Raw genomic sequence first — 71,549 nt, forward strand, 5'->3', positions numbered from 1 at the left:
CTCTATAGGGATGTCCTCCAACCAAATGGATGAGCAGAGCGTTTGTTGTCGTATCTGCTCTTCCTATCTAGAAACTGCAAAGCCCTCCTCAGCAGGACCTGCACTTTGTGAACTCAGACAGATTGTGTGATCTGGAGAGTGGCCAAACTGCAGCCCAGATCAAGCCCTTTCACAGAGTCACTAATGAACTGCTTTTTCAGACTGCGAGCATGCCAAGGGGTGACCGTTGTGCTGGTGTTTAGCCCTAAAAAGCCACTGCAGTTGGCTCAGGGGGTGCCAAGAACTTTTGAGCCAAATCAAACTTCTAAGCAGCGAACCACAAGCACCACTGGGAGCATCTCCTGGTGAGGGCGAGGCACCCGCAGGGCCGCCCCGCTGCCCTGGACGCGCTGCCCCGTGTGCGTGTGGCTGTGCAGCCCCTCGTCCCACCTGCCGCTGCTGTGCCTCCATCAGCACTGCGATGCGGCTCCGGCCGCTCGGTGGCACCTGGTGCCGCAGCACCGTGCGTCGCTGCACCGCGGCCCCGCGGCTCTCCAGACTGGCTGTGAAGGATGCTTACCCCATTAATGGGGGTATATTTATAACTGTTTATCTCTGTCAGTTGGGTGGAAAATTGCCAGATGTGTCATTTGCCTTCATTACACAGACATCTCTCTTGTTATCTGGATCAGTGCTTTTGAGCAGTGTGTCACCACCGGAGAAAAGCTCATTTCTTCTGCATGATGTTGATGTTTGCAGGATCTGCCTCAGAGCGGTGTGGAGAGCAACATCCACAGAGACAAGTCCCTGCACAGGACAAATCTCTGTCCCTGCCACTCCAGCTATTAATCTTGTGGAAGGAGAGAGACAAGGAGCAGAGTTGAGTGCTTCCTTCTCCTTAGCCCTACGCAGCAGCACAGTGCTCCTGTCCTGACTGCAGACACTCCTGCAGAGGCAGCAGAGCCCTGCAGACATCTCCTCTAAAGCAGAACTAAGGAGAAAGGTAAAGAATGGATTTAACAGAAAGAAATTGTCTCTGAGTATAATGTTTTTCCTTATTTCCAGTGAAACGGTGAGATTTCTTTACGGACAAATAGTCAGAACAGAGTCCATTACACTACATGGTTTTTGCCTTGAAATATAAATAGCTGCATGTCATATAAGTTTGTTATGAGGAAATGAGTATGCGAGAGAAAGTTAGACATTACGCCATTATTTCAAGCGGAAAGCTATTGCTAAAGGGAGAGGATTACTTACCATATTAATTTGTTTCTTCAACTTCCCATCCATCTCTGCACATAAAGACTTCAGCTGCAAAATGTGGTGTTGGGTGTCCCCAGTTCCATTTCATCTCCCTCCCAGGCCCAGTTTGGGGGCAGTGACTGTGGGACTCTGGGTCCCAGCAGGCAGCAGGGGCATCTCAGTTTTGCTATGGCTGTGCTGAGCTCCAATGTCCCAGTGCATTGCTGGGTTACAGCAGAATTCCTGTTAATCTATAGGGAAACCTTTCTGGGTAGAAGCCTTCTGATCCAGCAGCTCTATCCCTACCCTAAATGCACAAGAGAAGTGCTCAGATCTATGTGCCCATTAGTCCTCGTGTAGCACCTAAACCTTCCAAAATATCCCCGTTGTTGTTGGTACAGAGCTGCAGTGAAGTGATCATCAAAGAATTTCTTCTGAGTTCAAGTCTTCTACCTGAGGGTGGCAGAAAACACTGTGCCAAGCAGGGGAAGTGAGAGCATCGCTTTGCTTTGGTGAGCCAGCCTGGGAGACCAAGGGTTGCACCTTTAGGCACTGGGCACAGTGGTGGTGCTGTACCAGGTTGGGGGGGCAGGGACAGGGACTAGAAGGAGCAGTTCTGTTGTGCTGGCAGCTAGAGCAGGTCATCACGGATCTGCAACTTGGCCATCAAAATGATCCTTGTGTTGCTGTCTTCCTGGGCTTGGTGTTAGAGATCAGCTCTTTGTTCCAGCATGTGAAAGCTGAAGGCTGGAGCCCTTGCCCGATGCTCTGTTTTTCTCTGCTTGCTGATGTAGGTGCAGAAGCCTCAGCGCTGCACACAGGATAGAGGAAAGCAGTAACAGGGTCTTGTATCATCATCTTATATGCTACCTCATTCAAAGGGCTCTGTTTGAAACCTGGCACCAACATGTAGAGAACATGTTGCATTTTTGCCGGTACCTCTTCAATCTGGTTTGCGAGACGTCCTGGAGGAGGTGACCTTGGACGGCAGGCAGAGCAGCAGAGCTGCATAATAAGAGCATCTCTGCACCGGTGGCAGCCTGTTGGGTACAGGGCAGTTAATAAATAATGAGGATGTCAAAGAGAACAGCAGGGAATGGGAGCAGGTAGCAACTCTGCAGCCAGCTCTCTGACAGCCACCTGGCAACGTGCAATTACAGGGCACTGCGCTCAGCCTGGTTTGGGGCTCTGGGATCCTGCAGCGAGCAAGGCTTAGCAGAGCTGCACGGCACTTAGCAGAGCTGCACGGTGCTTAGCAGAGCTGCACGATGCTTAGCAGAGCTGCATAGGTTCACCCAGAGCCTCTCCCCATGGGAAGAGGAAGCTGCAGCTCTGAGACACGGCAGCGGTCACACAGAGGTTCTCCCAAGGATTGGACTGCGTGCACCCACAGCCCAGGTGTTGTGCATCTGAGCACCCCTCAGGTGTGATTGATTTTTTGATGACTCTTTAAACATCTGGTGAGATGGGACTGCTTTCCAAACAGCAAAATCTGCACCAAAATGGTCTTGATTTGAATAATAAGCATTCCGCTGTTGTTTGGTAAATACACCCAGTGTTAATGGTGCCTAATGGTGCCTGTAATTGGTGTCTAAAGTTATTTAAAAGTAAATTTACTAGAAAATAATTAGCAATTTTATAGTTCACTACTTCCTAATTTTGTTGATAAAAGTTTTCTAGCGGTTTTATCAGATGACACAAGAAGGCCGTGCTGCAAAATAGCTCCTTTTTTTTCAAGCGAGCAGGAAATTGTGCACACAAAATAGGATTGAAAAAAATTTCCCCCTAATTTCTTTGCCTGGCAGCCAGCCCTCTCCCTGCTTTCATTACAAACTGCTTTATCCTCCATCAGCAGCGAGGGAAACCACCCACGTGCAGCTGAGGGATCCGTGCCCCCATGACCTTGGCAATGCCTCCTGAGCAGGGAGAGCAGCGAGTGTGCAGGGGGGGCAGCCCCCAGTGCAGGGACATCCACAGGAACACCCCCTGCCCACAGGGACACCCCACTGCAGGGCTGCAGCTGGGGCTTTCTGCTGCCTGCTCAACACTGAGCGGTCTGCACCTGCAGGGGCCGTGCAGTCCTGGGGCCTGGCTTACTGGGGGGGGTTTCACAGCTGGGGTCTCCCCAGGCTCAGTGTGGGTCTGAGGAGGAAGAGAGCACAGAAATGCAGCTGCTACACCGTTTTATTGTTTAGTGCTGCGGGTTCCAGTGTGTGGTTGGAGATGTTCACACTGTGTAGTACAGAGGGACACGGACAGACAGAGACACGTTTGGGAGGTGGTGAGAGCACAGTGACTGGGGTTCAGAAAAGACCAACAACACTCCATTTTCAGTCTCTGCACCATGCAGCACCAGCCCTCCAGAACAATGAATCACCCGTCTGTGTATAAAATTAAATATAATTTATGCTTTGCTAATTGAAATCAAATACAAAATTCAATTTCCTGTGTATTGTAATGCTGACATTTGAATAGGTTTTTTAAAAAGGTATTATTAACCTGACTCTCTCTTTTGGCAGGCCGCTCTCTGGCCAAACAACTCCTCTGTCAAAGCTCCACGTTGGCGATGCAGACGCACGCGTTTGGGGCACAGAGCAGCCACGTCTCAGTCAGCAGAGCACAGCCCCACAGCCTGACCCCTCAGTGCCACGTGTGCTCCCAGCCTTGGGCTCGAGGTTGTGGCTGGTATAAAAAATAAAACTCTGCAAATATGGCAAAAAGTGTGGACCAGGAGGGTGGCAGGACGCGAGTGTGGGTCTCCTGGAGAGTCCAGGTGTTGTCACGGAGGAGATGTGTGATGCAGTGCCCCAGACCTTGTCCTCCTGCTGAGTGCTCACACTGTGTGGCACTGGGGCAGCCCACGCTCGGAAGAAGGTATGACATTTTAACAGCATGTGACACACCATGAGGTTATTCCTATTACATACTTCCAATTATCACACAATAATTTGGGGGTCTGAGGATCAGTAAAAAACTGTTATGCCAGGACAGGAGCTGCTTTGAAACCTAATCCAGAACGATGGAAGCTGATGTAACTTCAGCAGGGAGCTGCTCAGCACAGAGCTGTGCTGTACCCCTACACAGTGCAATTTTCAGAATGAATCCAGCTCTTTCTTCTCCCGGTCCAAGGCACCAGCACTGCCTTTAGTGTAATGACCCACATGACAGACCATGAAACCCAGAGCAGGTTCAGCTTTTTAGCTAATGAAACACTGTTTTCATTTGGTTAGTTGGATCAGTGGGGTTTTCTTCCCACCATAATCAGAACTGAGTCCTGGTCCTCCCAAAGCCACCTCACACTGCATCTCTGCTACTCCTGTGAGGCACTGGGAGCTGTGCAGCAGCCGCAGTACTACAGGAGGACAGGAGCAACACTTGTGCTAGAAATCACCCGTACAAGGGGAGCAATAGCTCTTCACTTTTCTTTTGCTCTCTCTCTTCCTGTTTTTCTCTCGATAATGGTCAGGAAAGCAGCAGCTGTTTCCAAGTGCTGCTGCCTTGCTCTCCGCCGGTCCCAGCACGCAGCTCTCAGCGCACTGCTGAGGATTCAGTTAAGATATGGGTTTGTTCCATAGCTTCTACCAGGATTTGCAAATTTGGCTGAGCGTATGACTCGGTCATTTCCACTAGAACACACACATATGTTTGTGGAGCAGTGCTCACCCTGGGAATTAATTGCTTTTTTGTAACGGATTTGAAGTGAAGACAAAGGCTGCTTTGGGACTTCGCACAGCCCGTTGGCAGCAGCCAGCAGCAGGAGCAGGTCCACGAGGTGCACATGAGCCACAATACCAGGGCCACGGTGGGAAAGCTGTCCCCATGGCCGGGATCCCATGGAGAGTGCCCGGCCCCCAGGCAGTGCCCAAGACCTGCAGTGAGGCCTTGGGATGTGGGGGGAAGGCCCCGATTCTGGTCTCACTGAGCAGCCCTATAAATTAGAAAGGTTCTCTCCCCATACATCAGAACGGTTCTCTTCCATCAGTGGAGCAACGGTCACCAGTGAGAGGAGAATCGCGCCCAGGATTTGTGGCACTTGGTAAATACGAGTTTTAGTGCAACAAGTAACTGGAACATCTGGTGCAAATTATGTTTCTGTACAGAGTTCCTTTGCAGCATAACTGGCTTTATTCCTTCCACATACAAATGCCAAGGTGCTTGTGAATGCACGGCCTGAATTCACCAGATCTCATGCTGCTGCGTGAGCAAAACTTTAAGCCAGGGCAGGGGAAATCAGACCTCTTGGTTTGTGGTGCTGCTGGGTTCTGCACACCTCCTGCTGCTGCCTGCGTGGCACAGGGACACGCCATCAGCAGAACGTGGACACGAAGCGCCCATCACCCACACCACACCTTCTCCTCCTGCCCATTCCCTGATCCCTCGGGAGGATAGAGCCCAGGCCAAACACCCTAGAGGTGACACATCACCAAGGTTTCAGAGCTGGCCATGCTGTTCACCTCCAGCTGCAGCCCCAACCACGCGAGTGTTGTGCTTACAAGCCCAAGCCTTCAGCCCTGCATGAGTTCCGGGTCTCTAAGGATGATTCACATCTCAAAAGGAAAGAGCTCTCTTCCCGATTTCTTGGTTCTACTTCTCACTTTCTTCGCGCTCCCACTCGAAATCCTGGCCTGTCATTTGGTAAAACATGACATTGAATGGTTTGTAAAACTTCCGCAGTCTGTGGATGACGTCAGGGTCTATTTTGGGGTGAGTCCGACCCTTGGACTTGCCCAAGCACCGGGGAGCACTGCTGTCCTCCGGCTTCTTTAGACAGGGGAACCCCTTGGTTTTATTAAAATAAAAATGTTTCTCTGTCACAATCCTCTTGAGGCCTAAGAAGTCCTGGACCTTGGCCATCTCCCCAGCTGGGTCTGTGATGAGCCTCTCACCACTGACAAAGAGGATCTGGGAGAGGGGGAAGTACTGCAGCCAGTTCTCCAGGTGCAGAGCGTAGATGCCGATGCGGATGGCGCTCCAGGAAGCGTCAATCAGCCCCAGGGTCCGGTTCTTGAAGGCCAACACCTCAAAGGTGGGGATCTCTGGCTTCTTGGAGAGCGTCTGCGTGTAGTCCGAGATGGCGCGGGTGACTGGGTTGCGAACTACCACGATCAGCTTGGTGTCCTTGGCCATGGAGTGGATGCGCCTGGGGGCCTCGTTGGTCACAAAGTAGCTGGGGGTTTTCTCCATGGTGATCTGGCCTTCCAATGTCTTGGGCATCACGTCCCTGAGCAGAAGCAGAGGGAGGGGGTTAGTAACTGAGGGCGGACACCGGCAGCTCCTCCTGCCCCATGCATGACAATGGGGACACCACTCAACTCATGAGCCTGGGGACCAAAGCGCTTCTGGTTTTGTCCTCCCTCGGACCCCAGATATGGTGGGCACCCGAAGTGTTAAATTAGCCTTGGTAACACATTATACAGTCAATTCGCCATAGGCATGTGTAGACAAAAGTTAATTGACAATAAACCTGTACAATACCTGTCTGTTCAACAAGCCATCTGCTTCCATTTGCTCAATTAAGTCTATTCACTTCAGAGCCTTGTACCAGAGTGGTGCAGTTAGGATTACACAAGACCTTTTTGTTATGATGACATGCTTTTAAATGTCTCAGCTAATAAAACTTAATACAGAGTAAGATCCCCTGCTTCTAGTACAATAATTAAATTTATTTACTATCTTGTGTGTGAGAAAGAATGACTTTTCTTTTATCTCTAATTCACATGCTCTGTCAATAATTAATTGCTGCTGGGTTTTGAGCTTCCTGTGCAAGCACTTTTATTAGCCAAAAGGAATTTGCCTACCGGATAAATTAGCATGTAGCAAGACTTTCCTGGATAGCATATTACCATACTGTAAAATGAAACTGCAACAAGATAGCAGTTATATCTAAGAAAACAAAGAGGTAAATACTTGTCCCAGCTGCCCCCATAGCAAGGCAGAAGACGTGAAGCGATGTCCCTGCTAGAGTGCTGCATCCCCTTCCCAGCCCTGGCAGCTGTCACAGTGTCACTGTGCGAGCATTCAGTACCACGGCGCGTATGCTTAAAGGTTTCACAAGCACAAGGACTGATTGTTTTTTAAGTGTGCTCCAACAATATTTTTTCTTAACCTTTTGAAATACTTGAGCATATGCACACCCACACCAAGTGCAGTTTGTTTAACGTGCTGTTTGCTAATTTGTCCCGAGCACCCTCTGCCTTATGGGGATGCTGGGCATGAGATGCAGTAGGGTGGGAGGATGCAGCAGGAGGGGGGGATAAAGCGGGGGGCGGGGGGGGAGGGAGGATGCAGTCTGGCTGTGTGACCCACTGGATCCTGCAGCACTGAGCAGGTGTGAGGCAGCAGCACAGAAGGAGGTGCTCAGGGTCTTGCAGGATAATCCCATTGCATTCTCACTATTTTTAGTTCAAACATATGCTGAGGAAACAATGTGAATGGCTGCGACTGGTTCAGTGAGAGCACCTTGGGCACCAGCGACCGCAGCGATGCTGACGTCAAGCAGCAGAGCACTCGGAAGCAGTCAGTTCATGGAATTACACAGCTGAGGGCTCCAAGCAGAGCTTTCTGCCAGACGAGGCCCAGACACATATTTCTGTCACTGTGCCTCATGACTGTACCTGCTGAATGCCAGCAGCTGCCCTGTGCCTCATCCCAGCCCACCCCGCCCCTGCAGTGGCATCAACCACAGCAGTGCAACGATGCATCACAAGATGTTTTCCTCTAAGAAAAGCCAGAAGGGATTAACATGAAGCCAGCAGCAGGAGACTGGAGATGCTGCAGAACCAGAGGGTGGCATTCCTAAAGGGATCCAGCACCCAGAGAAACATCCCTGCAGGAAAGGAGAATGGCTCTGGTGTGATGCTACTTCCAGTCTGCAGCCCTCAGGACGGCACCTGCCACTGGCAGCCATGTCAGCAGTACCTGGCAGCAGTTTGCAGCCCAGGGAGATAATAATATTGCTCTGAAAGACCAACGCACTCCCAGAAGAGCCCACACCTGCAGAAGGAGCAGCAGCCAAACGGCACAGGAGTGAATGACTGGGACTGAGCTGGGAGCTGGGAACAGCCTCAGGAACAGGGAGGGGAGCAAGGGGAAGAACTGGAACCAGGGAATAAAGACTCTTCCTGTGACTTTGTCCAGGGTGTTCCAACAACAGATTTCTATTGAACCATTAATTACCAAAATTGATGTGTTGCTATTCTGTTCCTTCCTCAACAAAATAGTTATTTTGTCATCATGTACAGCTAGCAATCTCTCTGTTTCCTCTTTAACTGATTCTATCACAAGTTAACCACAGCTCACTGCTTCTGGCTGTTCTGTATACAGTGCAAATTAACTACAGCTGATCTGGGGGCAACTGGGGTCCACCACCAGGCAGTTGCTGGGAGGTGTCCTTCCTGGGTCCCCTGGCTTGGCACTGGTCACTAATAGAAGTAGCAGTGTGCAGAAGTCCTTCTATGATGCAAATGGACTGCCAGACAGGTAGAGAACACCATTACCCCGTGGTGTTCCATTAACTCAAGACCCATGCACACTTGTTTATGCTTTCTCAGACAGGATAAGTGTTTTCCTATGCAATTGTCTGAGCATACGGAGGGGCCTGCACAGACAGACTTGGCTGCTGTAGGCTCCTCTGAGTCAGACACGCTGGCAGCAAGCAGCAGGCTGTCAAATGTCAAAATGTGGCAATTATGAGATGTTAAAAGCTCTGCTGGCCTGTAAGTGATGTACACTCAGACAATAGTGCTCGAGGGGCCCCCTGCCACCACCTGGTATGACCCTGGTGTGGCAGGGGCAGAGCCCTCCCTGCCACCCCAGTCTGCTCTGCAGCACGGAGCTGTGGGGCCCTGGGGAGCTCCCAGCACTGCTTCACATCGCTCACGGCCGCTTGGCATCTCCACTACAACACAAATCAGTCCGGCCACAACCACTAAATGATTGTTTCAGAGTAATACATCTTTGTATCTGGGCTCCTATCTGACAAGATGCTGTTCTGCAAATGTCTGTGGATGCTGGAACTGAAAGCTCTGAGAAGCAAGAATTGGCTGGGCTCTGCACCCTGCGCTGATGCTGTGCAGCTGGAAAGCAGGGGCTGCTGACAGCAGCTGCACTGCATTTGCTCCAACACCAGCAGCACTCTGCAGCTGCTGCCACATTTACCTGGGCAGCGGGGTCCAGCATGAGATTTGTTTGCTTCATATTACAGAATGCGACTGTTATTTGTGGGTTCTTAGATGACAGTGCTTTACAACAGATGAAAATTAATCTGAATTCAGAGGAAGCACTGCTGCTCTCCTGCACCCACGCTGTCATTCTGGAGCATCCGCTGCCTGTGGCGCTGGGTGCCAGCCAGCAGTAGAGCTCCCCCCCCCCCACCAATGCGACACTGTGGCAAAACCCCTTCATGGGCAGTTCTGTAAACAAGGATTTTGCTTCCCTCTGCTCTGGAGCCAGGAGGGAGCCTTAGTATTATACTTACTTCGCTCTTACTTTAAATTACAGTTTCAATAAACTGTTCCAACAACAACAACAACAAAAAGCCTCTCTGCAGCGAGGATGCTCCAGACAGTACACTGGCAGCAAGTTACAGGGCAAGCACCCCACAGCCCTATAAGGGACCTGCTGCTCTCACTCCTCCCAGAGATCCTCTGGCTGCTGTGTGGCGATGGGCACAAAGTGCATTTGCTGCCCCGTCCCTGATGGTTGGTGGCAAAGGGCAGCTGTAAGCTCTCCTTGCAAAAGGCTGCTGCAGTAATTGTTCTTAACTGCTGCCTTCAGAAAGCTCTTTATTTTCAAAGGATACATTTTATAAATTTGTGAATTTGCATGTTGCCAAAATCCCCTTGTGGTTTATTTAAATCCAGATTATCTTGTTTATTCCTTCAGTCACAGCTGTCATTTATCTCTGTGTAGGCAGCTTGCGCACGATGTTGCAGGTTTCCTGCAATCCCACTCAAAAGGAGTCTTTGTTAACGGTATTTTCATGTTCCCAACAAGAGAAAAAAAGCTCACGGCAGCTCCCAGGGCTCAGAGGACCACAGAGAAGGACATGGACCTGCATGATGCTCTCTGAAGCAGGCAATGGCCAGGGGCTGCCACGGAGCACCTGCACATGGAGCTCATCTCCGCAGCTCCTCTGCACGGAGCAAACATCTGCTTTTGTCTTTCAAAAGACAAACATGAAGTCATTTTCCATTTTATTATTAACACATTCTGGTATAATTGCTTGAGCTGTCAACTGTGACCTGCCAGTAATTCAGCAGGCGTGGGACTTTCAAGGGGAGAACGGCATTGCTACCGAGGGCTGCAGCGCGCATTAAAAGCAGAACCTATTTGCTGTAAGCCCCCAAGTCAAATCTCTTGTTGAATTCGTTCAAACATAAATTTACAGCTGAATTTACATAGGTTTAATGTTTTATAATCTTTTTGGTCTGTGAATCTATATTCAAGACTGAGTGCATTAGCTCAGAAATATTGTGCTTAACACTGAAAATAATTTTAATCTCTCCAAAGTCCAATCCTCTGCACATCACTAAACCTCAGAATCCAATCCCTTCTAATAAGAGACACAAAACTTGCATCTGTCGCTGCCTAATAGATTCATGCTGCTCTAATTCAAATGGCTTGCACATGTGTTTTAATAAAAAACATCCAATGAATTGCATGGCGCTTTCAGAAAAGCGAGTGCCAGCACAGAGGGAAGCAAAACATCCCTGAGAGATGCTCTGTGTCAGCTGCACGGCCTGGGAGCCATTGCAACCCCAATGTGGAAGAATGGGGAGACCTCAGCCCTGCACCAGTAGCTCTGCTCCTGCAGATGTAACACCCAGAAATAAGAAGTGCATGGGACTGTGCTTTTGCAGCAAACGAGCAGCTTTCCTTTGTCCCAGAGTTCACAAAGCCACTTGGAGCCCCTGCAAAGTGTTCTCATGAGGGGCAGTTGGAAAGAGCTCATGTGTGCAAGCCCAAGGATGCTCTCTTCGTGCCAATCACTTCCCCACCAAGCCTCCCCCCAGCACCTCCTGGGCTGTATGTGTTGGAAGCACCCAGGGCATGGCAACACCCCCAGCATCGTTCCCACCACCCATGTGTGCCCACCAAGCCCCCTCCTGCACCACGGCAGCGCAGCGATGGAGAATGGTCTCCGGTTGCCATAACAACGGAGGTGCTAACATCGTGTTGACTAACTGCAAGCCGATCTGATCAGAGAATGGAAGTATCGAGTTGCTATGGTAACCAAAATGCCAAATTTGAAACTGTGTCAATAGCAAAGTTATCAAAGAGGAACCAAACGTAAACAGCGGGGTCAAGGCCCGAGCCAGTGGGCACTGTGTGCTGCTGCCAGGCTGGTGGAGCTGCCCTCGGGGCCATGCCCACACACACAGCACTGCCGGCCCATCCCTGCATCCCTCAGTGGCAGAGGGCAATGGCATTGGAGTGCGGGCTATTTTCAATGCCACGGTTCATTGGCCAGCACAGTCCAGAGCCCAACAGACGCATTGGAAACAAATTTTGTGTCTCTGCAAAACGCAAAATCTTTAATGGCTCATTGGCATGTGCTGGTGTTGGCCTGGATAAGGAGCGACTCCTGAGAGCCCACTATTGATTCTGTCAGGGATTCAGAGGTTTATAGGCATCGCTCGGGATCTCTACAGTGCTTGTACCATCTTAATGGCTCTCACCACCAACAGAACTGAAAGCATCCCCCCGCACACTGAGACGTGGCTGAACCCACTTCAGCCTGGCTCCTCCCGGGGAGGAAATGCTGGGACTATGGGAAAGGGATGCGAACCTCACCCAGGGATGCTCCTCTCCTCCTACCACTGAGCACCAAAATCAGTGGGCAGCTGGCTGAGAGCAGACAAAAATATAAATACACTCTGATTTCACCAGGACCATCTGGCTCATGCATGATAGGCGGGTAAGGACGCTATAATCATGGAGCAGAGAACTAAGCTGATCCATTAAAGTCTTTTAAGCAGAAGCGACTATGGAACCCATATTAATCCAGCAATGCTTTATGAGCATACATCACAAGGTTAGATCCATTCAGTTGCAATTAAAAATAACCCTCACTGTTCAGGCTGGCTTGGATAGCTATTACTGCCTTGTGTTCCTCAAAGACTCTTATGTATATAGATGGTTGATGTGAGCACAATGTAATCTGAAATTATGATCTTAATGCTAAATCTTGCTTTCTTCTGTTCTTTCCTCAAGTGGATCTCCTTGGGGACATGGCTGTTGCCTTGTTCTGAAATCCCTCGCCCGTCTGACAGCATGGCTCACATAGAAATCACAGTGTCAGATGAGCGTTGCCACAATTTCAGTGCCTTCCTATGGCGAGGAGCTGCCCTCCTCACCAGAAGCCATGGTGAACTGCTGTCCCCATGAGCTGCCCGCCTTATAAACACTCATCAACACTCTGCAAGCTGCTGGCAGATGCTTTGCAGAACCACAGCCCTCAGCATCATTCAGCTTTAGCTTTGCAAAACAATCTCAATTCTGCAGGTGAAGATGCGCGTTCAGCACAACATTGTTTTATCAAGGATGAATTCGACCTGATCTCTCCAATTTTCATGTCTGACTTACTGCTGGTCATTGCTCAGTCACAAAGCAGGTAGTGAAGAAGCCTGGAAGCACACATATTGCAAACCCCACTGCAGTCATAACTGTTTTGACTCTCACTGCTGTTCCCTGCAGAAGTGTAGCATTGCTATTCACGGGGAATATGTCAGCATTGTCTATCAGATTTAATTACTGTATTAATCACAGCCGTAGCAAAAAAGAAGCAGCATGAATGCCCCCTCTTGCACATGCCACAAACACAGACTGCTGGAAGAGTGAAGGTGCTGCAACTGCTGGTGATGGATTTCCAAGCCAAGTTTATCTGCTGCAATGGGTCTGGCTCTGTGCTTTCCCTGTTAGGCATGGACTTCTCTTCAATGCAAGTCCCTTTCATGCCACCTCATTTGCTTTATATCATCACACGAGGAAGAGAGAAGACCTGGATGCTGATGATGTTCTTCCCACGGTGGAGAAGGAAAGCAGTGCAGCAGAGCAGCAGCACACAGCAGTGTCACCAGCACTGCAACCCTCTGGGGACCGGGGTGCTCCTCCTCACTGCTGTTCCCCCATCTGCTCAAACCACTCTGAATACTGATGGAACAAAACTGGGAGATCTTTCCTGTTTACCAGAGATGGGCCCTTCCTGAGAAGGAAGATCACAAAAGTAGAACATTAAGATGTATTAATATAGATCTATACACCATGAGGAATTTCATCTTCTGGAAAAATTTACTTCTACCAGGAAAAGATCCTGAAAATAATGGCTGCTTAAGTGCAAGCACTGCTGCTATATCATGCTAAAAGCTTTGCAGGGAAAAAAAAAAAAACACAAAACAGTAAATAAATTGCACTTTTCAGATGTATCTGGATGTTATCCTAACACAGTGCCAGAGTAATAAGAGAGCCATCAACAACTAAAAGGATGGAATTGTTATGGAAGGACAACAAGAGCAGCAATATCTGCAGAAGAGGCTGAATAACAGCAGTGATTGTACGCACCCTGTGCCAAGCTTTGCGCACTGATGAGCCACGTGGAAAGAAGGGCTCCACTCCACTGACACAGAAAGGTTTGACACAAAACAGCTGCCAAATGCTGTCACAGAAGCACCGGGCTTTTCAGAGGCAGGGCAGGAGCATCTAGCTCTGTGTGATTATGGGTTTGATTTCTGGTTTAGGCAAGATGGATCAGTGCAGGTCCAGCAGTACTGAATGCCCTGGCCATGTGGATGGCAGGACATGCTCCTGCATTACAGCGACAACAGATGTGGAAGGGAAGAGCCAGTCCCAAACCCTTGCATTTAAACACTGAGGCCAGACCTCCCCTCTTGCATTAACCTCTCACTTGTTCCAAAACAAACTTTTCACTTGTTAATGTGTGCAGCGAGGCACATGCAGGCACAATGCATCCAGCTTCTGCAGCCAGCACACCTTGTGCTGGTCAGGAGAGAGTTGAGCCCTAGGGCGACTGAGTCCTCCCATAGCACTGCCAAGGATTCTACAGACCTGGGATTGCACTGCTCCCACCCAGGTGCTGCTCTTCTGACCCATGAGAGAGCGATGCCAGCTGGGCTGCTGCAGAGTGCACAGCCATTGATGTGCTCACGTCGATTATTTTGGGGTTTCAGTTCATTTATTATGTATGCAAAAATGATAATACACTGGCATCTGAATGTCTTTTAGGCATACAATATCCTTATTATTCAAAATGTTTTTCCCTCCATAATTGAATGGTTTACCTTATTATTACTTTATGTTAATGACCCGGCATTTCCATTTTTCTATAGGATGCTTAATTGTAAGCAAAGTGCAATCAGAATCAGAGATGCCATCTGTAATTGACAGCACCATAATAACAGCCAGCATCACAGGAACAAAGTACCAAAATAAATGGAAGCAGGGAGAAAGCCGCTTCCAAAAATACTCATGGAGCTGTTCTTGGCCAGGACAGAAAGCCCCGTCCACGCAGCATCTTCTCCCCAAGCAGTGACAGTTTGGGCATTAACGCAGATCGAGTGCTATTTATATCAGTTTGTACATTTAATCAGTTTTTTTGCAGTTTTCAGCGAGATGTGAACTATATCCCTGTCCAAGGCATTTGGTTCAAATCAGCTGAGACAGAGAATAATCAAGATTTATGATTCTCATTCTGACTCGGATCACACAGTCAGTGCGAATGGTGCAGCAGAGCTTCCTCCCCTCACCGAGCGCCGTCCCCACACTGTCCTCACAGCAGCGATGTAACGTCCATCTCGGGACTGTCAGAATGCTGCTGCAGCTCCGACATGGGACACATCCTATTAACCTCCTCTGCAGATGTGCATGGACCCTTCCAAGCAAAGGGTGCCGGAGGGGCACCGCCACCAGGTTAGGGCTTGTTTGGCTGAAATCAATAAAATCACACTTTGCAAAATAAAAGCGGTTTCATCTTGTTCTGCCTCTCAGCACAGCTCCGAGCAGCGAGCAGATTGAATTGTCTGCGGTGCATCTGACCTCCCTCCCAAAAACCAGCTCTGCTGGGAGAGCAGCGCTGCGGGCTCTGCCTGCACTGCTGCTGCCCATAAACCTGCTTGTCCCTCTGTGAGGTGTGTGGGGTGTGCAGCACAGATCCTGAGAAGGGCTCGGGATGCAGCTGCTGGGGCTGCTGGCACTGCCCCCATTTCCAGGCGCTTAGCACTGCCCCAGGAAGCTGGAGCTTGGGCAGCAGCATGGAGCTGTGCTCCGAGCCTTATGGATAAAGGCCATCTCCTCTTGATGGTTCATGAAAACAGAGCACTGTAACCCCGGCAAGCAGAGCTTGGCTGCAGCTGTGGATTCATCCGATGCACAGGGTGACAGCAGTTCTGTCTTGATTGTGGCAGGCAGTGAGTTAGGAAGGGGAGCACGGCTCATCGCACCTCCTGCGGGCTTCAGGGGAGAGGCAGAGAAATAGTCCGGAAGTGAAAATAAATGCTGTTTACTTGCAACACTGGAGTCTCCATGTAGTGACTTTGTCAGCACTGGTGCATGTTAACGTTTTGGTTTCTTCAGGGTTTGCTCAGCCATTTCTTCCAATAGTGTGTACACTGCGTGCAGCGCAGCTCAGGCTTAGCCAGGATTCCTTCTCGAGTTCACACATGCAGTATAACATTCAAGTAGGTGGAAAAACAGACTGAATCCACTCCAGTCAATAGAGTAAACAACGCCTGGTTTGGATAAACAGAATTACCAGTGCTGAAGAGCCCTGGGCAGCACTGCATACTCTGATTAGTATAAATGCTAAATACAAACCAATTAACACTAAGTCTGCTTATCTCATGTCACTTAGTACTAAAATAAAGCCTAACACTAAATACACATATTGATTTAGCCATTAAATCTAGCATCACTCAAAATAACTCATCAAATTATTGAGGGGAAAAAAAGGACATCACCTTAATTTTCAGAAGCTGCTGCATTATGAACAGCACTTAATTGCTCCACCCAGCACCAGGAAGTTACTGCTGATACTGCTGTGGAATGAACCTAGGGGAACCAGAGGCAGAGGTGCCAAGAGCACATCTCTGTGCTGACTTTGCTGCGGAAGCACTTGGCACAGCAGCCTGGTGCTATGCTGGCAGGCTGTAGGTCCAGGAGGCACCCGCTGCCACCATCAGGAGTAGCACTGCTCCTGTGGTGTCAGACACAAACTACGCACATTCATCAGCTCCTCTAAGAAGGAGTTCAGGTCTCACCGTGCCGTCCCAGCAAATGGCACCAACTGCTGGTGACCCCTCGGGTTTGGCCAGCTGTCCCCCTGCAGAGGAGGTTAATAGGATGTGGGAGGCCACGGCTGCCACAGAACCAAGTGAGGAGGACAGGTGAGGGACAGCAGCGTTAATGAGCCGGGAGCAATGCAACAAATGGTTATCGCAGATGTTTGGAGATGTGAATTAAAAATAAATCTCCCCGAGTTCAATATTCCGCCAGTCAGCTCCTTTTTGTAGGTGGAATCTATTAAAAATTATCTTTCTGCTAAAATCATAAAGTATTTTTGACATTTAACAGCTTGCTTCAAGCAAAATAAGTGCAATAAATACACGGGATGGCTAATTGGCTTCGGCACACCCAGCACTCAGCATGGGAACACAGTGCCAGCCCTGCGAGCCCCTGCTCACCTCCATGTGGATGCTCCAGCCCCTCCTGTTAGCACGGCACAGCTGGGGAGGTCCTGGAGCAGAAACAAACATTGCAGCCTTAGAGCAGCAGCAGCAGTGAGGGAGGCACGTGTGCGATTTTGTCTTTTTGCACTCTGTACTTTGAGGTACTTAGTTTGCTGTAAGATGGAGAAGGAACTGCTTGGCTATGTAGTCTTCTCAATAAAAATTAATGCTTTAACAAGAAGCCAAATAGCTACAGCTAATGTACTTCTGAATGAGATCTAAATTTTATTCATAAGCATCAGTGTCAGGACGAAAATAACAGTTTTATGGACACTGTGAGCATAAACAGCTCTGCTGATTCAAAAACAGAAACTGCACTTCTGAATGAATCAACTCATTCATTTGGAACAAAAGCATCGTTTTAAATACATGCCTCAAATGAAAGAGAAAACCAGAGACAATATTCTTCTTGCGAGCCTGCTTCCAAGAAACACACTGCTGAGAAGGGAGCCCAGCTCCTGGCAATGGGGTGGCAGTGGGGAATGTGCTGGGAGAAGAGCAGAGCAATGGGCTGTGATTATTTCAGATAGATTCGCACCATGTTTAGGTGTTTGCACAGACTCCTGAGTATCACTTGTTGAGGAATCAGAGGGAACTTACAGGGAAAAAAAAACGTGGTCATTGTGGACATCACTCCTTGGTATGTGAGAGGATGTGCAGAGCCTCCAGATGTGTGCTCACACATGGATGTGCTGCAAAGACGTCTGCATGCAAGGCTGTATCCATGCAGCTATTGTAAGGGATGAAGCAACCACAGAAAACAAACAAACAAACAAACAAAAACAACTCTGTGTCTCCAGAGGAAAATAATACAGAAGAGACAACCCTATTTCTTGCCAATGTTCACAGTCACTGCTGTACGCAGCCTTTACTCCTTCCCTTCATCAGTGCTGTTGCTGTGCCTGTCCCTGTGCAATTCTGCACCGTGCTGCTCAGCCCTCCCTGCTGCGGTGGCTCCAGGCAGGACTCTGCCATGCTGCAGCTTTGTCCCACCGTGCTCCAATCCATGCTGGGCCTGTGACACGCTGCAGGAAGGGCTCTTGAGAAGCATGGGCAGATTTTGATGGAAATATTGATAGCACACCGATATGCGTTGCTGAACCAACAAAGCAGTCACAAATGCTTCAAAGGCACAAGTTAAAAATAGGGATGGAATTGGAAAATGTGGAGAGCAGTGTAGCTAACAACTCACTGATAAAAGATTTTTAGAAAAATGCATCTTGGAGAATGTGCTCATTACAGACAGGAAAGTCAGAAAGATGTCAGAAAACAGTAGCATAAAGAAAGCTTTGCAGACATGTCTGACAGGATGAGGAGATGACAGCGTTCTGGACTGGTGGCAGCAGCTCAGCCAGCTGCAGTGCCAACCAAAAGCCAAAACCAGGGTGAAAAACACATTCCATATTGAGGGAAATGCAAGTATCTGACCTGAGACGCTCTGAGCTGCATCTGGAACTGCCTGCACAGAGCAGAGGCTAAAGAGGACATGGCTCAGCCGGGCACTGCCTTGCAGCTGGGAAAATGTCTTCAACCCAGTTATTTCTTGTGAGTAGAGACGAACGTCAGATGTGCAGCCTGGAGGTCTGCAGTCTGCTCTCTGGGTTATTTAATGATGTTTTGGGGCTCTTTAAAGACAAACTGAATTCTTTGTTCCTGTTCTGGGAAAACGAGTCAGGGAGTAATTGATCTTTTCCTAACGACCAGGCAGCGGGAGGCAGCTGGTAACAAGGCCTTTGGGTGCCGCATCATGCAGCCCCACTGCAGCCCCAGCCCAAGGAGTCCCAGCCCAGGCCTCACCCCACTGGGGTTTCCCACACAGCAGCTGGTGATGTTGTCCCAGGGACGCTCCTTGCACACAGGCCCAGAACTTCTGGCAGTCATTGAGAGCTCAGGGGCACCTTCCTCTGTGGGGCTGCGAGCCACGCTCCTACCACCGCTGCATTTCCTGTAACTGGGGTAATATATCTGTGGCCACAAATGAAAGATCAATATTTATTTAACATATGCAGTACCCTTTGGAGACCCTTAATTGCAAATTCATCATCATTAACTGACAGTAATTGAACATGCTGAAAGCCACCATCAGGGCTCTCCCTGCAGCAGAGTCCCCGGGGCAGCCGTGCAGCAGAGGGGCCCAGGAATGTGGGATTGGTGGATGGGGTCTGCAGGCTACCAGCACATTGTGATGAGAAGGGAATCATCCTGGGAGCACGCAGGGTGCCCCTAACTGCAACACGGCCCTGCAGCCTTTGGTGGGACACGTTGGTGCTGTAACCACAGTACTGCATCCCACTGAGAAAGGCAGAGCCCTTCTGTGCCATCCCCAGTACTGAGCTGATGCCAGTGCCATCGGCTTCGTCACGAGGGGAATGTGTGCCAAAACTGCAGAGATCTGAACAGAAAGGGACATTTGGAGAGAAGGGGCTGGGTGAATTGGGTGCAGGCTTGCGTGCAGCTCTGGGCACAGGGGGAGAGCAGCATGGGGAGGTGGGGGACATGCAGGTCACTAGCAGAACTGTTCTGGGGACTGCCACCTTTTAGAGGAACTTTCCCATTGACTTTTAATACATTCATAGGATCTCTATTCTGGGGGTTTTGGAGCAGCTCTACCCTGTCTTTCTGTTATAACAGTGATTAAGCAATAAAATGTAACTCTGTCCATGGTGGGGAGTGCAGGAGCATGCAGCTGATCTCCAGTACCAGCAGGCTGTGCAGAGCGAGCTGGCAGGAAGAAATGCAAATTCTCATTCTATAAGGACAACAGAGGCACGAATGCTGACTTTATTAAAATGCAGAATTATTTCAGGTCCCTTTGTTTAGCTCAGAGCCCAGAGGTAATTTATGCACAAGGATGGAGCAGTGAGGCTGTGCTCAGCTGCCTGGTGCTGCCAGCATTCCTTGGCTCACACTCTGGGTCTGAAGGCTTTCCAGAGCTCGAAGGAAGGCTGGGGAGTGCACAGCCTCCTTGCTTGTTGTTGCTGAAGAAGTTTTCCGGTCCCCACAACTCCTACACAAGACTCCTGGGGGCTGGGCCATAAGCACAGAGGCTAATGAAGTGCTCACACAGCAGGAGGCTGCTCTGCTGCTGCTGCTGTACTGCTGCGGCTCTGTCTGAGACCCTACTGCTTGCCCCAGAGCAGCAGCCTGATGGCACCAGGCCATTGCTGCATGGGAGGTATCATCTCTGGAGGCAATGCCTTAGAAAGATGCCTGGGGGGTAAAGGGGCAGGAGACAGCCATCCTCTGCCCCCTCAAGGCTGTGGTGGGATGAGGCTGCGTCCCCCATGGCTGGCACCTGGCTCACGTGCCTTCACATCATGGGATTCACAGCTCCTGAGTGATTGATGGGTTTGGAGACTGGAGCCCGACAACATGGGGCACTGTGAGCTCCTGTCAGAACTGGGGGCTCTGTGCTCCTGTGCTCCTTTGGCCACTGCACTGAAGGAAAGCAGCAGGGGCTGCCAGCAATCCCCTTACCCAGCATGGAGAAGATAATTAGTTTCTTACCATGAAACAATTACCCAGAGGGCTGTGGCCAAGCAGACCACACAGCGAGGTCAGGCTCCTGGATGGCTGCAAGAAAAGCCCATACAGACATCCAAACCCCGGGACACTGTGGGATGCCAGGAGCCTTCCCAGCAGGAGATTGGTGGAGGTGAGGCTTGGGCGTCAGACACGTCCTGCACTGCACACTACCTGAACCAATTGCTAAAGCAAACATAGGCTCCCGGCATTTGTTGACAAGGAGGTTTATTGAGGTGAAGTCTTTGCATCGGGTTATGTGTTCCTGTTTATGAGGAGCTTAAACTATGTCCAAGATTACGCCAGATGAAACCCTTAACTTCCACTGCCATCCGGGAAGTCTCATCTAGGCCGATTTGCATTTCCATCTGCATACTAATGTCACGCTTATAATCAGCAAGAAAACATCCCCAGCTCATTGGTCCAAATGTAAATGTCTGCAATGGAAAGTAAACATGGGAGAAAGCTTCCTGCCATTGTGATGCTCTGAACAAAAGCTCACCCGTGCCTGCACTTACAGGATTTGCTGCATCCTGACTGACAGAACGTTAGGGGCTCTGCCACGTAATCCTGAGATCCGTACATTTGGCATTAGGACGTGCGCTGCCAGGGCTGTGTTTTGAGAATATTACAGTGTGCTTGACACAAAGCCCAGCTTTGCTGAGCCAGGTTTATGATCTGATAAAAGCTAATATAGCCAGGTGTGAGAGGAAGGCAGAGGGCCTGCTATAAACAAGGGACAGGAGCAGGGGAATAAATCTGGGACTTCTGCTTCCATGCAGAAGAGCTGTAGGTTTGAGCTGAAGGATAAGAACCAGGCTCTGCATGACTCCAGGGCATAAATCACAGCCAATCACCGCTTGCATTGATCACCAGCCATCACTGCCTCTGGTAACAGATGCAGCTTTGGGACAGTCAGAAGGAGAACCAAGAGTGCTATAAATGTGTGAAAGGGGGAGGGTGAAAACCAGTCACCCCCTGAAGTGAGGCTATTCTTAGGTGGGTAGATTGGACACAGTTCAGATGAACCCACCTTTACCTTTTAAATCCTTCTCCCCATCACAGCACTGTGGCAGAACCCATGGGAGGGAAGGCTTCCACTGCCGCTGTCTGCAGGGGCCCACGTGGCACCCAGGGCTGCACCACAGCACCCAGTGCCCATCCATGGGGTTGCACCAGGACCACCAGGGCCCTGACCTCAGCTTCACTTCACTAAATCCCACCACTCTCCATTTCTCTGCATTTTGATCTCTTCACCACACACGCTGCCAATTACGATGCTAAATAATCACGTTAATTTCCATCTTCGTTAGCAAACAGCCAATAAAATTTCCTGCACTTGCCAAGAGAAGGAGGGACCCAGCACTGCAGAGATCAAGTGCATCTCTGTGCCTTGGAGAGGGCTCAGTGCACGGAGCCAAGGGAGCACAGCGGGAAGGAGAGGGAGCAGCCCCAAAGCTGCATGGAAGGAAACAACCACGGCCCAGCAGAAAATTAATTCCTTTCCGTGAACAGCTTAATTCAAACCCAGAAAGCACCATGGACACACCACCAGCTCCCTGTCTGATGCACACCCAGCACAGCTCTGGTGCAGAGGCCCCCCCTGGCTCTGTGCCCACCTGGTGCTGGGTGCCATGCACAGAGTGCCCAGGGCTGAGCCTGGCAGCTGCACTGCATTCCCACCAGTCACAAAAACCACAGAGGAAACATCACCCTGATGTACCTGAAAGTTTCCAGAAAGTTTCCAGCAAATTGGGGTTATAATAAAACACAGCTGGGGTCAGCTTGCGCTGTGCCAGAGGCAGACATTGAGTCCAGCCACAGCGCGTGGCATTACAAGGAAATTAATCACTCTTGCTAAGCTCCTTTCCTACCACTGTATTACACAGCCATGCAGCCCTAATTGTGCTTGTTAAGTGGAGTGTCTTTCTCACACTTGGTTCGGGCTGGTGCTATTTCAGATAAGACAGAGTCTGAATCAATTCTGTCTGGCAGGTGATGCACTTCACGTCAGCCCATTCCTGGGGCCTCGGGGCGCTGCTGAATATTTGAAGTGCCCAACTTCTGTGCAGAGAACACAGAGGGAGAGTGCTCCTGCTCAGCAGTGAGGGCGTTTTTTAGCAGATGAATTACCCGCATGTCACTGGTAATTCAAGGATAGGGCTGCTTCCAGGCTCTGCACCTGCCCTGCTGCTATCACTTATCTGCACTGTGCTCCCCATGCAGCTTCTGCTGGGAATTAGCCTGGTGCCAAGGGAAGTTGTTCTCACTGCCAGGGAATGTAAACCCTGACAGTGCCCACTCTTCCACTGGGGCCATCAGATCTGTCTGATTCCCTACCCTCTGGGAGCCTCTGCTTCTGGGTAGATGTACCCTCTTGTTGCTCTGCTTTGCATGGGACAAAGCTATCTGCATGTTCACATCCCAGCATCCCAGGTAATCCCATTAGGTGTTTCTGTGCTATCTGGCCAGTCACAAATACTCCTCTGTAAGGACAAGATGCCTTTGCTGGCTCCAGGTAGCAATGCTCAGCATAGACCTGCAGCCTTGCCATCCCAGCAGCCCAGCAGTGCTGAGCCACAGCTCCGTGTTTCCTCCCATTCCAAGCAGTTTGCTGCGCCCTGCAGCATGCAGTGTTTGCAGAGGAGCAGCCTGGGCTGTGGCACAGGACCCAGGCAGGTGAACAAGGTCTGAGCCGTGCTGCCCTGCTGCAGACATGGGCACCCAGCACAACTCCACTGCAGCTCACTCCTTCTCTGTCAATGAAACCTGGGACAACGTGTCCCTCAATGCGATGCCTTGCTCCACATTACCTCCAGAGAAGGCACTACTCTGGAAGCTGCAGTGCTCTCCTGTGAGTCTACACATTCCTGTATGTTAGCTAGCGTGCAATCAGAAATGCTGTGCTCAGCTTTCTGAATCTCAGCGTCTCTGCCGGGGGCATCTATCACCTCTCTTGGGGGGTTACACTATAACTGTGAGCCTGGGAAAGGTCTGTGCCTGGATTCTGGGACAGGTATGGGAATGCCAAAGAGATTCTTCATCAGCTTCTGACCTCAACACGTGCAGAGAGACGTGCTGCCCCAAGGGAGCAGCAAACTGCTCTGATACAGGGATTAGTCTTTGGAATCCTCATCGGGGAAAAATGTTTGCAGATCTCCGTGTGCCTCCATCTCTGATGAGAGCACACAGCCCAACATGTGCTAACAGGTGCACGCAGGCAGCGCAGCATGCCCAGCCCCTCGCCATGCTGAGCCCATAGCTGTGCCACCTCCCTCTGCCCCACAGCACTGCCCAACGCCAGCCATGCCCTACCTGCATTCCTGGCAGCTTATATGTATCAATCCTCAGTGCATCACAAAGAAAGGCACAGCTCTGCTACGCAAGAGCTTGGTGGCAGCCCACCATTTTGCCACGGATGCTTTAACACAGCACCACTTTGTGCTCCTGATGCTCAGGCTGTCAGCAGCTCCCACACACACCATGCTGCAGGGCTCTCCTCAAACCAGAGCAGCCCCAACACACACACAGGGAGCCACACTCCACACCACTGCTGTGCCCAGTGGTGCTGCTGTGTGCCTTCAGCTCCCAGCAGAGCTCTAGGTTTGCTGCCTGCTCCCAGGAGAGCAGCAGAGAGGAGCTCAAGGGGCTTTCACCCTGCACTGCGAAGGGAAACAGCAACTTTTAAAAAGTCAATTAGCTCTCTGTCAATTAGCTTACACTGGAGTAGGTAATTACCTTATCACTTACGGTACTCCTACACTCAGAGAAGGCAAACATTGCTCCTCCCGTTGCACCACAAATTACTGCCTGGCACTTAACACCCGGCCTCACTGCTGTGCTCCCTCTGGGTTCAGTGCCCTGGTGGGCTGACAAACTGAGCACAGAAACAGTCCCAAGTTCAGGAGCTCCATCTCCAGAGGCAAACAGCTCCTGCAGTGGGCTCTCCTTGCAGCGTGTGCCGTGGAGCAACGCATCACAGGCATCTCTGGACAGAAAATCTCCATAAAATATCTCCATAAAAAGTAAAACAAAATAAAGAGGTTTCACTGTAATCCTATTAATGCATCTTCACACAGGTTGGTATCTCCTGAAGAACACTTCCCATTAAGGAAATCAATTTAGTATTCGACTTTCTTCCTGTGGTGCATATTGAAGTGGGATTTGACAATGATGGAAAACAGATTTGTGTTAAATACTGCCAATAATGTCTCATAGCTCAAGGTTACAGCTTCTTGTGAGCGACAGACGCTCGTAATCCAACACGCTGGAAATACTGCACTCCACTATCAATTATCTGGAGTTATTAGCTTTTAAAATAAACTGCACATCCGGACTCCAGGCCATGTGTTTGTTTTACGTTTCCCTACAGTCGCTTTGCTCTGCTGCATCTCTCCTGGGGTTGCTCCATGCCATGCTTGTGGGCATCCTGCACTGCTCCCAGTGTGGCTCAGACTTCGTGCTCTGGGCCACCAATTTCAGACCTGAATGGAGCTCCAGACATCAAATTTACGGCACACAGGTGATTTATTCAGCCCCTTCTGTTTGGCTGAACACAAATTGCAGGGTTTGGATTTACCCGGTTAGTTGGGAATTTCAAACAACTGTTTTTCTTCCTCCGGTTTCTCAGAAGCCCAGAGCAAAGCAGTTTGCTTTGTGTCCTAAATCCCAGCTTTGATGCTTGACAAAAGCTTCCTTTTCTCCGATAAACAGAAATGAAGCTAAATGTTAATGGGTCCTTTTCATTGTCACTTAGGAAGGCGGTACTGTGGGGGAGTCAGGGGACCCTTCTGAGCATTCTTTTACTTTGAGGCTCAGAAAGCATCAGCTGAAGCAGCCTCTGACCCATGAGCTCCCACTGCCAGGGAGATGCCCAGAGGGAACAGCTGTGGAGCAGCACTGCCCTGGGATCAGCAGGCTGGAAGCAGCCTGGCCTGGCCAGGAGGTGATCACCGCCAGGAGCACATCTGAATCTTCTGCAGAACACAAAGGCATTTATTGGTCCTACAAAACGCAGGGTAATAGTGAGCATTCTTGACTTCTATCAGCATTTTATTAAGCAATTACAGATCTACAGACATTTCTCTTCTATAAAGCGTTCCTGCATCAATGGCAACAGCCTGCAAATATTCTAGAGGCATAAACAGTGTAATTAATCAGGGTGCTGTAATGGCAAGAAATTAACATATGGAAAACACAGACTGAATATTGGAGAAAGTTTGTTGGCAGCAGCCCATGTTAATCAGAGTATTGCAATCCAGGGAAAAGGGGAAACTCAGTGCACGGTCCAGGTCAGAGAGCCCAGCAGGATGCTTATGGGATTGACAACCCAAGATCGGGCTTCCGTCTCTTCGTATCAGTCACTGAGTGGTTTCTGACGGTGATTCACTGCTCTGAGTTAAGGCTTGTTCACTCACAGCACAGCAGTAATGTTCTCACTGAGGTCTTCCCCCTGGTGAGAGCATTTGTTTCCTGGGCATGCGGTCCCTGCGTGCCTGTCTGTGCCTCCCAGGGCAGGGATGTTTGTGCTGGGGCTGTGCTGGGACGACTGCACTGGGGTTACACTGAGCCTCGTGGAAAGTGAGATGGGAAAAATGATTCTGGTCAAACCACACGCCTGCCCACTGCCAGAGCACCATGCAGTCCCGCACCAGGGCTGCCCCGGCACAGCAGCTGTGAGCAAAGTGCTGGGCCCCAGCCAGACTTTGAAAGAGCAAAAACTGCAAGGTGAAGGAGTATGATTACCACAAATCATAAATTCTGTTTCTACAGCAGATTTTCCAAAAATCTGGACTCGCTGTAGTAGTGTGAGAGCTTAGGATTCACCTGTAGATACAGCAAACCCTCATCACAGATCTCACATTTCTCAGATGACATTGAAATCCATGGCCTGTGGCATCACATCCCTGCCCTATGCAGGACAATTGCAGCAGCGCTGAGGGTGCTGCACAGAGCCTGTTTGCAGCACACACCATTCACTCTGTGCATTTTTCCAGGTGACAACACATGCCTGTTGTCATCCCCAACCTCCTTAAACCGAGGTGTGGTGCAGGCACAATGGAAGCTTCCTGTGCCTGGTGTGCCCTGCAGCCATACAGACTGACAAAGCTCTTCATATATATTAACCCAAAGGCCTGGAACTTATCTAGCTACAGCCAGCTGCTTCCTTCACTCATACAGAAGGCCGTGCCCTGCCTGTGCTGACACCGAAAGCAGAGAATGCACTGTCTGATTTTACAGTAAATGCTAAGAACTCGGTGTAGTAACAAGTGTCACTAACACGTCTTGGAGTGCGACTCATGCAGCTGCAGTACATGGCAAGGTTACCTCTGCCTGCCACCGCCGGGGAGGCAGCCGTGTGTAGGACACGTCCCCTCGAACGCTGACAGATCATTTGCTCTGAGCGTCCTGTTGCAAACAGATGTCTCTGTGCAACAGAGCAGCCACCCGAATGCGAAAGCAGTTTGTTCCCGGCGCTCCATAAAGATGTTATATTTGTTCCCAGAAGTTAATCTTTAAAGATTTTTAGAGCGATCAATAAGCGGCGGATGTATGCAGAGCAGCCTGGAGCTGCATGCGGGAGCACCTGGCCGGGCACGGCGCTGGCTGCACACGGGGCACTGTGGATGCTCCCTGGGGAAGGAGGTGCCTGCGGTGCCATGTGGGCTCCCTGCCCTTGGGGCTGCCGGACATGAGATGCTTGTTGCTCCTGTGAGGGATTCAGGAAAACACCCCAGGTCACGGCAAAGCCCCCTCCCACCCTTTGAGAATTATTTCCATATTCATAAGCCTTATCACTCCGCTCAAGCTGCCGTGCAATGCGAGCAATTGAGAAAAAGCAGCACCAAACAAAGACAGATTTTGAAGCCATTGGGGAATCAGTAAAACAGTTCCTCAAAGACTCTCATCCCACACCCGTCCTGTCTGGTTTGAGCCTCTGCTCCTGCACTGCAAGTCCCAGGGCAATGATGCAGTCCCGGCATGGCTGGCACAGACCTGGCAATGACACTCAGCGTGCAGGGCTGCCACCAAGATAGGTCCCTGCCCCAGGTGAGTGGTGGGCACTGGCAGAGAGCAATTGGGACAAACCTACTGGAACTAAGCGGACAGCCCTCTGGCCACTGCTTCCAGCTCCTGCTTTGAAGAGAGTGAAACATAACACACACTTAGCAAAGAAAGTAAATTTACAGCCAGCACTGCATAATGAGCAGGTGTTTCCACCAGCAGCTCAAGTCAGCAGGATCTGCAGAGGCACTGCTTCTCTGCCAAGGCAGATATCGGGGCTGAGGATGCAGGGGACAGCAGAGAAGGGGAAGCTGCATCACCCTGCCCTGCCCCTGGGTGTTGTGGCTTTATCAGCCCGAGCCCAGCAGCACAGCAATGCCACAGCCAGTGGGTTCACCTCGGTGCGCTGCAGTCAGCAACAACTTATCTGAACTCTTCCCAGATGGCTTTTATCTTTAAACTACTGTGCAGCAATACAAAAAAGACAACAATAATTTAAGATCCTCTTTGACTGCAGGCTAATACCAATTTGCTCCATTTGCTAGGGACGGTACTTTCCCTTCCTAACACAGCATTTGTGATTTTTTTCAGCGTTTGCAGATAATCTCTTTCTCCTCATAAATTCAGCCATGAACTTTCCTCCCTCTGCCCCTCTGAAGCGGTCAGTGAGGATCCAGCAGAATGCTCACAGATATGGAGTGGGCTTGGGGGGGCCCCAGGACCTGGCCCCAATACTCCTCCCTTCCACAAGCCTTAGCAGAGAAGTAAGGACAAATGCAAAGTGAAGGAGCATGGACTTCTGCACTGGAAGGATGCTGTACACCCCAAAGCCTGTACCAGCACTCAGCACGCTGCAGCCCACAGGGATCTCACTGCAGCCCATTGCTCTCCCTTCCTCCTGGATGGTCCCTCAGCCCTCCAGCTCTTGGCAGTGGGAGTTCCCGGCCTCAATTTTCACGCTCTTTCGATTGCTAGATGTATTTCCAGCCTGGCTCTCTGCAACTGCGGCTGCAGCCTGGAAGGTCTCCATAGGCAACGCTCCTGGCTGGGTATGCGCTGGGAGCAGGTGGCCTCCAGATCCGTGGGACTGCCTGGCGGGATGTCAGCTCCTTCTCCATCTATTTCAGCACCTGCCCAGCTCACACTGATGCTGCTCAGAGCTGCCTGGAAGGAAGTGCTGGTTACACACCAACAAGGAGCGGTTTTCATCTCCTGAAGAGATTTTGAAACATCAAAAGCTCTTCCCACACTGATGAAAGAGCAACATCCTGGAAAATGTTATGAGCTCTCAGTGCATTGTTTGAGGTCTATAGAAATGCAACCGTGACAGATTTCAGCCCTATTGGTGTTTTGTGGGTGGTTTTTTTTCATATTCTAGATTTGAAATAAATAAACCTTCACATTTTGACTGTCATTTTCAAACCAGTTCACCAGAGTAACTGAAAGAAAGTGTTCTGTCAACAATGAAACTTTTCCCCAAAACATTTTAAAATCCAAACATTCATCAAAATCAGCTTTAGTTTGCAAACTGCTCAGGCTTTGACTTAGAGGCTGTCTTTTTCTTGCGGCTAAAGAACGGCTGAGGAACATTCCTGGGCGTCTCTGCTGAAGATTCTGGGAGAGCAAGGGGCTGGCACACATCTCTGATCCTCAGCCAAGTTCTCCAGCACCGGATTAGAAGCATCCTTCTTCCTTTCGCTGGAGCGCAGACAAAAACGGCATGTTCTTGTAAAAGCCTCCAGCCATTAGGAAGACAAAATGGTAAAATGTTCAACAGAGCGTGGTCTCCTGGCTCTGTGTCCCTGGGATACGCTGTGGCAGCTCAGGCATTGCTGACCCTTAGTGCTCTCTGCCATCCCCAGGATGGGAGCACTGCTCTGACCATCAGCAGGGCGGGTGCCACAGTGGGAATCTGGGTGCACCATCCTCAGGCACCAACAGATCTTTCCACGTGACAAACACAACAAAAGCCTCTTCCTCCATACAAGAAGCAGCAACTGGCTTTTCTAGGACTCGCTTGGCTCACTGCAGGTGCCTCCATCCTGCAGATGACAAATCGCCTCCTGAAAGTACGGGCTGCACAGCATCTCTGGTTGAGATTTCACCCAGAACCACATCCCCAAGAGTTATTATCAGTTTCATTAGATTAATGATTGCAGAACCACCGACAGCATAGCAGATGAGGCATTTACTTTTGCATTCGCGTACAGTAGCAACCAGTTGCATGGTTTAGCTTAAATCAGGACAAGAGACTGACTGGAGACTGACACGTCGAGGCGTGATTTCTTGCTGGCTTTAGCAGCAAGGAGGCAGATTTATGATGCTTAAAAAATACAGACTGGTCTGGGAAACGGACAGAAATCTTCTTGGTCTGTGCATAATGACACACACAGCTTTAACCCCTCATGTACTGCGAGCGTCTTCCCTGGCTTCTCAGAATTAGGTGGGTGGTAGAACCCCCCTAACACAATGGGGTGAGGAAAGCAAATTAGAAAACATCCTCTCACTGCCTGGTCTGTCATCTGTGCTGTTAATAGTCATGAGTAGACCACATGGCGGGCATGCTGAGCTAAAAGGAAGCTAAGAGATTGTTTGTGCCATTAATACATCTCATGATAAATGATGTGTAAAGTTTTACCGCAAGGTCTTAAGCAGGCTGTGAGCAGGAAATACCCAGCAGAGGGAATGCCAGTTTGGGGAAATGATCCTAGGGTCAACGGGAGGGGCAAGAAAAGTGCTGGGAGCAGCCTGAACCCAGAGAAGTGGGGAGTTGTTGGGGAGGGGGGCTGCCCTATCCTCCAGGGCTGTGTGGTGCTCCAGAGCCGGGCAGGGAGCACAGAGGGTGAGGAGGAGAGGACAGGGAGGGGCTGGGGTGGCTCACATGCTGCTGGGGTGAAGATTCCCAAAGCAGAAAATGAATGCTCTTGCTGTCTCATAAACCCCGTACAAACATGAGAAGAATTGAGCAAATGACAAAACAGAGATGAATTTTGGGGAGTGGAGAGATTGAATAACGAAACAAGGCATCAAAATATGCAGTTTATGCATGGGAAAGATATATCTTGACAAGGACTAATACTTCATGTGAAGCAAATTGCTCACTGGTAACAGATACGCATTTTAAAAAGTGGTATTAGGACAAAAGTCCTGGCTTCTGCTCCTCAACAGAGCCCCCAAGGAGCACAGCTTCCACCTCCACTCAGCACTGCATCTCTGCACAGTCCTCCTTCCTTCCCTCCTCCATCCCTTCCTGCAGAAGAGCATTGCCCAGCTCCGAGCCCAGGCAGCGCAGGCAGTGCAGCACAGAGCAGTGCAGGCAATGCAGGCAGAGCTGGTCCCACTCCAGAGGAACACAGCACACCAAAGGACATGCAGAACCCACAGACTGTAACATCACAGCCCAGCCACCAGCATGCCCAAGTCAGGGCTCCTGTCACTCTCACCTTCATGTCTATAAAGGACTTTGCCACGAGGCAATGAGGATGCGTTTTAGAGAGCGTGCTTAGCAGGCTCCCAGCGTGCGCTCTGTGCCAGACCATCTGTCTGTGCTCCCCATCTCTCCTTGCCACAGCCAGAGATTTGCACAATCAAACACATTTCACTGTCACTAGAATCTTCCTACCTGCAATGAGGGCTGTAAGCCTTATCTGCATTTAGGAATTGTGCTAAGCCAGCAGATCCCTGCATATTTGCTCTTTGAAACCATGCTCTGGCAGCGGGGCCACTTTAAAGGAAAGCCCTACATCTCCAGCCTGCAGATAAAGCTTTGAGCCATACAAGACATTTCGATATTTTATGCTAGAATTTGGCATTGCACCAGAAGAGCTCTGAGTTATCTTAAGCTTCATAAATGCAGAGATAAAGCATTAATGGGGAAAGTGTTCCTAAGTCAAGGGTTAGAGGCGCACAACAAAATGTTCTTACGGGGTACTCTCCCACCAGCTTTGGTGGGATAAGTGCATGCTTATACTCCCAGCCTTGGGGTGGTGCACTCACCAACATTAAGCTGAGGAGCTTATAGAAGCCCTACCCAAACCAGGTCACCCCAGCTCCTAAGTATGTAAAAGCACCAAAGAATAGAAATGCATTTTAGACTACAGTGATTAATTAGAATGATGGATAGGGACACAAATCTGGTTACATTGCTTCCTTTGCACAAACGCAAAAGCTGCTCTGAGCGGAAGGATCCAAGATGTTCAGAACACGGTGCTGCTCGGGATGCTGGTGGCTTGCACAGCAATGGGGGCTGCAGGACACAGGCTGTGCATGGAGAGAAGGGACCGTCCCAGCAGTGTTGTGTCCCCAGAGGCATGGTTAGACCGGTGCCAGCAAACTGGATCTGCCTTTGTGCACCCCATCTTCCCCCCTCCCTGGTTGCCCATTTCTGCAGGAGCTGCATGGTTGGAGCTGAACAGCTAAAATAGGCGGTCTGGAAATAATCTTGAAGGAGAGAAGTGAGGCAGCTGCTCAAAGGCTTGTGCCAGCCTGGAGCTGAATCTCGCTCAGGGAAAGTGCTGCAGCAAAGGAGACCCCGTGTCTGATCAGGGAGCTCCGTCGAGAGCTTGAGTGTTTAACCAGCAATAGCAAAGGAACCTGGAAACAGAAAACAGGAAAGAGCAAACGGCTTTAAACAGTGGAAATGTTCTGCTGTGGAGGAGGAGGAGGACTGGAGAGGGAGGATTAGCCGTTTATAAATACAAGCAGCACCGAGTTAAAAGGCTAATTAGAATAGCAAAAAGAAATACAGCAGCACATTTCAGAGACTATTTCAACTAACAAAGAGTTTTTCAAATCTGTTTGCAAGAGTGAATATGAGAGAGAAAATTGAATCCCTGTGAAATGATTTCAAGAATTGGAGGAGGAAAAATGTAATGGCAGCTCTCAGAATGCCTGTCAGGAGCCTGACGTCTTCATCTGCTGCGAGGGAAGTGTGCAAGGCAACTGCCCCCAGCCCTCATGTGCTGCGAGGAATGAGATCTGATAGCAAAGGTTTAAGAAGAGACAGGGCACACAGGGGGCACACAGGTGGAACACAAGGGGCCGGGGATCCTTCCTCAAGCAGGTGGAAATGGAGTGAACAACCTCATTGCTGAGGGTTCATCTGGAAGTGCACAGGTGCTCACGCAGCCCCTGCACTCCACGTGTCCCCAGGCACCCCTCGGTGTGCACAGTGCACCCCAACCACCCCCAGCTCACAGGTGCAGCCCACACTGTGCCTGCAGACAGAGCGGTGTGTCTGTGGCCAAGGGCAGCACACAGAAGAGTGTCCCAGGGCAGGGATGAGCTGGAGCTCACAGCCTCAGCATGGGCTCCTAGTGGTGCCAAATCCAGGACAACACATTTCCCCAGAGCCTGCTGCACTTAGAAAGGAGGGATCGGCACCCCCAGGGCTGACGTGGAGGTAAACAGCTGAGGACAAACGGGATGGCTTACACTCTGCATCTGGCCGTGATATCACCGGTGGCTGCTGCGACCAAGCCACAGGTCATGATGACATCAGGCCTTAATGGAACAGAAGGGTGACAGCAGGGGATGATTCAGGAGCCGGAGCAGGGCAGGTGGTGGCAAGGAGCAGACATGACCCATGTGTGTCTCATCTCTGCCAGACGTGCACAGTGCAAGGCTGAGGAGGGGGTGGGCTGGCTGGGAGCTCTCTGATATTAAACTAATTGCATTGCCTAACAAATCATAACAGCAGCTCTGGTATTCTGCTCTTCTCAAAGGATGTGGAGTGGTGTTATGAGCATTAATTGACTCAGACTTGCACCACGCGCCGGCGAGGCGGGCACAGCATGGTCCTGGGGAAAGGCAGCAGCAGTTTGGTCCCCATACAGCAGTGCAGGGATAGCACCCGACCTCAAGGACCTCACTGGCAGAAGAGCAGCTCCCTTGTGGAGTGCAATGGAGTCCAGGAGCTCCAGGGCTCTCTTCTAATTACCCATCCCAGCTCTTCATATACTCACATCCATATTCATGATGACCTCCTGAAACAAACATAAGGCAAAACCACAAGGAGCAGTTTTGCTGATGGGCAGCCACCAGCCACAATCCCTGTCTTCCCCTCATCGCCTCTGCACTCCTCTCCTGGTTCACCCACCTGGGTATGAGCAGCCCTATGGAAGCAGGAGCCAGTAAGTGGGTCCCAGTTCTCCCTGCACTGAGAGGCACAGACTGCATCCAGCAGCGTTCCCTTTCTTCTGGAGGACCTGTGCTGGCCACTCTGCAACAATCACTCTTTACTTAAGAATGGCTCCTTGGTGTGGGCCACAGGATGGCAGTGGGGGATGGTGCTCAGAAACGGAGAGCTGCTCTCCAAGGGGCGGCAGTGAGTACAGCCTTCTGCACCACTGCACCTCACTGTCTCCTCTGCCCTGCCTGGCTGAGGCTGCCCTGTCCAAGAGATTCCTCCCTCCCCAGCAGCCAGCAATAGAAGCCCTGAACCATGTCCCAAGCTGGCCCCTGTCTTAATCCTTGAGGTGAGGATGTTTGGAGATTACCAGGTTCCAACGCTTGCCCTATCATGCTCTCCTCAGGGCATCAGCCCACAGCTGCTGTCACAAAGCAGGATCCTGGGCTTGGGGACCCCACTCCATGATGACAGTCAGTGCAGCCCCACTCTCTGTGCACTGCTCTGGGCGCTGCTGTCACTCCAGCAGGGGAGGATTTTGTTCAGAGCGTGGATGGCTGCAGCGAATGTCAGCTTTAATAGCACACTTCACCTTAGCTGGACGAAGAACCTCTTTGCCCTGTGGCAAAGCCACTGCAGCCGAGCTGCAGACGCTCACCAGGTCAAACCTGTCCATTTGCAATTCACACTACCTTAGCATGGGGAAGAAACAGTTATTTCCCCTAATTACATGTTAAATGCCAAATAAATGCCCTATCTTGTATGGTAATTGCAATGTCACTGAGTGATTAATTCATGCTCTTCAAGCTGAGAATCCACACATTTGCAAACTGCAGTTACCCATCTCCATTGTGTTACAACTGTCACTGCTGCTCATGGGCTCTACTGAGCTAACATAGGGAGCAATCTGTGTTTGCCAGAAAACTTTTTCAGCAGGACAGCAGCGTATAAAAAAAGTGCATTCTGCACCAGTACCAGGAGCTGCAGCTCTGCTCAGTCCAAGAGCCACCCCCTGGGTTAAGCGCAAACTGGTGCTGGGCTGTGCTGTGTGGCTGCTCTGAATGACAAACCCAGCCACAGGCACACAGCAGGTCCTGGGAGCACCAGGCAGGAGCTCAGGGCAGCCAGAAGCACAACACAGGACCTCTCAGCTTCTTTTGCACCTTTGGTGTGTCCCAACTCTGTGCAGCTGCTCCTGCCACAGCCATCAGGGTGCTGATCAATAGGAGGATGAACACTAACATTGATCCTCCAGACAATCTCACATTCCTGCGCCCCCAGCCCAATGATATCCACAAATTCTCATTATGATTGGTAAACAAGGATGCTGTTCTGTGAGCACACAGGGTCGGGCTCTCTGCATCACAAGGTGGAACCCAGGGCTGATCTGCACGCTGCTGCCCGCTCCCTTCATGTTTCTTCTGTGCACATAAGAAGATCTCAAATGGTGACACCTGCTAATTACACTGTAGGAAATAACAAAAGGAAATTCTAAAGAAAAGCACAGTGTTTCGCCTTCCTCCCCACATCTACACTGTGGTGTTTTTTTCTGCTTTTTTTTTTTTTTTAAAGAAATAAGCTTTTAAGCATTAAAAAACTCCCCAATACACCTAGTACAAATGCAGCGTAACCTTGAATTATACGTACCAGGGCTGGCTTTCATTATTTATTAGCAAGATCAATTAGAATATTCTGTTTGCAGAAGAATATAATCCAATATGTACTTCAAGCACTAACAGCTAAATATATGCTTATTTAAAAATCAATCTAAAAGTCAAGGTTTCCTTTGTAAATCCTTGCTGCCGATTAAAAAGAAAAAGCTTTGAGTGTTACCACCTGCTGGATACCGTAGTCTCAAGGAGACAGTTATACATTTTAAAACATCTCCAATGGGAATTGATTGTAAGAAGCAAACAATTGCAGAAATCCTGGTAGGGTGGGCATGGGGTGGGTGCGGGGCTGCTAGGATGGAGCCCAAAGCCCAGCACAGCTCTCCCAGCAGAGGCTCATTTTTCATTGACTCACCAGGGCTGACACAGAGCCAAGGCAGCAGCCTGGAAGCCCGGACCCACACACCGCAGTGTCCTCTCCTCTCTCCCAGAGGAGCAGGTCTCCAAGATTAATTGTCATGTATTATTTATTGACCTCGGCCGTGACCTTGGTCTGGAGTTGCTTCCTCGGTGCTGTGCAGTGCATGGGGCTGCAGGGATCCAGCTCCCGGTGCTCCCCTCTCAGCCACCCCCAGCACTGCCTTCATCCCCTCACCCCACCCGGGAGCAGCGAGCTGCCAGGTTCTCCTTCTTCCTTAAGCTCTTTCTTTCTCATCTTTCATTTCTAAATCTTATCTCCAGGTAAAGAGGGTATTTGATGGGATCAAAAGGTGACCTTTAACAAGGTTAGCAGAGCCTCAAATAATACCCTGTGAGTTCACGCACACTCGAGCATTAAAGGGAATGGTCCTCTGATCTCCGGCTCCTCAGTGGAAAAGTCGTTTCACAAAGATCTCTGCCGAAAGTCCATGCAGAGCATTGAGAAAACTTTCTTAAAAAAACAACATTGAGCGTTGGGCACAGATCGTCCTCCGGCTTCTGAGAAACGATCATTAAAACTTCAGAGGTGTTTCTCTCTCTGTCAGCAGCTCCCACGCTCCCGCCAGTTTCCAGGGCCTTGGCTGCTGAACACAGAATCATACAATCATTCAGGTCGGAAAGATCCAGTCCAATCGTCCACCTACCACCAGCACTGCCCCCTAACCCACATCCCTAAGTCCCACACCTCCCTCAAACACCTCCAGACACAGTGACACCACCACCTCCCTGTGCAGCCCGTGCCAGTGCCCAACCACTCTTTCGGGGACCAAACTCTCCCTAATATCCAACCTGTTGCCATATCCAACATCTCATATCCTTCACTCATCTGATCACAGCCTGATCACCTTTGAAAGGTGCATCCCCCCAGCGCTGAGCATGAGGATGGGGGTTCCTGTTCCTACCACCAGCCTCATCCCGAGTGCCCATCCCATGCAACTGCCCAGACCAGCCCTACTGACCAGCAGCAAAAGGATTAAAAGGCCTCACTGCTCCTTTTAGATTGGGGCTGCACTCATTTGCAGGCTGAATTTCCCAGAAGTCACGGCTTTTTACTAGCGGATCTGCTGTAGAACCATGTTGTTATAGATTGCAAGTTCCTTAAAGGTCAGATAACACAATACAATTGAATCATATTAGCGAGCATACCGACTTGGTATTTTACAAAGAAAACCCATAAAGCTGATTGTTTGCTGCAGAGAAACATAGGTTGTATAATAAAGTCAGCGTAATTGTCTCCAGAAACAAACAATCAGTTTAGGAGAAAAAAACTCGCTGTAATTGTGGGCCATCACGCAGCTGCTGTCAGAGCGGTGCATGGGAGGATATCGAGTGCGGATATTGCAAGTATATATTTTACAATTTAGGTTACAGTACCTAAATGCATTGCAGAAGACCTAGTAGGGAAATAAACAATTTCCAAGTGTATTGTTGAGAGACAAATATTCAATACTTCGTTTAATGTATGGTTTGCAGTTAGCGGTTAATCTAAGACAATGCAGAGCGAGCCATGTTTCACACTGCTATTAAGGAAATGCAGAATTGATTGTGAGAATGATTGAAGACTTCTAAAGAGCACAATTCCCAGGTCGGTGATGACCCCTCCTTTTTTTTTCTAATTTGTCTGTAATCTACTCAGACAAATCCTTTTATCACGTTTATTTCCTTTCCAAGTTACAACCCGTGTGATTAATTACTTAACTTTGCAGTCCTGCTTACCCCGCTGGACTCTCTAATTTTTCTTCCTTTTAAAAGAGTTTCCCACCCCAAATAGACATATTTCCTTTCTGAGCTCCCGTACTCCGTTCCGTTCAGACTCGCCGTTAACGACCCATCACATCAGCCTGCAGCAGAGCTCCCCCAGCAGCCAGTGGAGTTTGGTTCCCCGTTACAGTGAAGGTGAGGACGCAGCACACGTCTCTCCCCATGGGGAGATGGGCACCCGCCTCCCCCAGCGCCGCCCAACTCGCTGCTCATGCACGGGCCTGGAAATTCTCATTTGGTTCTAGATTTAATCTCATAATGAAAAAGGAACTGGAACCAGTGCCACTGTTTCAAACTATCCTAGTCACAGAAAGAGGAATACACAAAGCCCCGTGGCTTTTCGTGCACCCCCCATAGCAGTGTGTGCTGCTAACAGTGTGATGGCAGTGGAGCACCCAGCCTCTGCTGACCTCCCTTCCTGCAGCCCTCCGTTGTGTCCCAGCCAACACACGTGAGAAAGCAATTAGATTTAAATCTGTTTTCCTCTTTCTACCTTGCCTTTCTCTTCTCTCTACTTAGATGCTCCTCAGTGTTGTAACTAATATGATTTGTGTTTAGCACAGTGTGAAACAAGGATGATTTATGGGTCTGTTAACACCGCGCAGCTACCTGACGCCATCACAGACCCTGAAAGGGCACTCCAAGAGCAGATTGCTTAAAGAATTCTGGCACTCTGTATAATTATTTATAAACCCAGCCCACATAATCACCGCTATTCCGACTCTCACAACACTTGTGTGCTTTCCTTACGCTGTGTTGTGCATTTTGGGGAGAAAATGCCACTAGCATCCTGGCCCTAGCCCAGCACAGCGCACACCCAGCCACCACGGAGCGACAGTTCAATAAACTGGGATGCTGGATTTAAATTGATGTTTCAGCTCAGATTAACTTGTGCCTTAGCTAAAATAAACGTGGGTACAGCCTCTGCATTTCATTACTAACAGCCAAGGCAAAGGGTCTGCGTGCTTAGGAACTGAGCAGAAACAGCTCCTCCAGTGTTTCCAACAGAACAACATGCCCAAAGCTACTTGGGCAAGCCAGATGCCAAAGTCATCTTGAAAATCTCTGGGACTGGTCCAATTTTACCCGTAGCTTTGAGACTGACTCCGTCAGTGAGGAGCCCATGCCTCACACGAGCAAATGCCCTTCATTAATTCTTAATGCTGCCCCAAGTGCATCCAGCATCCTCACTTGGCAGCCCTCCCCCCGCAGAGGGGCAGGCGGTGAGCACGGCCCCTTCCTTTCCTCCAACATATAACAAGAAGCCAAATGAAATAATGAAACAAACTCATTTTAATGCCACAAAGGGAATTGTTTTATTGCTAAAGCAGCAAATAGAACTAATTGAATCTGCTGGAAAAAAAAAATGGAGAGAAGGAAAGGATAGGTCCAGTGCACAGACAGAAAGGGCGAATTGGGGTCTGAATATTCATGGGCCTGGAAACTGCAAATCCTTGAATGCAAAATATCTTCATAACTGATAATACTGCCACAGGCAATGCATGCACAGTGCTCGGAGAGAGAAAGTCTGGAATGTTTGCATTTACAATTTTTACTTTTTCTGTATTAATATTATAGAAGAATTTCTCTGGTTCATTAAACTGCTTTGCACCTCCCTGGTAAAACAGCAGGCTGACGGTGAGCACTGCAGGCTAGGACCGGTGCTCATCCTTGGCCAATGTGCAACTGGGCTGGAGCCAGCACCCATGTACTCCACACCACATCCAAACACTGTGTCTCCACATTGTGTCCCAGCCCCAAATTCCTACACCACATCCCAGCCCCACATACCCACACCAAGTCCCAGCCCCATGTCCCCATCCCACTGTCCAGGGACAAACAGACTGATTGCTGAGCCTGCCTCAGCGGCTGCTCCTCCCAAACCACCCATTTCACAGGCAGCAGCTAAACCTGCCACAAGCTTTTAAACTCACTGTTTTCAGCAAACCTTAATTTTTAGTGAACCTTAATTTTCAGTGGCGACATATATATAAATGTAGGGGTTTTGCATTTTAATTAAGGCAGCATTCATGTTCTTCATTACAACACTAAGTCAGGCAGCAAGAAACACCAAGGATATAAATCCTGTTAATGAAGAAGGAACTATGCAGTCTGCGCTGTACATTTAAGCACAGGGGCACCAACGTGCAAAATGACTGCTACACAACGTGCTGGAGAAGGGCTGGGCTAGTAATGCAATTTGTGTTTGTTTGTAGGACATCACTGCAATTGCAGGACACAAATCTGCATCCCAAATAAACCTGTTCAGATCTTAGCTGCCCAGACTATGGCAGACATGGACAACCTGCAGAGACAACCACAGCCTGGGTTTTGGAATATTACATGGGAATGGGATAATAATGAAGCACCTTGAGGTACCTTCACCAGCAGTGGCTCAAGTAGAACAGCCTGTAATGATCTAATAACACATTTCCCCTGCTGCCATTCCAGCCTCAAGAAATCCTGGGTAGTCGGAGCCTTAAATCCATGCCAGTCTTCCTTTTGTCATTAATTGTTCGGTTATTTGTATTACACACTTTACATACCGAGTAGACTCCAATTTCATGGTGGACTAGATTGCAGAAATGCCTCTTTTAATCTCTTTAATTCTAAAGTTGTACCAAACTTTAATATTTTCTAATGGAATATGCGTTTACTCACATCGAACAATATCACCACAGTTTAGGAGCAATAAAAGTCAAGCTACCGCCAGTACGATAAGCTTGCTGCTTTATTTCCAAAGTTCAATCAGTTAACCTAGGAGAGCAATAGCTTTCCTACAATGAGTAACGATGCAGAATAATATTTAGATAGAGATAAACCCTTTTTGCATAGGAAATTGCATTACGATTTGCTGGGTCTTAGAAATTTTCAGCTAAATGTGTTAGTTTACCAATGAAGTTATTGCCTCCGGCGTTTTTCCACTGTGCTTTGATTTCTGGGGGGGGGGTTTCTAGAGGATTTGGAGCTGAGTAAAGAACCTTTATTGTTCTTGATGTAGGCATGTGCAGCACACCCAGCAGCACTCCCTCTTCCCATGCTGATCCCCACACAGCAGCCACCAAGGAGCAGAAAAGGGGAAGAGCAGCCTAAGAGTAGCCGCAGGAAAGGGTGAGACCCAGACTCTCAGTCAGGACGGTGCAGAGTGGGTGCTCTTTTTGGGAGGTGGCCCAAAATGCTGCCTGAGGATTTCAAGGCCCCCCAGTTTAGTGCCAGCTCACTCTGCAGAGCCCCGGGCCCATAGCCCAGTGCAGCCCCTGGCCCCGCTGGTCCCCACATGGTGGTGGGAGCTGATGATCTGGGATTTGTGCACTCCAAATGAGTAGCTGAGAAACGAGCCGGGAGGTGCGAGTGCTGACAGTGCAGGCAAGCAGCAGCGGAATCAATGCTTGTGCTCCCTGGGGGAAGGACCAAGGAGGAGGAACCAAATGCCAATTAAAGACCTCCAGCAGCAACGACTTCAGGATCCATGGTCTTATATCAGCCCCTCATGAGTCAGCACTTTGGATGGAAAAGGCTTGGTGTATCTTTAAACAAGTGGGACTGGAGCTGAGAAATTCCTCATTAATGGCTTGCCCAAGCCGTGCAGCCCTGTCTCATTAGCCAGCCTCCTCCATGCCAATTCCTTTACCCAGGAGCTCCCAGATCTGGGGGGCAGCTGGCCAGAGGAGCACTGTCCCCTCTTGAAGCCCCTTCCCCCAGCTCACACAGATGTGTTTGTCTTTTTCTTGGCTGGGTGATCTCAGCTTGTGCTGTCAGCTGCTGAATCCAAATGCTTATTTAACACACGCTCCTGACTCTGACGTTAGCTCTCCATGAGCGTGCTCACTTGCTCAGCTTAATTATATGAACGTCCATCAAGAACAAATGCAGAAAGGGCAGAACTGAGGCTAAAATAAAGTTAGTTGCAGATGTGGATGAACACTAATAGAAAGTATATTATATTACTGCACCCATCCCAATGCAAGATGAAAGGATATATTCTTGAAAAGATAAAACAAAGGAGAGCTAAAAATTCAGGCTACCAGAGCTACTCATAACCACAATGATTGCCTGCTAATAAAGGAAGAGGCCAAGCCTCCTCCAGTCTGGCTCTGAAGGGAATGGAAATCAGATTTTTGCCCGAAATGTGACACAGCGATCACTATAATACAAAATAAAGTCTGGCAGATGGAGTTATTTTTATCTGAAATCAGTGCTGTTCAGTAAGTTGTGGCTCCAACTGACGTCCCTTCACTATTTCCTCTGACCTCAGCCGCCCTTCCTCAGTTTCTCCTCGGTACTGATGGGATCAGGCCAGGCAGCCTCTGGGATACCTGGGAGGACCCCACAGTACTTAGCTGGGAAATCAATTGTGAATTTTGCATCCACCCTCAGCGTTTGGCCTGTTTATATTGCCAAATAAATTCTTTAAAGAAGTACTGTACTTCACAGGAGAGCTTGTCAAGGTAAATACCTTCATTTACATAAAATGTGACTAGCAATTGAAATGTTAAAGCCATAAAGAGCAAGTTTATGATCCATCCTTGATGCTTGGATGTATAATATGACAAGGGGGAAAATAGTGCGCCTTGCAACATTTACTAAATTGGTGTGTTGACTCTGGGGATGGAAATGGGAGATCTGAAAATACTGGTAGTTTTTCCATAAATAGGAATCCTTCCCACAGCCTTCAGACTCACGGCTTTTGAATACTCTTGCTCAGCCTGGAATCAGCAGTTACCCAAACAAGCAAACCAATCAACCAATCACCCAACCATCCACTCAACCAATCACCCAACCATCCACTCAACCAATCACACAACCAACCACCTGACTACACAACCCATCACTCACCCACCCATCCAACCACATAACCACCTAACAACCCAACCAATGATCCAACCAGCCACCCATCCACTCACCCAACTGGCCACCCAACTGACAAACACACAATGGCTGCATCAGCCCCATATGGCCACGCAGGCAGCAGAGCCCCAGCCTCTCGCACTGGGGTCCCGAGTTCCTCTCTGAAGCTGAGATGACTCTTTTATTCAGGGTTTTATCCAAACTTTTTTAAAGGGATTGGAAGCCAATTTAAACCCACTTCAAATCCTAACTAATATATATATATTTTAAAGTGAATAAAAGGATAAAATGGACTGCTGCCTACTTACATACCACAGTGAAATTATAATACCCACATTTAATGCTCTGGAAAGTTTGATGGTGTATGTTCTTTACCTGAACTCAGCACTAACATTTCAGCCATTCATTCACACTCTTACCCTTCTCAATTCATTGAAACCACTTCAAGCAAAAATCATTTGAAAGAAATTACCTCTGTGTATTACACCATGAGCAGTGAGAAATGTCCCACATGAGCCTCTCCAGCCCCAAAAGCAATAAAATTTCTGCTGAAGTGCATGATATAATAACTCAGGGAAAAGAAGTCCCCATGACAACAAGAGGTAAGAGAAATCCATGAAAAGCAAAGGACTCAAACCTCTCTCAATACAAGGTGTCACCAATTTATACTGGAATTTTTACTTTGAAAATCAAAAGGCTTTGCCCACAACTTTCCCTGAGAACCTGTTGTTCCTTCGCCGCCAGTCGGTGCTTCTAACAGAACAGAACAAGCCTCAGTAAATCAAAAAAACGAGCCGGGGTCAGACTCATCATTTAAACCCATGAATACAACCAACTGACTCTTCCCCTTTCTCTTTTCCAAGGCGGCTGTTTTTCCCAAGGCCTATTTTTGGATTTTCTGTAGCATCTACATGCTTGAGTGATACAGCATTCACACACAGAGCGAAGCTCACAAACTTTGACACTACAAATAACACTTAAACCATTAGAGGCAAAGCACTGTAGCATTTACTTAAGTGGATTATCGAGCAAAATCCTACAGAAAGTATGTGCTTGAAGACATAGTGTAATAGTGAGATTACTGCAGGCTCCCTGTGTGCTCTAAGTGATGCTCCAAAAGCCACCAAGCCCCACTGCTGCCTCGCCCAGCAGCAGGAAGCTGTGGCCACACAGGGCTCTGCAGGCTGGGCTCCTGCAGCAATCCCCTGCCCGCGTGTTGTCCTCACACTCATCTCACACTCTTTGCAAGAACGAGCGAGCACAGCGAGAAGAGGCACAGGGTGCTGAAAGCTGCTGCCATTCCCATGGCTACAGTCAAGTAGCCTGTGGTTAACCATCATCAGGTGATAAAACACTGCAAAGAGGCCTGATTCGTTCCTGCATCCCAATCCTTGATCTGAAATGGAGTGGAAAGGCTTGGAGAAAACTGCTGGCCAGGGAGGCTGATGGGGGTTCCCCTGGCTCTGCACGCAGGGAAAGGGTAGGGCTGTGGGTCTGGCACACAGCAGCTCTGGGCATGAAAGAAATTCCACACCTGATGCTTCAGTGGCCTCTTCTCAACCTCCAGAAGGGCAAACGCAGGGACAGACTCACGACAGCCTGGTCCTGTGCTCACAGCCACCAGCCTACAAGCCATCTGCAGCACCCATGCTGGCCTTGCTGCAGCTGGATGCAGGCGCTGGCAGAAGGTCAGTGGTGCATGGGAGTGCTTGCATTGCATGGAAGACTTGGGCTAGGAAAAGTAATGCAGTGGTAGGACCTGATCCATACCTAAAGGTTTGGGAAAGGTGATGAGAACAAGGTGTCAGAAGAGCTGTGTTACATGGAAATGCTTCTGCAGCCTTCAAACCAGATAAATCCCAATATATTGGATCCAGAGAGGTGGGAGGGCAGCTGAGTCACTACATTTCAGCAAAAGCCAACTCACAGCAGGTCCAGGAAAAAAATCAATACCCTTTCCCCAAGTTACCAGAAGTGCAGAGGGCACAGCCCACTAGGAAGGCGTTTTACAGAGAAATAGAGCAGTTACCAGGCAGCGGTGCCTGTTGTTAGGAAAAAAAACCATCTGTCCTTCCACTGTAGGTGTTCCTATAGTGCCCATCAGTGCAGAGCTGACGGAAGTGGTTTGGTTTTCTGAATAGGCTGCGCTCCTGGTCGTGGTACGCATTATTTGTACCAAGGCAGCGGCTCACAGAGCATCATGCAGGTCTGACCATTATGGAAAACACTCAAAAAAAGAAAAAAAAAAAGGAAGAAAAAAAAAAAGAAAGAAAATACAAACCAGACAGGCCGTGAAAATAGCATTAGACATGCAAACCATTTCATTGCTTGTCATGGTGAGTGCTCCCTGCAGCGGCTGCAGCGGGACCACGGCGCGCACAGCACTACGCCCATGTAACTGCTCAGCACCTGGGGGCCTGGGGCAGAGCACCAGCAGCACGGTCTGACTGCAGAGACATCGCCACAGATGAAGGCTTGGCCAACAGCTGGCACGTGTACACAGATCTGAGCTTCAAGAGTGAGGTTTTAGAATAATCTTCAAACCTCTGAACTTCAAAGTGCTCTCCTTGCACTATGGAGATCGCATGTTTGTTAAAACTACACATTTGCTTTCAAAATACGGTTACACGTCCTCAATTTTCTGCTAAAACACCAGATGTCAAGACAGCCTGTAAAACACAAATGGGCAGAATGGAACCACTTCCCCTTCCCGAGCCTGCAGGCAGCTTCTCATAGCACTGGACTGTCCCGCTCAGCCCACAGAGAGGCTGAGATGCGGGAAGTGCTCAAACCTACAGCTTTGGTCACTCTCATGAGCAGAGCAACCCAGCTGAGTGTTCTCTGATCAGGTTCTTCCTCTTTACCCAGGTGCTGAGCTCCAGCTCTGCCCCCAGATCCCTCCAGCCCTGGTGTGAAGCTGCTCCGACCGCTGCAGGGCAGCAGCCACACTGCGCCTGCCTGACTGCAAGTCAGCAATGATTCCAATGAAGAACAACAGCACATCCCGTGATTGAGGAAAAAATGTAAAATGAGAAGGAGTCACCAGTGGCTTCCAAAGGAAAGGCAAACACCTGTTCCTTGCCAGAACAACCTGTTCCATGGTGAGACAGAGCACTGGTTAAGGGTCCACTATCCAAGGTAACGCCTGCTGCTGGGTATCGTGGCTCCAGAACTGAAGGTGGGCAAGTAACACATGCACCAGATACAAGCAATGCCACACTGCTAACAAAACAAAAGGTTAAAATTCACTTCCAGTTACCCCTCTAACACAGTGTTTTATAGTAGTGGAGTTACATTCAACACTGAAAATCCCTAGGAAATTATCAACAAAAGCTAATGCACATCATGGTGCGTTGGGTGCAGCTTAAGGAGAGCTCCATCACCGAGCCCGTCCTTCAGGCAGCCCAGAATACATCACAGGCACAGAGCAACCCTGGCAGCACAGACCAGAGCTGCCTGACACCCAGCTCACACCAGTGCACGTGGAGGAGCTGCTCCTCCCCACGGCTCCACGGGGCGATGGGAGATGTGCTCAGCAGCAGTGACAAAGCAAGGAACTCAGACTGCTATTTCTTTATTTCATTGCAGAAGAAAAAAAAATAAACTTGACCACATTAAAAACTAACAGCTTATCATTTGTAAAAGGAAGTGTTATGTTCAAGATGTAAACAAGTGATAAAAGTCACTGTAAGGAGATGCTGCTATAAACACTTCAGTGGTTGCTTTTTTTTTTTTTTTCCTTTAATAAAAAGAAAACAGAAATATCTGCTGATAGGAAAACTCAGTTACTCGTGCAGGGAGCAGTCAGTTCATCTCAGTTCATCTCAGCCCTGGGCAGGATGTGATCCCTATAGGTGCACATGGTGCTGTCCCCACTGCACGCTGTGCGACCCGCTGCCCCGCTCCTACACGGCTGCAAAGCTTCTCAGGGGAAGGAGAAGAACGGTGCTTGGGGTGGGCAGGTGGAAGATGGTTTAGGTTAAACCATCGGGGCAAATGCTCAGGGCCACAGTGATAATTAAACAGTGAAGTAATTTATTTACCCCATGACCACAGAATCCATCCTCCATCCTACTCTGCCCAGGACCTCACAAATCAGCTCTGACCCAATCTTCTCATCTCACGCCTCCTGCCAGCACAGCATATCACCAGCACCAGGAACCAGCTGGGCTGGCCACGGAGCTACCGCAGGGATGAAAAATTTCACAGCACTTTCTGCAAATGAAAACCCGCGTGTGCTGTCTGCTCCAGGAGAGGGTTCCATCCCCTCTCCAGCCCTTTTTTGTGCAGCGTGATTTTCGAGATGAAAAAGCAGCTTGTCATATCCTGTGCTTGATCTTCTTTACCCTTTTTGAATAAAACCAAACCCGTTTATTTCTATGCTGTTCTCCAGCCTCTTCCATCAAAAATGCTGAACTTATTTATTGTGGAAAAGCTTTCCTACGGGGAAAAAAATCTTAAAAAAGAGAACCGTATCTGAAATTATTTTGCTAAAGTGTATAAATAAAATAATGGCATCCACTCCTTTATTCCTTCTCTGAGTTGGTACAGCGTTCCGAAAAGAGACAGATGTACTTTCAAACCACTGATCTCCACTCTACTGGAGTCCCCCAAGAAAATCCCTCAGCATTTTGACAAGGCCAATCGGATGCCACGCCGAACGGGTGTTGCGAAGACTTTGCTTTTACAATATCCACACAAAGTTGGCTAGACTTCCTCAGATTTACATACTGATTTCATTAAAACAGTGAGTGCTCTTTCAATAAAGGGTGCCTGGCTGAGGCATGCAGTAACCAACTTGCTGCCCCTGTTTTTCCTTAATTTTCAGAGCACACGTGTAACAAAAATGCAGAACCCCTATGTTTAGCCACTGCTTCTTGGAATGAAACAAGTACGGGTTTCTCATAACTGCGAGCTAAAGAGCCACAGTAACTTGCAAGCTACACTTAACACACTGCATGCTTTTTGGTTTGAGATCAAAGAGAGAAAAAGGAAGGAAGGCAGAAACCAAGGGGAAAAAACACCACTGCCAACCCCTGAGCCAGCACAACTCGTTGCTCTGCTACACCTGCCGAGGCACTCAGCCTTCCCTCACTGCGGTTCAGGATTTTCTAGTAGTCAGAACTCTTAGTATAAGAGTCTCTTAAAGTGTTACACGATGTCAAACACATTTTGGGATTTTTAATTAAATCCTGCAACGAAAAGAAGAAATCTTCAAAAACTTTTGGATGTGGAACTTGTTGAATAAAGAGTAAATCTTAATTGTGGGGTGAATCCTCTGCAGCCGGTGTGACAGAAGCATCCTTCTCCACTCGAAAACCCACAGCATCACCTGGAACAACGCGCTCCCTTCCTTCTTTCCGCAGTTGTTAATTTCTGACCCATTCGGGCGCCGTGCAGCTGAACTGCCGCGCTTTGCTCAGCGCCCAGCAGCAGCCGGGGAATGTTCCGCACGCCACCGGTGCACCGCGTTAAACCACCGCGGCTGCAGGAGGCCCCCCCGGCACCTCCCGCCCCGCCGGGACCTCTGAGCCCATTCAGCCCCTCCCGGCGCGGCTCCGCGCGCTCACCTGTACCACTGCAGCCCCTTCTCGTAGTTGCGGTCGAAGAAGTGGGGCTCGGTGCCCACAGCCCTCACGTCGGGGTGAGCGCGGATGGCCTCCAGCAGCGCCCGCGTCCCGCCCTTCTTCACCCCGATGATGAGCGCCTGCGGCAGCCGCTTCTCGCCGTAGTCCGGCGTGGTGCCGCGGCTCCCGGCGCGGCTCAGCTCCTCGTCCGTGGTGCTGGACTCCTGCGGGTCTCTCTCGAAGGCTCCGCTCTGCGCCGCGATCGCTTCCCCGGGGGCCAGCGGCGTCCGCGTCCAGGCGCCCGCGTCCCGGCTGCCGTTGGAGGCCCGCGGCGGAGCGGCGGAGGCGGTGGGGGCAGCGGCGCTGCCGGGCGGGCCGGGAGGGGAGCGCGGGGCTGCCGTGCCCAGGAGCGCGGCCGGGGAACGCGGGGCGCCGGGGGCCGCCGTGGCGGGGAGCGCGGCCGGGGAACGCAGGGCGGCCGGGCCCGCGCCCCCCATCAAGCTGTAGCACAGGTAGGTGAGGCAGAGCGAGAGGCTGCACATGCAGAGCAGCTTCCGCGCCGGGGGCACCTTAGAGCCGCGCCCGCCCGGCACCCCCGGCTGCGCGGGGGGGGCCATGGCTGCTCCCCGCTCCTCGCCCAGGGCAGCGGGCGCACATGGTGTCAGCCGCCTCCCGGCCGCCCCGGCCGCATGGGGCGCCGCCGCCCCCCCGCCCCGCCGCCGCCGCCGCCGGGGGGGAGCCCCGCATGGCACGCTCGGCGCCGGCCCCCGCCGGGCACCGGGGCGCGCCTGGGCTCAGCGCCGCCGGCTCCGCACTGTTGCCTCCCGAGTTCCTGCCGCGAAACTTTGTGCCGGGTGGGAGGCGGGAGCGCGCTCCCGGCGCGGGGAGGGCCCGCCCCCGCCCCCGGCCGCGGTGCAGAGCGCGGGGAGCGCGCCGGGCCCCGCCGAACGCCGCGCCGGCAGCGCCGGGAGCACCGCGGACAGCGCGGCGAGCACCGGGGACGGCGCCGGAAGGAGCTCGGCGCTCGGCAGCGCCGGGGTCCGCGGCCCCGCGCCCTGCCCGCCCCGTTTGCACCCCCGCGCCCGCTGCCCTCTGCACCACCTGCCCTGTTCCTCAGCAGAAATCGCCCTGCGGCAGCTCCTTCACACGTTAGCCCCGCTTACTCCCCTTTGGGTGCCCCAAAATGCATCCTGTATTGTCAGACCCCCCGGTGCTCCCAGCCTACTGCTCCTCTCCAACTCTTCCAGCCCCCACCTACGAGCACGCCAAAGAGGTTCCCCGGGAATCTCTGCTCCTGCTGCAGTGTGCAGAGGGGTCAGAGACCCTCAGCTCTGTTCCTCTGCAGATGAGGAGCAGAGCGTGCAGATTCCATCAATGGAGTCTGAGAGATGGGCTGCAGCCCATGAGCATGGGCTGTTGGCAGCTGTTGTGCTGGTGGAATAGATATGAGTGCCTCTCTCAGTGTATTGGATTTGCAGTGAGGGAAGCCAAGAGCTGAGGCTGCACCACACCCTGCTCAGAGAGCAGTGTCCTGGAACAGGCTGTGGCCAAAAACCTCCCATGGCAACTCTCTGGAGCAGCCACCATCTCTTCCCAGCCTCACGTCCCAGCACATCGCACCTCCAGATCTCAGCTATGGCTTCAGCAAAGATTTTGTGCTTTAGTATCTCACAGCTGCTCCTGCCCTTCATTCTTGTGTCTTATGGGTGTCTCTCCCAAAGGCATTGCCCTGTGTCATTGGGGCACATCACCACTCTCCATGCCTCCCCAGCTGTGCAGCTCTGCTCTTGCTGCGATGCACAGTGGCTGAGACGCTCAGTACTTTGCCAAAGCCTTCACAGGTGAATGAGCACTACCTGACCTGCTGTCCCCAACCTCCAGCTGGGACTGCGTGCTGCACACTGCTAGCAGAGCCAGCACCTGAACTGAGTGATATACACTGCAGAGGAGCTGCACATGGACTCAACCCCGGGGTCATCGCCAGCTGCTGAGAATAAGCTGGAGAAGCACAGAGCACATGCCCAGCCCCATGTGGCCACAGCACTGGGAGCTTCATTCATGGCTACATTCTGCAGGGAGCTCCAGGCTGGCACTGAATCTCACTGTTGCTTTATGATGCTCAACTGGGAGCACCTTTGAGCAAATGCCATTGGAATCTCAGCTGAACTGGATCTCACGGCAAAAGCAACAATTGAAAAAAAATATTGATTGCCAATATTAACCAGATACTGAGCTCTGAGAAAAATTATTCATCAAATAAGATGAAGAGCGCAGACTTTTCCCATAATGAACAAAAGCTCAATGCTGCTCTCAGCTGGACATGTGTTCTCTCTGTGCAGCTCCAGTTCCGAAAGAGATTATTTCTTTATAATATATTTTTTATGGTACACATGAGACCTCTGAAATGCTGCGCCTTGTGTCCTGTAAATCATTTCCTGTAACTAGTGGATTCCTTTTCAACTGCATTACAGTAATGTGAATGTTGAGGGACTAACCTGAACTGACAGAAGCAAAGTCGTGCATCCCTCAGCCTGTTTCCCACCCCAGAACTGGGAGCAGGAGCAGCCGGGGGGCACATCCAAGTGCTGGGTTGCCCAAGGGCTCTGTGTGGTGGCACAGCTCCTGCCATGGGCAGCCTGAGCCCTCAGAAAGGTCTCTGCAAGGCTGGAGGTCAGACTTGGACCTGAAACCAGATCCCCAAGTTTGGGTCACTGGGGAGAGGAGCAGATGGCGCTGAGCTGGGATGGGAAGCCCTGAGCAGCATGGGTTTGCTCTGCACTCTGCTGAGCTCATATATATGTCCTTATCCTAAATGTCGCATCTGTGCTATGGTATGTGTGGGTCTGCCTTGCAAGAGATGAGTCCTCCTCATGCACAGAGATACTTCCATTCTAAACTGGAGAATTCACTGAGCATTTACTGAAGTCAGTAGGGCTGCTCTCATTTTCGCAGTCCCATGCCAATGCCAAAAGCTCTGCAGGTTCAGGGCTCTGCTTTATTATAGCAGGTCTGTATGAGGAAAACACCAAGCGACGTTGCCTGAAAGTCAGCACCAACATTCAGTTCAACGGATGCACCATTCTCACTATGCAAGACAGTGTTTCCCTTCCTCCCCCTCCGCATAGAAAAAACTAAAATAGTTTGGAGTTTTCAGTTCCAAAAATAGAAGATAAACCTCAAAATAGGCACCATTCACTGAAGTGACAGTGCTTTGGTCTTCCTTGTACCAAGCGCATATCTAAACCACAGCGCTTAGCAAAATGCCCTGCTCTGACATTCCTGTGCCTCTTCTCCTGTGATGTGCTGTGCAGAAGACTAATAGGATTTGCAGGCAAATCATACATAACAGAAAGAATATTTCTTCTTGGGCACCAGCTTCCAGCCAGAGGAAATTTTACAACCGGAATGTAAAGCCCTCTAAAACAAGTGGTTTAGCCTTCAGTACCTGCTGCCTGGGCTGGGCTCTTTTTATTCATCATAAAATGTATATTTTTCCACTATGGATGTCAAACGCATCCATGAGCAGATTCGAGTGTTATCCAAGTGGCTGCTGCTGTTTGGTGAGCGGATGCAGCGGGAGCCGATGGAGTGTAACACTTTATTTGACAGTTCTGCTTTTAAAGGCTCATGTATTTACACTGCATACCCACACACTTCGATTCACATTAATTAGCAGCAGAAGCATTTCCCAGACCTTCAGGAAGCGCCCAGCCCAGCGAGGTGCCATCAGTCCCATGCAGGAATCGCCAGATCAAACTGGAGTCTGTCGGATTCACCCTCACTGCTGTGGCCTGGATTGAGCCCCGTTACTTTGGAGAAGGGTGGAGGAATGCCATGCTGTGCAGCCACTGAGCAGCCACTGCTCACTGCAGTCCCTCCCAGCCCCCACTTCTCAGTACAGCTTGGGGCTGCCTGCCTGTCCCAGCACACGAGCGGAGAACACTGAGAAGGAAGGAGATGACCCTCGATAGCAGGCAGTGCTGGCACAGAAACGAATAGGTATCAGTTGGCACCAACACTTTTTGGCTGGAAGTGAGATTGTTCCTAACTGGAAGAAATGTTGTTCTGGAATAGATTCCTGACAGGAACACAAGGGGCAAGACACAATTAGATTTAAGATTCAGCTCAAAATGGACTTGACAGCATGGCTGGCAGCAATGGGAAGGAATGAGACATGATGGCCCACACTGGCCCTCCCATTTTTCTGGTGTGGTTCACAGAGTGAGAAGACCTGTGAACGGGAATGGGTCTTTAACCTATCGGATAAACAAGGCTCCTTGATAGCAAACTGGAATTAGACACATGAGTGAAAGGCAAATTGTGTATTTTTAACAGGGACAATAATTTACTCTTAATAATCAGTGAAGGGTTATGGCAGTTACCCATCTTTGAAGGCTTTACACAGCAGCCTGGGAACTCTTACGGGAAATAGTTGAACTGGGCCAAGCTGCAAAGTGGGGCAGGATTCCTACAGAAGTCTCTGCCCTGTGAATCTCTGCATGCTGCTATCCCAATTACGCTTTTACAGATCGTTGTCTTTATTTCCCAGTGTTTACAAACACACATTAAATATAATCATTCCTGGAAATATATATATATATTTTTTTTTCAGAAAACTTCAAAATTCCCATAATTCTTCTTCATTATTTACTTGTCAGCAGAAGCAGTGAAACACCTTGAAATGAGGGAGATTAATTCATCCGGTGCTCTGCCTCCTTCAGGGAATGAATGAAGTCTGTAAATATAAGCTGAATAGAAAATAAACAGTAAAAACGCAATGTCATTTAAACTCTCATCCAAGAAGGCACTCAAAATGTTTTTCAGTGGCGTTCCACAATGTCAAAGCGTTTCCCCATTCATGGAGACAGCTTCAGGTTTAAAATGAGTGTTTGTTCTGATGGCTTTTAGCAGTGGCTCCTGTGAATCTGAGGAGCCTACATCCGTCTTTGTTGCCTAAAATTAACAAAAGGTTGAGGACGAGCATCTCCAGGCAAGCCAAATCCCCGGTTTTACTGGTGCCTCGTTACGGTTGCTATAAAAGAGGGAACACTTTGGATCTCTCAAGCTTGGAAGTGTGTATGTGCAATGAATACGTTGTGGTCTATGATTTATAAAGCAAATAGTTCTGCAAACATTGTAGCCAGAGGGAAAGCCGTTTTGTTGGAGAAGTGAATGCTGGCAGGAGGAAACAGACAAGGTTGGACAAGGGGCAGGCACAAAGTGACAAACATACAGAGCCAGCTCAATGGCCCCCAGGGCCCCACCAGCCCCGTGAAAGCCCCTGGCTCTGCCCATCATTCAGGGTCGCAGTCCGGCCACGGCTCAGGGCTGAAGGCCCCACATCACCCCATGGTCCTCACTGAACAGTGCAGGTGCTGTCTGCAGCTTTTTGTAGGAAGGTCATTGCAGGACCATCCCATCTGGCATGTACTTACTCAGAGTAAGTGGGTGAGTGGCATTATCTGCACACGATCAGAAGATAATCTCCTGTTCTAATCCTGGCTCTTGCAGAATTAGGGCAGGGTTTGCACAGGAAGCCCTTTGCTGATCACACCAAGGAATGACACAGCAAAGCCATGCTGAATAGAGGCGCTACCTGCCTGCCCCAGCATACGCTGTGCTTTCTGAAATACCCCTCACCTGTGGCACCTTTCCCTCCAGGAAAACAATGTGATTTGGCTGCTGAGGTGTGTGCTGGGCAGCAGCCTCTCACGGCTTCACTCCTTTACTGCATGACGTCTATGGTGCGTGCCCATGGCCACAGACGTCTGGCCAAAGCAGGATGCCACTGAATCATCACTGTCTTCCTGGCTCTGTCCCAGGTGCTTTGGCTCACACTGCTCTGAGGTTCTCACTGTGAGGCTGTGGTACCATAGCTATCAGGCAGACAAGGAGGGGAGATGAGCAGCCTGCCCTGGCAGCGTGTCTGAGGGGAGCATCTCCCCCAGAACCTTGTCCCAGGGCTATGCCTACTGAGGTGCCGCAGTGCAAAGGTGCTGTCGTCTACCCTCCTCATCTCTCCCCATGGGAGAACTTCTGGTGCCAGCAGTGCTGCCAGCTCGAACATTTCTTCAGTTAGAGCTGGGAAGGCTGCATCTGAGTTATAAAACAAGAAGCTCTGCTCCTTCTCCAATTCTTCAAAAATCATAATTTATTCATCCCTAATGAGCTGCAGACCAAAACAGAGCAGAGGGCACCGAGTGCCAGAGGAGGCACAGAGCAGAGAAGAGCAGAGCTGATTTCAGGGAGCTGGCTCAGGGCACCTTCCGGGCCCGTATCCTTGGTACTTGCACAGCTCAGCAGCCCATAGGAGCCAGAATGGCTCCCACCCACGTGCACTGCCCAGTATCAGTGTGAGGCTTACACAGCTGCAGCATGGATCTGAAGAAAGAGGCCCCAGAGGGAGCCGTGGGTTTGAGCACTGTGAGAGCCATAAGCGTGTGCATGCTCAGTGACCGCTATGGAGCTGCTGCATGGTGTGCTCACAGCTGCCCGAGGCTATTTAAAAGATTTCTGCTTCAAAGCTGCACTGCTCCCTACCAGGCTGTGCACTCTTCCCCTTCCCCAGCATTCCTGATGCTGCTCTGCCCTGCACAAGGCTCAGCTCCTGGCACCTGTGCTCTTGCAGTAAGGGAGAGCCGTGTGCTCTCCAGCATAGCTCCCACTGCTTCTTGCTTTGTGGTGCCATGGAGCTGCCAGGTGCCCAGCTGGGGGCAGTGACACTGCTGCTAGGTGCAAATCTGCCCCCACAGAATAAGCATTGGGTGCTGCAGGACCTCGTACACGAGGCTTCCCTGAGCAGCCCACGATCTTCTGCTCTTCGTCAGCAGGAGCGATGCCCAGTGGGAATCCCTAAATCATCTCTGTTCTTCCTCACATGTTCCTTCCCCTGCACGGTTCCTCCTCTCCTCACTTGCCACTCAGTCAAACCCTGCCAATTTCAGTAATTTAATCTTTGCTCATTAGATGGATCCTCCACCTCCTTCATCATTTCTGTAGCTCTTCCGTGAGCTGCCTAATTTATCAGTCTCTGCCTGGTAACGAGGTACCCAGAGTGTTCTGCTAAGAATTATTCTTCAGAAACACCCATGCCACCTCCCGCATGGGCTCTGCTCTCCTGGATGCTCGGGGACTCTTCTTTTATAGGATTTTGAATGATCTTTCTTGGGCTTGAAATAGCATCAATAAATGATTAGGACTCTTCATTTATTGGGTTTTGCTACTACATTTGCCTTCCTTGGGTCAGGTATGTTTCATAGTCTAGAAGAAGAAACTTGTGCTGAGGTATCCCCAACCCAGTGTGACAAATAATGCCCAATTGCAAGTGGGGACCTGAGCTATGCTTCAAGCCTGATCTGACCAACCAGACAGCAGTCTCTGAGTGAGGCAGCAGCTAAAATTGCTGGGATGGCATTTACCAAAGTCTGAAATCACTTCTTCTCTCTCAGAAAGCTTGTTCTCTCGTTAGAAATATCATTGTGATACAGTGTTTCACAAACCTGTCTGTGGCTCCATCATTATTGGATGTCCAGCTTACTGCCAACATGGGCTCAGCATCCGGGGAGGAGCTGATGGAGAGATAAGGGCTGGGGGCAAGAGGGCAGGCAGGCAGGCCCACACCACTGTGACTCTTCTAGTGAGGATTTCCCACCCTGCTTTCCACCCACCACCCCATAGGTCACAGGAATGGCCCTGCTGACCACTTTGGTGCTCCTCTTCCCATGACTGTTTCGTGCTCCATTCCCACACTTCTGGCTTTGCAGCTTTCTGCCACAGCAGAGCAATGCAGGCGGTCCTGGCTGCGTTCCGTTTTTCTTCTGTGATGTGAGCAGTGACAGCTCATAAACTTGAGAAAGTATCTGAAACGTATTGGGAAAGGGAGAGCAAAAAAGACCCCACAACATGAATGAGAGGGGATAGGGTTCAGTGTTTGGCATTTTATGAACCAGAAATCCACCAGGCAGTGAACTGAAAGCAAAGGGACTGCCTCACTGCCCACTTAAACCAACTTCACATTAATCTGTGCTGGGTTTCTAAAGACTCAGGCATAAAGGTCAGACAGTCCTTGCCAGCCCATAAGCCTCTCACATAGAAAAGAATTAACTATGGCCCTCGTTATGGAAAACAGTCAAAATAACACAGCGATGCTACCTCCAAGAGAAAATAGATAGCGCAAGTTATTCCATCTCCCCTTCCAGCGCTATCAGTTTAGAAAAGCCAGGCTATTTACAGAGAGCATTTTGCTTCCAGTACTTTTTGAAGTAAGTGAATTTTGTATTAGTTTAAATGCAGGATAAATCAGTGAAATAGGAAGATCTTTACACTCCAATAAGATGCTATTACTCATAAGCATATTGCACTGTAGCTTGTGGACTAAAACTATCAGTGCATGACAGGACACCAAGGGCATGAAGCACCTGGGATCCATGAGAATTAGCAAAGCACCTTCTGTATGACGAGATGATTTGGGATATTGATTGACGAAGATGGTGCACTGCTGAGATAATACCACCAGGTCCAGATCCCAGGTGCTCCAGATAGCAGTGGGAACTCCAAAGCCCCTCCCAGAGGAAAGCTTATTTCTTCAGATCTCACAGCAGAAGCAGGAACACAGAATTAAGAGCTGTGCTGTTAAGGACGCCACGTCCACTGTTTCTCTTGTTGGTTACATCCATCACATTGGCATGGAAGAACTATGGGATGAATCTCAGCCCTTTCATGGACACACCTGGTGCTGAGGTCCTTCTGATGGGTTTGTGGAGTGGGTCAGAGAGAGGTGCACAGTGTGGCTGAATGCACAAAGTGGGGGAGAAGGGCAGCGTGGAGCAACTGCAGAGGAAGACAGAGCATCACCACATGATGTTCAAGGAAGAGATTTTTCTTTTTTACATCTTCATCTCCACTGGTGCTTCAGAACAAAGCCCTTGTACTTCGCACTGCCACAGAACAGGCCCACTGGCCATACAGGATGGAGCAGGAGCAGGCAGCACAAGGGCCCTGCAGCTGTCCAGTGAGAGCTGTGCACAGGACATCCCCACTGCCCACTACATGGCTCTGTCAGAGGAAGGGGGGAAGCAGAATCTGAAGTGAAGACATCTCCGTGCCTTGGACATTGCTTCCTATTTGTCGTGTAGCCACGCTGTATCAAGAACACGTGCTCAGCTTCTGTTGTACTTGGTGCTGCCATTGCCAGAGGTTTCCAAGTGCTTCCCAGAGGGGGGACCTCCCCTCAGGCTGCACCTGGCTCCTATGTTTCCAGCTCTGCAAGCAGAGGCATCACAGACCTTTGGGAGCAGTGACACAGTCCTGTGCTGGATGCAGAGAGGCACAGGGGATCTCTCCCTGCTCCCTTGACATCTCTCACCCTACTCCTCACAAGCTGCTTGGATTTTGTGTCAAGAGGGTGATTCTGCAAATTAAATCTGTTCTTGTCTCCTCTCCGTTGGCATGGCAACCCAGGAGGATAGACGGCACAGCCTTGCTGCAGCTCTTGTGACTCTCGTCCCATCTGCATGCAGCGTGGCGTGGTCGGCTGCTCTGCCCAGCTCCTCTGCTCCCAGCTCCTGCTGCTCTCAACCATAGCTTGAAATCCCCGCCAAGGAACCAGGACAGTGCAGGGCATGGTTCCATACAGCTGCCTGCACCCAGCCCTGAGGGCCAAGCCCAGACCAGGGCAACGCCATGCCAATCCAGCTCAGCCCCAGGAGTCCACAAAGATCCACAGCAGCAGCTGCACATCAGCAGCCAGCTCCCGCCCTCAGACCCCCCACCTCTGGCAGGGCTCTTGTTTTCCCTGCTGCCTCGATAAACGAATTTAAGCATTTTCCAGCTCAGCAACTAGAGCCTTTGCTAGTCTTGCATTTGTGTTTGATTAATGAGATAGCCAGTAATTTAAACATCTCTTGAGGTCTCTGTCTTTCCTAAGTAATTCCGAAGTTATTGCTGTTTACATAGAAGAAAATCATATTGCCTTGCAGAGAGCATTACTGTGGTGATAAGAGTGGAAATTGATCCTCAAGGAGAAGAGGCAATGGCACTTCCAAGGAGCTCAGTGTTTCCCTGGGGGAGCTGCCACCTGCTGTGGGCCTGGGGCTCCCATCCCAAAATGCTCTTCTGCACTCCCAGCACTTCAGGAATTCAGCTCCCATCCTCCTGCTGCTCTGTGCTCAGCAACAATGAGCTTACCCTGCCTGCAGTAATAGCAGTAATTCCTGGCTTTGGGTTCCTTCATACTGGGGCTAGAAGGATTCACTCCACGTGCAGATGGGTTGTCAGAACCCTCTGAGATAAATCCATTTGCAAAATTATCATGTTAAAAGGTTTTAATTATTAGGGACATGTTAGGAAGACAGCTGGGATTTGCCTTCTGCTGTTCCCACCAGGTCTGCTCAGTCCTGGTTTTCTTACATCCCAGCACAAGTGTGGAACCATCCTGCAAGTCAGAGCCACCACGCTGCTGTCAGAGCAAAGCCTGGTTAGGGAGGAGAGTGCAGACAACAATAACGTGGGGGATACTTTTACAAAATCAGGGCATGCTCCTGAGAAGCAGACGTGGGATTAGTACTTACACCGAGACACACAGACTTCTGTGTAACCTTGAAGCTGCTTTGCTTGAAAGGATGGCGTGCTGCAGCCAGGAGCCTCACACAGCCCACAGTCTGATTGCTGCTGCAAGGGGACCCTGAGGCCAGCTCAGGTCCTGGGTCTGGCTGGCAGAGCTGCATCCTGCCCCGCTGCCATTCTGCCCTGCTGCCATCCATCCCAGCCCTGCCTCAGGCTGCCAGAGCCACTCCGGGTACACGCTGGGCAGATTCCTGCCTGCATGGAGACCTGCACTGCATGCACCAGTGCTCAGCCACGGTGAAGGGATTAGTGGTGGTGGCAGGGACAGGCAGCTGGTGCCCCCTGGGCATGGCTGAGCATGGCTGGTCCCCCACCCACCCATCGCACGGCTTGGAGCTGATCTTGCTCCACCTCCTGCTTGAGTGGACGTGAGGCCAAACTTTGGCAGCAATGCGGGGTTTTAGTACCTCCTTGTTCTCCAGAAGAGCTGTTCTCAGGTGCTCTCTCGTGGCCCTGTATGAAATAATTTCAATTTAATGAGCTCAGTTAGCTGCAGATTAATCGAAAACAATTTAGCACAAGTTCCTTCTTCATTATAAAAACATTCCGGTCTGTCTTCTCATTTCTCAAACTGTCTCTCTGTGGTCATCTCTTTTCTTCTCCCCACTCACTTCACGCTGCTTATACAAATTACCTTCCCTTCATACGCAGGCCTGCTGACCAAGAGCCTCAGAACCTTCCAAACTGCAGCATCTCCTTTCTGAACAGCACGGCCCATGGGGATGCCCACAGCTCCTGCATGCCACCAGGCACAGGGGTCACAGCAGCAGCGAGGGGCAGTCCCCAGCAGGGAGGGGCGAGCAGCTCCCAGCCCTCACCCTCTCTTCACAGCCCCTGCAGGTGGGAACTGGGGGGGATGGGGGGAGTGAGGTGCCCACAGCCCCTTTGGTTCTGTCCGCCCTCACCCAGCAGGCTCAGAGCTTTCTCTGTCTCGCTCTGCTCACCGCTAGGTTTTGTCCTCACAAAGCCCAGCTGTGGAGCTTTGAAGTCTTCCAGTGCATTTGATATAAGAACGCCTGTGCAATCCCACTGCAAAACCAGCCGTGTGGAGAGGCCCTCACTCACAGATTATCATCCAGTCTCTGGAACTGCAGATCCCTCCAGCTGCCAGCCGTGCTGCTGTGCTCAGGAGCTGCTGCAGCACTGCACTGACAGCTCTGCAGCCCGGGAGTGATTTTGGATGATCCGTGCTCTCTCCAGGTGCAGGCTGCTGCCTATAGGGAAAATTCCCAGCATGTTCCCTTGCAGCTCTGGGAATCCCTCTGACAGTATAGTTATGTCTCAGGCATGAAGGAAATACTAATTATCTTTGTTGTCTCTCAAGAAATTACTCAATGCATCATGCAAAAAATTATGAACTCTCCAGCAACAGGAGAGGGCCTGCATCCATGTTGCAGGGTAGGCATCTCAGCTGGCTCCACTCTGTGGGGTGGAACAGCCTCACACCTGTCCCCTCCATCTGCTGTCCGGTGGGGTGGGCTTGGACACTGCTGCAACCCCTGCTCCTGTCACTGCCCCGTCCCCATCACTGCCCCTTCCTGCTCCAGGGCTGACCCTGGGCTCAGCTGCCCCAGCCTTGCTGTCTGTGGTGTGACAACATACGCAGGTGATTGACGGCCACCGCAGCCCTTCGGATGCTGAGCGATTCCCCAAACCCCAGGCAAAGCACAATTCATCTCATAGCCTTATCGCCTCGTGGTATTCGAACCTGATTTACTGTTATTGGCAGCCAGCAACCTTTGCCATTTATATTCAATGCCAAGCTTCAATTTACAGGATACTTTCTGCTTCAACTCACCCCAGCCTCTATCTCCACCTTGCACATTAATGCAGGATATGCATGGAATTCATCTTGGAATTTATTTTAAAAACGTCAGCCACAGTGGCTTTAATACGTCCCTTCATCAAAACAGCACAAAGCCCAATTTAAATGAAAATGAGGAAATTATGGTCTGTTATGGGGGCCCACTCCCAGTTCAGTTCCTCGGGCCTGGGATCTCCCCAGTTGGCACAGAGGTGGTGCACATCAGCAGGCAGTCCCATAATACCTTTAATAGCTATAAAACATGAACCTACAAGGAAGAGATCTCCCAGGGGAACAGCAGTTCCCAGCACAGAACCAGTGGAGATCCCGCTCCCCACCTGCTTTTAGTTTAGATCAAGGCCAAGGAGCAGCAGCTGGGCACAGAGAGGAAAGCAATAACTGCTAATTAGTATAAAAGAAAGAGTGCAGCAATGCTCCCTTCGGCTGTGTTTCTGTGTTTGGGTGGCAGAGGGAAGCAGGGTTGTGCTGTGCCAGGCCCTTCCCTGCAGCATCCCGTGCAGCTTGGGATGGTGTCTCTGCTGCTGGAGTGTGCTGGGTCTGTTTAGGGCTATCTGTTAGGACTGCAGCTCAGTTTTTGTGGCTATAAATAGTTCCAACTGCATGTTTGCTTCCATAAAGGTTCCAGCATTAATAGGAGGTGCAGCCAAACCTGTGCTAAAATGTTTGGTGTGAGCAACAACAATTCTGGGGAAAAGCTGTAATAGGAGCATGTGATGGGCAGCTCTGCCCTTGGTTTTATCGGGTTTCAGGCCAGTTCGGCAGAATCATCCCCTTGTGAGGGCTTTGTCCCCTCCTGTCCAAGCTGTAGGGAGGGCATGGGAGCTGACTGCAGCCTGGTGCACGGAGCAGCACCTGTGCTAGCTGCAGCCTTCTCTGGGAGAGAGGAGGGAAAGGGCTGAGAGCTCAAAAAGAAATCTAAATAACATGATGGTGAGCAGCATATAATCTCTCTGCAGAATAAGCACAGCTAAAAAGCTGCGAGCTAGAATGAGCATGAGCAGAAAATGAGCAATTGTTCAGCAGGCTCTGCTGCCCTGGGGGCCTTCTAAAAACTCTCGTGGGGTGCAGGGTTCCCTGCAGCACAGCGATGGCTGGGAGCTCAGTGTGGGATGGAGCATGCTGCCATGAGAGGGTTCCATGCACAGAGTCACAAGCAAACAGCAAACATTGCTGCAGGAAGGTGCTGTTTCCCACACTTTACGGCAATTAATATTCTTTTGGAGAGCTAACCACTGCTCCTCTGAGAAAGGGACAAAGGAAATATCATTGACAAATTTTTCAGCCTCATTACAATATTCAGTACATCAAATGTGCCCAGTGTACCAGAAAATACAGATGTTGCAGCTGTCATTTGGGATAACCTGATTATCCTTTATTTCTAGCTTTGTTCAAAATAAATTAGCTGTGGTAGTCTGTTCAGAGAGATAATTGGAGTCAGGGTAAGCTCCAGAGTGTGAGGAACCTCTGAGCACTGGGCTGAATACAGGCACAACGAGGCTGCAGTCCCAGCCCTGTGCAAATACACATGGGAAATGGCCAACCCAGTGAGACTGCAAGGGCCAGATGGCAGCAGTCAGCCTCTCACTGTGCGCCAGGCACCTGCTGCATGCTGTGGTTGTACCCACAGCCCCAGCCCTCCCTGCCTACTGCAGGCCGACCCTGGGCATCACTCACCCCACAGCTGCCGGGAGCCACAGCCGCTCTGTGCTTAATGAAATTCCCGTTCATAACATTTGCTGCCCTACAAATCAATATCAAACACAAAGCCTTTATGAGGAGCTTGGCTAATGCTTTTGTTGAGGACAAGTGGAGCCGGTGCCGCTATGCAGCGGTGCCATGAGCCTGCTCCATCTGCAAGAGGGTTCACAACTTTCTGTGCACAGAGGCAATGGATTGCTAAGATTTACTTCTCAGGGGAGTTACACCTCTGCTGCTGGGCCCTGGTACTGGTGCTGTGCACAGCAGTTAGCAGGAGGGCTGACAAGGAGGCTTCCTTCTGCCCATTGAAACCACCTTGCTCCATCGATGCATGGATGGGAGCTGTGCCTGGGTGGTGCAGTAGGGCACAGTGCAATGGGACACAGAGCAGTGGGGCACAGCCCCCTATGGTGGCTGCAGAGCAGAGCTGAGTGCCCACAGGGCCATCAATATTCCAAGTGCGGGCAGGGCTGCTGGGGCTCTGCCTGAGACCGTGTGGGAGCTCACACCAGGAGCTTTATCATTCAGTGTCTGTGTAAAACACTTTCCAGAGTCCAAATTCTGCTATGGAAAACCTATTTATCACGCTGCCCTCCCATTCTGCTGATGCACGGAGCAGAAGTTGCCAGCGCGCTCTGACAGCAGCTGAAGGCAATATGATAGATATGTGGCTAATAATCAATCAATACTTTTGTTTAGGCCTCTGTCTATCAGTCTGGCATTGTGTGAACTAATTAGATGATAAAATGTGATGAATGTGTATTAAAGTCAGCTTCCTCCTGTTAGCACTCCGGGGACCCTTTCCATTTTCTCGCTGACCTTTTAGATCTCAGCTTTATTGTATGTGAACGCAATTAAATCAATTTGTCAGATATTTGCATTGCTCCTGCTAGTTCAGAATTCAATTAGTCAGTGTCACTTTACTGTCCTTGCGAGCCTCTGCAGCGTCTCATGTCGAAAAAAAATAAAACATCACGTTACCCCAAACCCAACCATGCCAGGATGCGGCTCCTATGGGTTCCTCTGGGCTGTCCCATCCCAGCATTGCCACAACCCACATGGGGCTGTGACTGAGCTCCCTGTTACCCGCTGTGCTGCACTGAGCAGGGATGCTGTGCGGCAGTGGTACTCACACGGGGAGAACCAGACTGCAACAGCCACGCTAGAAGGATTTTAAACAATATTCAAATGAGAGCCAACCTTGGCAATTATTTTTCTTCCCGCTGTTACGAAGTGATGGCTCCTTTATCCATATTTTATCAGCCAGCGAGGAACTCTGATCGTTAAGATTCTGTTGCTTGCTTAGATCCAGGAGAGCACATCCTGAAAGTCTGTTTGAAATTAGCATACAGCAATACGTCTGCTGCACCAGGGCTCCATTCCTCACTTTCCACGCCTGAATTTAGTTACTCCTTCATGGCACAGCAGCTGCTCAGTGCTCCATTAGCAGAGGGGCTCCCTCGGGGCTGTCCCTGGGTGCTAGTGGGTAGTGGTGGGCATGGGGGAATGAAGTCTTGGGGCTGGGGAAGCACACGGAAAAGATGTGCTAGGAGCTGGGCTGTGCATCAGGAGTGCAAATCGGGGCAGTGGAATTGGATGTAAAAATGCTGCTGCCAGCACTGAAGTTTACAGCTGCTCTGCAGAGCAACAGCCCTCCTGCTCGGGGCAGTAAAATAAAGTTAACAGTGAATCCATTAAATGCATTTATCGTATGGGTTTGGGGTGGAGGTGCAGGAATCCTGCAGCTGTGGGCAGGGGCTCTGGATGGGGGTCAGGGCAGGGCTGTCAGTCCTCACCTGTGAACATCCATCCTGCTCTGCTCCTGGGACCTCTCCTGGTGTTGTCAGTGAGCACATATTGCTGGGGGTCCCCACACTGGTGGGGTGCTGCTGGGAGGGTGCAGGGGTCTGTGTGGGCACAGGGGCAGAGAGGCTCTGCTCTGCACCTTGCAGCAGGGTGAGAGGAGACAAACACCTCCTGGGTCCCAGTGTTTGAATACAGGAGCTTTGCCTGCACAGGCTCACCTTCCTCCTATGAGTATCTGAACTGTGGTAGGTATAATTAACAGATGGAACCAGCTAATTATGCCTTTTGCATTTGAGCAGAAGATGCAACTGTTAATTGCTATTTGCACATTTATTATTCCAAGCACTGGGATTGCTGGCATTTACAGTGACATGTGCCCTGTTTAAAAACAAACAAGAGATGCTCCTGTCTGCGCTGTGGTACAATTTAAGGCCTAATAAATAGAAACTGCTACGGTGCCTTGTTGCTTTGGCAGTGGGTGCAGGACTGGGCGCTGGTGGCAGTGGCAGCCCCGGGTCCTGCAGCGCAGATGGGCACAGCCACAGATCCAGGTCTGGCTGAGAAACCTGCTGCAGTGCCTCCGCCTCTACCTCTGGAATATGAATAAGAAAAATAACAATTATATTTTCAGAAGTAGTGAAGAAGGCTCTAGTCTTGAATAAGCATTTATTTGAGATCAGTGCTCAGAGCGTACCTCAGCTCCAGGGTTAGTTATATAAATTCTGGGCATGAATAGTGGAGGAAATTCCACCTTTTCTATTACAGAGTTGAGATGGATTTCAATGCCCAAACTTACATCAGGGGCTCTGAGCTAACATTCTCCAGGTGAAGACTTTCCTTTGTGATTGGAGAAGTCACTTCCTAAGATGCTGCTGTTCCTGGTGATGCGGGATGTATTGCAGCAGCCTCCACTCTTTGTTAGTGAAGGAGGGAGAGCGTGCTGCCTCAGACATGAGGGGACTTGCAGTGGTCACAGAAGTAGCACAGAGCCAGACCCACCACCAAAAGGATCTGCTGGCCCCACAGAAAGGCTGAGCCACAGACTCTGCAGGGGTGGCTGGGAGCGCTGCTGTCCCAACCCAGGGCATGGACTTTCCAACATAGCAGTGCCCTCGTTCCTGCTGCCTGCCTTGCTTGCACTACCCCTTCCTGCCCACTCCTGCCACCTCCTGCTACTCTGTGGCTGTGGTGCTTGGCGGCTGCAGAGAGAAAGCAAATGGCTCCATCAGAACATGATCTGTGGAGGGAAGCATCCATTGACCCTAGGGTTCTTCAGCTGATGCAGAAAAAGCTCTTTGCAGGTGCGCACATTTCTGGACTCATTAGCACAAGAAACAAACTGAATAAGCCTCTGAATAACAGGCTGCAAATAAGTGCCTGGTACTGCTGAGAGCAAACAGGGCCATTCTCCAACCTCAGAACACCTCTCTGGCATGGGTTAACAAAACAAACCCAATGCTTTGTGCCATGGAAAAGTCCAAAGGTGACCAGGCCTGTGGGCACTCCTCTGCAGGGCAGCACTGAGATCTTGCTGCGAGCAGCTGATGCCTTGGGGTGCCTCTCTGGGGTCAGCCCTGGGCTCATAGGCTGCAGGAGAAGCTCAGTGTCAGAAGATCCAAGTGCTGCCTGTGGAATAGGAACTGCAGATGCTCACCATCTGCCTTCTCTTTCCTTTGGTGTAATGAGCTGTGGCACTCATACTGGGTTCTTGTGCTGGTAATTGAAATATGTGAGGAAGGTCATAGGAAGAGTTGCACAGTTGCCCATCCCTTGTCAGTGCTGTTGCTCTCTGGCAGAGATATTCAGAGGGACACTTGCTCAGGAGCCCTTCCTTGCAGACTACTTGTGAGCATGCAGCTGGCCGTGCACTGAGTGCTCCTGAAAGGAGCATGCTGTAGGCAATGTGTTCCAGAATGGAGCTGGGGAAAAATAACGCTGTGCCACAATTGCAGTTACCATTTAAAAGAACCTGCAGAACGTTAATGACGAGCAGGCATGTGTGAGCATTGTCCTCAGCAGACCGGCATTTGGAAACCCCCCGGGATACAACAGCAGCCTGGCTGTGGAACAGAGGAGCAGACATAGGCATAAACAGATTTCTGCTAGGGACAGACAGGGGTTAGGAGCTGGTAGCTGTGGGGACCTCTGGGCAAATTACCCAGCTGTGATCTGATAGCAGCTTTGCTGCTGGAGGAAGGTCTCTCACTCTCCCTGCAGTCCCCAGGGGTGCACACACACTGTGCCCAGGTGCAGCTCCACGCTCATTGCAAGCAGGCAGCCATGAGTGCTGGGCATACGGAGCACAAACAGGGCTGCTCTGGGCTGGGGCGGGGGGGGGGTTGGAGGGGTGGAGGCACAGTGCCCTGGCCTTGCTGACCCCTCTGCACAGGATGCTAATCTGCAAATGGGTGCTGATCCCCCTGGGGCAGGGCAGGTGAGGCAGCAGGCAGTTGTAGTGCTGTTCTGTTTTGGGAAGGGGCTGAGAACGAGGGAGCAAGTGAAATATTTATAAGCATGTAAGAGATTCTTACATTATACACAAGCCAGCAGGCCACACAGCCTCCGAGCAATTCTCTTGAGCGTGACTCTTTGAAGTGAACTCTGCGGAGACGGTGTGTATACAGCTAATAGTTAATGCATGCTTCCCAGCAAATGAATGCCACGCTCTGCCTCTGCATTGTACATATTTGTCCTTGGTGCTCACAGCACTGTGCCTCCCCAGCGCCCCAAAGCTGCACTTTCCAAGCAGCACACAGCGCTGTGCCCCTGCACCTTGCCCACACAGGCTTCCCAATTGTATCCGACCACTGGGGGCATCCAACAAATGCATCCTATGGAGAACAGCGCTGTGTGCCAGTAAGCAGACAGCTGGGAGTGCTGGGCGCCGATGTGCAATGCATTTGATGCAATGGCTCAGCATGATCTGAGTGGAGGTTGGGGAACACAAGCATCAAAAGCAATCTCTTCAACCTTAGCTCGACGGTGAAATTATGGATTGAAAATGTGAGAAAGTTAGAAAAGGCAAAATTTCAGTTTGTAATGCCCATGTTAACACGGTTCCAATTGGATTTAACTTGCCCATTTTGCATAATGTATCTTGATACACGCTTTGTCATGGATCTCAAAATAGGAAATATTAGTGCATGCTATATGATGAATTTGGTGTTCCTGTCACAAATTTTGCATACTTTTGACTGATGATTTTTTGAGTACAACTCAAGTGTTGCAATGCTGTTTTATGTTTTCAGAGCACAAAAAGGAAAGGCCAGCATGCAAGAGAAGGGAAAAGAAAAAAACAAACAAAAGACCTTAGCATAAAAACTGCCTTCAGAGGTGCAATTTAATGTCTATTTGGGGCAGCCAGACCTGGGGTACTGATCAGATATGGGATGTCTAAAGATGTTATTGCAAAGGAGGGCTCTGCACTCAGCATCACTGGAGCACTTCCATCCGCTGCTCCCACACAGCTACTGTGCCTGCAGCACGCTGCCCCTTGCTCTGCCCAGTCCCACTGTGATAACAAACACTTTTCCGAGGTCAGGTCTGCATTTCCCTTGCAGGGCTTGCTCCTGTTTATCCCTCCCTGTGCCACTCTCAGCAGCTCTTTACAGCACCGTGAAGAATTACAATTCTGCACCACAAAGGCAGGAAACAGAGCTATTAATTTCCTTGCGAGTCTGCAGGGCGCTGGCAGAATGGATGCTGCCTTAAGTAAATTTTACCCATTTCAGAACAGGCAGTGAAATGCATCGCATGGGCTGGGGGCTCTCATTGCTCCGCTGCACTTTGTCCATGTGGGGCCAGAGAGGACCACGGCTGTGGGGCTGAGTTGTGCTGGGAGCTGTGGGCAGCCCTGCATGGCACTGCTGTCAGCCTGGAACAGACACGGGGAGGGGTGGGAGGCAGGACAGGCAGGATTGTCTCAACACCCCAATTCTTGTAATCGAAGCAATTGTGAATCATTCGAAATGCCAAAATCTTGACAGGATAACAAGTTAAATCCGAGAGTGTGAATTCAATTACGTCTGCGGGTGCTGCAGTGCGTGCAGCCACTGGCAGGCAGGAGGGGACTGGAGCTGTGGGCTGGGGGGGGTCACAGAGCTGTGCCCAGAGTGGGCTATGGAGAGGCTTGGCCGGCTGCTGGTCACACGAGGCCCTGGTCCCCAGGGGAGGCAGGCAGGTGGAGGTGATGGGGGGGAGCCCAGTGGGGACCTGTGGGCAGCAGTGCTCAGTACTGGGCCCCTGCAAGCAGCCAACCCCAACACTGCAGCCCCCCAACCCTTATTTTGCTGCTCTGCATCGGTCACAGCTTTGTATGCACGGGGTTATTAGGGCTGTTTGGCAGGAGGACAGGATGTGTGGTGCATCTGTCATTCAGTCAGTCGTGCTGGCAGGAAATATGTTCACAACTTTCCCTCTCCTCTAGCACTGCCCCTTGCAGCTCGCACACCGGAGGCTTATCCATAATTGCCTTGGATGTCTGGCTGGAACAATGGAAAGCATGCCATTAAAATGGGGATGGATTGGCTGTCAGAGTTCACAGGAGGGACACCTAATGAATAGGGCCTGGCCATTAATCTCTCCAAGAAGCCCAGGCTGGAGGGAGCCTCTAGGATGGCAGAAGCCGTGGCTCCAGAGCCTGTTAAATCAGGGGGTGGTTGGTGTGACAGCCACCACAGACTGGGGACAGGGGTGAGTGGGGATAGCCCAGGGGTGCAAGGTGCTGGAGCTGACACTGTCCCGGAACCATGGGCACTGGGGCTGCCTGGGTGCAGTGCCCACCCTCACAGTGTGAGCATTGTCCACTGACCAACTCTGGGTGCCAGCACTGCTCTGAGATGTGTCTGCACAGGGCTGGTCTAAGGAGGTTTCTCACTGCCTGCTGGCTGGCTGGATTTGCATGAATTTTCCATCTGAAAGCCTCCTGCCCCGCTTCCCAGTGTGTGCAGCATCCCACAGGCCTTGATACCTGAGGATGCTGCGAGGTTTAAAATAGAGATGGCTTTGTGAGATGATGGATTTCAGTGTCTCTCTGCTTCAGCTTATTGAGCAGGGTGAATTGTTGTGGACATCTCTTTCCTCTCTTCATCTCTATTCATCCAAATGTCTCCAGAGTGTTAGGCAGCCAGAGGAGCACAGAGACAGAGGGTGGAAAAACGTGGCTGCCCCAGGGAAGGAGGAAGTTGCTGTCCTTCCCTTCTGGCTGACTACGCACACACCCACATGGCCCCTGCAGCCACCAGCTCCCTGCCTGCCCCAGCTCTGCTGTGTGTGGGAATGTGGGGCAGCACCCAGTCAGCTCAGGTCCGGCTGCTCCCCACTGCACTGCCATGCAGGGCTGTCTGCCGAACGAGTCAATACAAATCTATCAGTGTTTGTGCCCTCTCAATAACTCTATTACATCCTCAAGGACAGATCTAAAACACCCAAACTGGGTCTGGAACAGGTACTTTGCTGCCAGAAACGCAGGCACTCAGGAGACTGTAAATCACGCAGCATTAATACTGTCACTGGCAATGAAAATCTGTGCATCTGTCTGCAAATGGTGGCCTTCAAATAGTGCTTAATAAGCACCCAGAATCCTGTGCTGCAATGAAAGTAGGAGAGAAGAACCCCATGCAGAATGGGGATATGATGCCTTGAGATGTGTGGGGATTACCTGTGCCATCCCCATGGGGCTGGGCAGGGTGCTGGGAGCTGACACAGCACCCACAACTACTTGAGGATCTGAGCTGCACTCCTGAGGTTACCTGAGCAAGGGCTGCTCAAGAGCAAAGAGCCCCATCCCCTACCACCCACACACCATGATCTGCTCCACCAAAATGAAGGCACTGAGCATGGCAGAGCATCCCTGAGGTGTCAGGAATCAGCAGAGCACACGAGGACGGGGAAGGAGGAGGATGAAGGTACTGAGTCTGCAGGGAGCCAGAGACATGTGCACCCACTTCCCCAGCTTCTGTGGGAGGGTAGAACTAAGTGATGCAGCACTGAGGAATTGAGCTGCTCAGGAGGGAGATATTTCAGGTGCTGGAGACGCTGAGGCAGAGGCAGCCCATGCTGCACGCAGGGCCGTTTGCTCTCCACCAGCTCACACCAAGTGCTGTGAGATTGGTCAAAACATGGGGACTGCTGGTTGATGAGGCCCCGAGGATGCAGGGATGGGATGGAGCACTCAGGAGCTGGGCAGGGGGAGTGCAGGGCTGCCTGGATTGGTGGAGCATTCCCTGTAGTAGATGAGAGCAGCTACCTGTGGCCATGTGGTGAGTGCTGCACTTGGCTACAGCAAACACAGCAGCCCTTGGGTGCCAGCGGGATGTGGCCAGAACGTTTCTTTCTGTATTCATTGGATGTGCAAGAAGATATTAGAGCAGCTGCTCCAGAGCCCGCCCAGCAGGGACCCAAAGGTCAGAAGGCATTCTGCCTCTTGTAAACAAATAACAAGAAATCACCGTGTTTGAGCACACTGCAAAACGCTGCAGGAACATCAGGCTGGATTAGTGCTGCTGCATGGAGCTGGCGTGGCACCTCTCGCCGTCATGGGATGGATCAGCACACGTGTAGGGTGCAAAGCACAGAGCACAGTGGGTTGGCACTGCAGTGTCCCCTCAGTGTGGGTCTGTTCCTCAGCCCTTGGAACCTGGTCTCCGTCTGTCTGCCCGCTGGAGGTCCGTTCCAACATTCATATGGAAAAGATCTGTTCCTTTGAGTCATTTTTCATTAGTTGCAATAGTACTGAGCAAAGCGGGGCTGGTTTGGTAAATTAAAATGGGTTGCAGTTCAATACAGAATACTTCATTTGCAGCCAAGTTAAATAAGAGAATTGACATAAATATAATGCAATTACTTTTGCTACTTTCATAATGCCTTTATGAGACAGATAACCATCCACATGAATACATTACCCATGGTATCTCTGCATCTCTTCTGGACTTAACTCTTTTGAGCAGTATCAGAAGAATGGATACATTTAATTAAGAGTCTTATTCCAGAAGTGAATTTTATGACGATCAGGAAATAGTGCCTTTATTTTTCAGCAACAGACGGGGCTTTCTTTCTGTCTCTGGGCTGTTATAAGGACCCAATGTGAAGGGAAGCATTGAGCACACGTGCCAAGGTGCAGGGTGCCACAAGGCCAGCAGGGTTCTAGTGAGTTCTGGGGACATGAGGCTGGGACACATGGGCTCCACTGCGGCAGCACTGGAGCTGGTGCTTTGCTGTCTGGCTTGTTATGCTTACGGCAGCTCTTTTACCTTTCTGCTCCCTTTACAATTAATTGTGGAGTGCTCCGGTGCAGCTATTGCCTGCTGAGCCCAGCCCACCTCCACCAGCTTCCTTCATTAGCAGTGACTTCTAATCAGCACAGAATTAATTGCAGATTTGCTGGGGAAAGGCTGAGTTTGACAAAGCACGTTTCTAAGGGGCCGTAATGTTTGTGTTGCTCTCAGCAAATGTTGCAGGTGGGGTTGGGACAGACAGCAAAGGGTCAGTGGAGAGATGGAGCTGCAGAGAGCCACGTCAGGAGCAGAGGAGCTCCTCTGCCTGCAGCTGCCATGGCTGCAGGTTGTGATGGGGAAGGCGCTGGGTCAGCCCCATAGCTCCATGCTCCCCATAGCTGCTCATGGACCCCCTCAGAGGTGAGGTACAGCCAGGGCGCTTGGGAGCACGGCCCCACCGAGTGCATCAGTGGGGCTGCACTCCGGGCACAGGGCTCAGCCT

The 71,549-nt window shown here is 50.4% G+C and overlaps 1 protein-coding gene across 1 annotated transcript; it reads right to left on the reverse strand.

Moving 5' to 3' along the window:
• Positions 1 to 3,448: 3,448 nt before the first annotated feature.
• HS3ST4 (heparan sulfate-glucosamine 3-sulfotransferase 4) lies at positions 3,449 to 48,521 on the reverse strand. Its single transcript, XM_052680540.1, has 2 exons — positions 47,885 to 48,521; positions 3,449 to 6,442 (listed from the first exon to the last, which is right to left on the reverse strand). Exons 1-2 carry the CDS (start codon positions 48,496 to 48,498, stop codon positions 5,806 to 5,808), a joined length of 1,251 nt encoding a protein of 416 aa, XP_052536500.1. The 5' UTR covers positions 48,499 to 48,521; the 3' UTR covers positions 3,449 to 5,805.
• Positions 48,522 to 71,549: the final 23,028 nt, after the last annotated feature.

Source organism: Tympanuchus pallidicinctus, unplaced genomic scaffold (assembly GCF_026119805.1).
Source record: "Tympanuchus pallidicinctus isolate F22 unplaced genomic scaffold, pur_lepc_1.0 scaffold18, whole genome shotgun sequence".
NCBI classification, from domain to species: Eukaryota; Metazoa; Chordata; class Aves; order Galliformes; family Phasianidae; genus Tympanuchus; species Tympanuchus pallidicinctus.

Bases quoted from the DNA above. Each gene is read 5' to 3' on its own strand.
- HS3ST4 (XM_052680540.1), bottom strand. From the start codon at position 48,498: ATGGCCCCCCCCGCGCAGCCGGGGGTGCCGGGCGGGCGCGGCTCTAAG. The intron at 6,443-47,884 runs GTGAGCGCGCGG...GCTTCTGCTCAG, and splicing joins AAGGGGCTGCAGTGGTACAG to GGACGTGATGCCCAAGACAT.